The 64,737-nt window shown below is 44.9% G+C and overlaps 1 protein-coding gene across 2 annotated transcripts; it reads right to left on the bottom strand.

Annotated features, from left to right (window-relative positions):
• Nucleotides 1-18,150: 18,150 nt before the first annotated feature.
• On the bottom strand, nucleotides 18,151-59,686 carry fgfr2 (fibroblast growth factor receptor 2). Of its 2 annotated transcripts, none has more exons than XM_084375067.1 (18): nucleotides 59,038-59,686; nucleotides 56,718-56,973; nucleotides 49,295-49,552; nucleotides 48,942-49,016; nucleotides 43,987-44,156; nucleotides 41,883-42,006; nucleotides 36,918-37,108; nucleotides 36,558-36,696; nucleotides 33,827-34,020; nucleotides 32,942-33,081; nucleotides 30,812-30,933; nucleotides 29,862-29,972; nucleotides 27,852-28,042; nucleotides 27,077-27,199; nucleotides 25,605-25,675; nucleotides 21,983-22,120; nucleotides 21,315-21,420; nucleotides 18,151-19,874 (listed from the first exon to the last, which is right to left on the bottom strand). In XM_084375067.1, the coding sequence occupies exons 2-18, from the start codon at nucleotides 56,896-56,898 to the stop codon at nucleotides 19,710-19,712; spliced, it is 2,499 nt and encodes an 832-aa protein (XP_084231193.1). In that variant the 5' UTR covers nucleotides 56,899-56,973; nucleotides 59,038-59,686; the 3' UTR covers nucleotides 18,151-19,709. The 2 variants fall into 2 exon arrangements, with proteins under 2 accessions (XP_084231193.1, XP_084231192.1); XM_084375066.1 differs by lacking the exon at nucleotides 36,558-36,696 and adding an exon at nucleotides 35,684-35,828 and having other exon boundaries at nucleotides 59,038-59,684.
• Between the last annotated feature and the right edge of the window lie 5,051 nt (nucleotides 59,687-64,737).

Here is a 64,737-nt window from a genome sequence, read left to right on the forward strand (position 1 = left end):
TCGCCCGACCGAAGCGATGAAGACACAATGACATCACCTGAACATAAACAGAGAAGAAAAAGAAACAATGAGAATTTCTCCTACTTAAACTCTGTTTCTTTTTCTATAAACCATTCTGTTTAAGAAATCATGATGCAACCATCCTCATCCTGAGAAGCCATCATAATCCTGACGAATGACTTTTCATCCAGGCCGTAAATATTTATCCATTGCACAAATCCAGATTCCATTAGGGTAGTAAACATAAATACATTTCTTTCTTAAGCAGGCATATATTAAATTAAACAATCTAATGCTGACAAAGAGTTCAACTAAGTGCCACCATATGGTCAATGAAGGCTCTCAAAGCTGCATTGTTATGTGCAAAGTCTGTTTCTGACAACAGCTTGGCTCTCATCAGCCCTTCGTCTCCAGACACTGCATGTGGCGCTCCCACCAACGCAGCCCGGCTAAACCCCAAACACAGGGAACGGTTTGTAATTCGTCCTGACTTTGTCAGAAATGAACTGAAGTGTTTGGGGTTGTGGAAAACATCCACTGAAGGGGGGTACGATGAAGGAAATGGTTTGTTGTGGGTGTAAGTGATACAACAAATGGCTCGTGCACGCTTCTGTGACGTCCACATCCCTTTGTAAGTACGTTTGTGTGAGCACTAACAGCCACAGGCCTCAGGACCGGACGATGCTGGACTTTTTCTTCGCATTTGGCAAGCAAATTATTTATCGCTCCTAATGATGCACAGCAGTTACATGTAAATACATGTCAGTGTTGCAAATCACAGCTGTGGTTGAGCTATACCCCTTTCATGAAAGTTTGACATTGTCCATTTTGATTCTCAGAATGTCATCTGGTGAGGATGGAAGTGATTTTTTCTCTCTGCAGCACTAACAAGAAAAGCAGAAACGAAAGTCCAAGGAAGAAGATCTCACAGTACCAGCCACATTGTTTGATAGATAATCTTAAGTGGTAACTGGCTACATTACTATATGTTTATATATCATATTTTATATATTTACAAGCTTTTTGCTGCTCATTTATGCATATATTGAGGGAAGCAAGCTACTACGCTGGGTGCTGGCCTGACTAACAAGAGCAACTTGGGGTTCAATGTTTTAAGTCTTGCCCAAGGCAACTTTGACATGTTGACAGGAGGAGGTGGGGATTGAACCTCCAACCTTGTTTGATAAGCGGTCGACCTGCTCTCCCACCTAAGCCACAGCCGCCCCTTCTCAGGTAATGCAGTGAAAAATACTCCCGAAGTTATGATGTAGCAACAAATCTACCAAATCTACCTGGTTTAAACGTTCCATATTGTTGAAAGTGAGATTTTTTTTTTATTTATTAAAGAGTTGGTGCCATTGATAATGAAAGTATTAAATGGCTCAGTCCAGGCAGAAATGCACACAGCCCGTATCAGAACAGGTGCCTCGAACGAGTTGTCAGGACTTCAGTAAGGTTGTGATGTCACAACTATACAGTTACCGCCCTCTGCCCCCTAGAGGCGGTGGTTGTAAAAACACAAGCACAGATGATGCGGAAACATAGTGGGCAGACTGGGCTTTGTGGGTGGGGGACACAAAAGCAGGAAGCACAACATTAACTTCTACTGGAAAGGGAAGGTACTTGCACTCTCCGTCTTTTTAACAGGAAGAAGAGACACCATTCCCATATTATCGATTATCATATTATTATCGATCCTGCCACATTTCTTGCAAGACCACCCCTACTCTGGCTGTGATTGGTAGCATTCTCTATGCATGACTCAGACTGTTACCTCACACATTAGGTCTAGTAATGTCTGTATTTCTTGTGATTCTGACACGGTGGTTTACAAGCTATTTCGCTTGTAAACACACTGACCTCTTCGGCCTCTGTCTCCAGGCCTGTTAGGCAGAGCCGGATCGGTGGATGGGCAGATAGGCCAGAACACAACCAACAAAGACAACCAAATACAGGTGGAGTAGGGCAGATCTAACGAGAAATGCAGAGGGATCCATTTTTATTCCTTCCTTTTAAGTAGATGGACAGTACGTCAGTCCTATCAGTCGATAGGAAGTACCTACTTTTCTGGTAGAGGTTACACTGTTGTACTTTCTGCTCTTACAGTTGTGTTTACTTATTTGTAAGTTGTCATTTGCACTTCAGGGCCACCATATACAACCTTAAACGGAGCGCTCAGACAGAGGCAGTATGTGTCTTTTGAACACTAAGGCATTTAAATATTTTATAGTGATAAAAGTATGAACCGAAGCATAATATGGACTCTATAAAAATAGTACATCTTTGCAAGTTTGAGAACCAATTCCTGCATCAAGTAAAAATGATCCCAAACTGGTGAGCTCTGCAGAAGAGGCAGGGGGATGTGGCCGACGCCACATGCTCCCATTTGTGCGTTTGGAAGCTCATTAGCCACCACTCGGTCCATTACTGGTTCCGGACCTCATGGCACCAAACTGTCTGCACTCATAGCTTCTAAAAGCTTGGGGGGGTGAATGCTAAACGTTGGTCCCCTGTGCTCCCCTGAGCCTGGGCAGATAGCATCACGCCAAGAGCAGCAGCAGTTAGACCCTGAAACCTAACCGCCAGCACCCCCTCCCCTCGACCCCGCGTTAATTAGGCCATAATTTTACTGTATGCCACAGTGTGGAGATATGGGCCGAGTGGGGAGAGGGAGGTGGGGTGAACAGGGGTTTAACAGTGGTTCCAAAAGTCCCATTAAAGGATTTCAGCAGCTTTCCTGGGCATTTCCACATTGTCGTTCTTTCACCCACTAATGTTTTGTTTCAGTGCAGGTCAGCACTCCTCGGTACGATCAGCGGTTTTAGATCAATAACTGTTTGAAAGTTGCACCCCAAGAACTGCAGCTTTTAAATTGAAAATATGGTTTTGCCATCAGTGTGGAGGAAAGTGCTTAATGGCTTCCCCCACTGCAGTACACTGAGGTGAGCCCGACTGCTTCAAGAATGTGAAAATGGGTAAATAGATTACCATCATGTCCTTCGCACTGTTTTCGCTGGAGCTCGTCCAGCTGGATTATTACTGAGAGAAACAATGTGTCCAGTGTGTACGCAGTACCTCGTCAAACTTTGGGCAGCAGGGTGATAAATGTTTGCACACACGTATACTTTTCACACTTTCACACATCAGGCAACATTAAAACCGATCTAGTCACACACACGCACAAGCTGACAAAACTGCAATATCGTCATATCTTGTCAGTGTTACTCAGCACTTTCTTTCCCCAACTGTTCATCAATCTGGCAAGAGACCCCAAAACCTCACACCTGGAAGAGGAATGTGTTTCTGACCAATGGGGGAAAAAAAAGAAACTATTTTGCACTATAATTCTTTCAGACATAGCTAAAAAAAACCACGCTTAAGCACACCAGTCCCAATTTTGGTCAAAATGGTGCATTTTAATGCAGCCAGACAATTAACAAGGCAGTAAATTATACCATTGTAAGTGGGCTGGGCTGTTGTTGGACAACCTCTGCAGTTAATGACTTTTATACTCTGCACATTCTTTCATGGAAGGAATGTAACAGGGTGCGAATACAGCGCCAAGAACTACACAGACTCAATCTCCCAGTACCTCTTTCTCTCTCTCTGCTCTCATGTACGGCTTCCTCTCTCTCCCTCACCACACATCTGAGTCAGTCAGTCCTTGTCCTCGACTTTGTGGTTCTCGATCCGCACAGGCACGCACGTGTGTGTCCGTCTGCATGTGCACGGCGCGCGGGTATGTTACTATTTGTGCTGTTTAAACACAACACGCTGCTCTCTTTTATTGCTTACACATATTTCACAACTTTTCCTGCCCTGGAGCTTGAGGAAGACCAAACATCCTCCGTCGTAAATTTTCTCCCATAGCACAACCTGGAGAGTATGCCACACAGGAAACCATACTCACACATGGACAAGCACAAACACACACACTCAAACGGATGGTGGGTTGGAAAAGGAGGGGAGAGAGAGCATCGTTTATCACAGGAACAAATGAAGATTTTCATTTCAGCGGAGAATTTTTTACCGTTTTAACACCCACTCACATAAAAGGATTCCGATCCTGAAAACGCTGTTTTAAAACTCAGTTGATTCCCTTTGCTTATTATTTATTTATTTATTTATTTGTAGCTTATCACTCCTCATATGAATAAGCATCATATCAATCATAGTGGATGGCCTAGCGTTTGTGACTGCCCCTCTTCACTTCACCGGGCTAATGGGAAATCAAATCTGGGGAATGTCTTTAGCTCATTGCTCATCCTCAGGACGCCTGCCCAATTAAATGGATTCAATTTATCAGTGGTGATTCATCCCCAACACAAACTCATATTTACCCCAACTGTGATTGATGAGGATCATTATGGTGATTCAATTTTGTCTGAACGTGTTCATAAGACAGCCGTCTCTGTCTTCACAAAGGCTCCCTGTCCCTCCCTATGTGGCTCTACACTGTCAGTTCATTTATGTGTCTGCATGTGTGGATGAAGATAAAACAAAATTGAGTTTTTATCATAGGAAGGTGGTGCTTCTATGTGTGCAGTGTCAGTAGAGCGTGTGTTGTGTGTTTGCCATGTTGGAAATACACTCCTCTTCTGCATTTTCTGTGGTCTCGCATGTTTCGTGGTTTTGGTTTTGGACCCGAGGCGCTGACCGACGACTGGTCACTCTGGGGAATTTGCGGTCAGCTATTTTGTTACACATACAAGTTTTTGAATCGTTCTCACACCAAGGCACTGGTGAGGAGCCAGGACAACGTGCGTTTTTGTTGCCCAGTGTTTATTTGCTTTTCTGAGTGTGTATGTAGATATCCGTGATTAAAATGCAAGGGATGAGGGGGTATAAGATTTCCATCCAAAGTTGAGTAACGTGCTATTTGCTTTTGTGATGAAATTCATGTCGGGAAAGGCGGTGTAAGCAGTGAAGTCAGTGCTCGCTGCTCATTATGTTCACTTTAGCTTGTTTATTTGTGCTGGGAAAAGACATAAAACTGTTCAACTGAGGCCTGAGACGAGAGACAGAGAGGCAGTAGACAAAAGAGAATCTGGGGGTGCAACTGAGTATACATAAACTATACTTAGAACACATTTTCTCTCTATTACTGCTGTTGTGTTAAAACCTTGTATCTCCAAACCTTTTCGGGAACTCAAAAAGCAGACTTGTTTTAAGATTTGCTGCACTTTGGGGATTATCCAGCAGCTAAGTGAAAAACTGGGTAACGTCCTGCTAAAGAGAAGAGTCCTTCAACTGTATTTGAACATTAAACAAACAGTATGTAATTTCTGCCACTAGGGGTCACTCTAAATCAAATTCATCAAATAAATGTAATCAAATAAATCAAAACAGAGTGGCACTCAGTAGAGTGCATACCTCCACCAAGCTCAGTCTCCTTTAATTCAATCAAGCCTAAATCAAACTCGATAGCCCTGTATATTTAAATCTGTCTGATCTGGATTTTTATTGGATCCGCATCAAATTGTACTTACTTATTAATACCAGCCATCTAAATACACCTGATTTGTTTCATCAAGATCCATGCATAATCCCCTAAGAAATGAACAAAATATTTTACATTTTTAAAAAACGCTCTCTCCTCCATCCAAGTTTCATGGAAATCTGTTAAGTGATTTCTGTGTAATCTTGCCAACAAACCAACCACCCAACTAACGGACATGGGTGGGAGTGTGGGATCATGGGAGTTGTTGTCTTCATTGTTAAACAACCACCATCTCTGATGAAAATCTGCCTGTGTGACTCAGGCAGAAACGACCACAGACAAGGTAATGTTTTGAAGTTTTATTCACATTATGTTAAGTCCCGTTTGGCGACTTCCTTCCTCACTTTCTGATGTATCAGCTGATTTTTCCCTTGAAGCAATAGTGACTACCTTGAGTAAACTTGTGGATTGCTCTGGGTTTGAGCCCTATTTAAAAACATTTGGAATAATGTAAATTCACAGCTCAACACAACAAACAACAACGGCCTCGTCATTTTTAGACGTATCATTGCAGAAATGTTACATACTCTATCTTTAAATTGACAAAAATTGGATGCAGAAGGTTTTTTTTATCTTGCAGCTACAATGTTCAGATGTTCAGAAATGCAGCTCTCTACAAAAGCCATTTTATTCATTCAGTTATTTCTATATTGAATTATTTGAGTGATATATGTGACGCCATATGAAATCGGATTTTCAGATTGTTTTTATTGTTGCATTCCTTTTACGGGTCGTCTCCCCACGGCAATGTATAAACCAAAGAAGTGCTGTTGCCAGAAAGTATAAATCCCCCGGCTGAGCACTAATTGCATGATTTAAAGCGTAGCTGTTGAACACCTCAGAGAGGCCCCACGTTGGGTTCGTGTGGACATTACACAGGCAGACCTGCACAGGGACCGGAAGATAGAAAGTCGGGGGGGGAAGGAGGAGGAGGGGGAGGTGAAGGGGGGAGGTGGAGGTTTAAAGAAGTTACATTTGCTGATACGAGAGCAGTGCTAATGGGTAACACCTACCTGATTAGATTAACATATGACAAAACCCCTCCTTTCCTTTTCCTCCATTCAGTCATGTGGATTTCCCATTTAGTCCCTCACACAGTTATATTATATTGCACGTCATATAAATGACTGCAGTAGCACATGATGTCTTGTGTTGTGTGACCTGCAGAGCAAGTGGAAACCACTCCAGAGCCACAGGTGAATTCACTCTCGTCCATATAATGATTCAAACTATTGAGACTGTTGCCTTCTCTTTGTCTGACCTTGAAGTTTACAACTGTGACAAAAAACCTCAAAGTAGACCTTCATATCTGGGAGGTCATTGGTCAGTTCCATTGGGATGTTGATGACAGAGGTCAGCTGAGTCATACTGTTTGACTTTTATTAACATCCACATTTAAATAAAGGGCAGAGCTGTATTTCTGATCAAATTTAGTATCAGCTAAATACAGAATATTAGGTGTATAATGTATCTCTTCGCCCCTTATGCTGCAGTACAGCTCTACATTTTGGTAAAGTGCCCATGAAGTTCATGAACTGTGCCATTCTGTAAGTCTATACTCATACAGAGAGGGAAAAAAAGAGAAGAAAAAAATCAGGAATTGGAGAGGAAGTCGGATTAAATAGTTTCCCAGTTTGCGGGCTAAAGCTTTCTGGAGATGCTCTCTTGTCACTCGCACTAAGTGCTGGTCCTGGAGGAGTTCTAAAGCTCCCACAATCCACCTCACCACACTCATGGCCATGAGGCCTGGAAAGACCATAAAGCCTTTTTACAAGGTGACATGACATAAAAACGCAGGGAGAACAGAGAAAGACGGGGGTAATATCCAGGAAAAAGGATGAAAACCTTTCTCATTTGCTCTCTTTCTCTCTCTCTATTGTTTGCCCTAGTGCTTTCTCATCGTGTGCGTGTGTGTCTGGGAATGAATGTGTGTGTTCAGATGTGTGTTTGAAGCTGCGTGGCTGGCTTGAATGGGTGGGCTGGTGAGCCGTTCCTTGTCTGCCATCACCCATGTCCACTTACACACACTCTGGGCCTCAGTGGGAATGAAGAGGGGATTATGGCTCCGACTGATCCTGGAGGGGCACGCACTTAACACTACTGTAAACAACAGGGCCATTTGAGTGGTTCACACCAAGCTGAACTTTAGAGGTGAAAGCTGGGGGACACAATCAGACTGCACAATCAGGCTGGTGGTGGTCTCATGAAGATTATTGATTAATAGAAAAGCAGTTTTGTCGAAGAGGATGAGTGTCCTTTTTTCAAAAATCTGAAAATGTATTAAACTGCTGTCCATGCTAAGATCCTATGAGATCAACTTGATGTTTAGGTGTATAAGGCCTGACAATGCTACTACTACTTTAGTTGGAGGTAAAGCTACAGGTGAGTACTTCAGAAATGTTGGCAAAATCCAACAACCGCACTGCAAAATTGTTGAGAGTAGTAAGTAGGCCAAATTTGAACCAAGAAGGTGGTCTATAAAACGTAATGAGAGACTTGTTAGGGACCGCAATGACCTGCAAGGCGAGGATCACATTAGCAGCAGTACATCAGTGCTTTCGCTTGCAAGTGGTATCATGACCTTGATGTTATGATTCATATTTAGAGTAATGGTGGCCATAACTACAAAAACAAAGACCAAGTTTAAAAAAAAAAAAATGAAATTGTTTTTTAATTAAAATGTTTGTGTGAGCCTCCCAGTCATGAGAAAACACATTTTTGGACCTCAGGACGGCTCCAGCTGTGATTCTTGGGAGGCTTGTAAGTCAAAACCAAGACCTCACAGAGGAGTTGATGATTTTTTGATATATTGATCAATCATTGGGAGTTTAGTTCAGGCCTATCACTCTGACTTGCTTGTTTCGCGTTTGGCGTCAGACCCTCTGAAGTGGTCTCTGCAGGGCCTTTTTGCTCCTTTGTTTGTTTTCTCTCCCTTTCGGTTAGGGAGGCCTCGAGGATTCGACATAATGGCCCTGCTCGGAGGAATGGGATAAAATGGGGCCTGTTCTCGGAGAAGCAGAGCCAGAGATGGGGCTTACTGATGTTTTTGCGTGACAGAGGTTCATATAAAAAGATTCGGTCCATAATTTGCTTGGCTTGGGCCCGCTCCAGAAAGGCTGAGGAATTTTATTCTGTAGCAGGAGTTGGGGGGATGGGGAAGAACAGAAACCTGCCCCCACTAAAACACTCGCCACAATATGGTTCACATTTTTCTCCCTTGTACTAAATGTACCATGAATTATCTCGCTTTCCAGTTGAAAGGGAGAACTTTGATTTCATCTCATGTGTAGCAGTGTGGCTGAAATGCAGCATTAAGCGCAACAGTATATGAGCGCTACAGACAGAATCTGAGCCTATATGGCCCCTCCCTCTGCCACTCTAGACCTACTTCTGCTGCACTATATAGGTCTGGATCAAAAATGTAAACAAACCCCATGAAAGAAAGAGTGAGTCAGGAGTCTGCCTGTCTCTGCTTCGCTGCTTAATTGTGTCTGCAGCACCACGTAGTGTGCTGATCATTCCCACTTGCCTCTGCTGATGACAGCCAGGGCACAGACTGCCATAAACATAATAAATCACTTATGACGATACTGACTCATCTCACACCATTTATTCTTTGTTGCATTCTTTTCATCAATTGTCAAGGCATTCTACGACGGCGGCCAAACGCAACCTGAGCAGGTTTCTGAGTGCAATTCAAACATAATTATCATCATCATACTCGTGCAATACACTCAAGAACAAGCCAGATCACATCCACGGATTTGTTTCAGAGGTCTATGCGGTGAGGTTTCTGAAGTAGTTCTGTCCTGCACTCGCTGCTCAGTGTGAGGCCACTCTGCTCCTCTCCCATGGGAATCATCTTCAGAGTTAAAGCTCGGCAGCCAAGGAATTTCAGCGAAGCACCAAATGGTTTATTTTTGCAGCCCTCTGTGGTGTGTCTCAGCCTAGCCTAACCAACTCAGCGCGGCCTGGCTCTGTGCAGCTCACGGAGCGGTTCAGGAAGGGCCCGTCACTCCAGATGGTAGTTCAGTCCATGCCAGCGAGAGGGTCTGAAGGCCTGGCTGCCGGCCTAGAACCACAACCTCTGACAGGCTAAAGCCTCGGGCCCTTCTAAACTAGCACAAAGCACCTTTTCAGGGGCCCTCTCTCCTTTGCTCCCCCCTCTCACTGCTCAGCCAGGGGCCAGCCACCTCATGGAGCCTGGGAGGGAGTGTATTCACAGCAGAAATGGGCTGAGGTTCAACCTACGGATTCATATGTTCCCAGCTGGGACAGATGGAGAAGATCAGACTTTAAAGGAAAAGTTCAACCAAAAAGGAAAATTTGGTCATTATCTACTCAGCCCCATGCCAATGGAAAGTCGAGTGAAGTTTCCATAAAATATTTCCTGAAGCTTTACAGCAAAACAGTGCTGTCCCATTCTCCTAAACAACTGGTGTAGATGGGGACAAGCAGTACAGAATTTTCATTTTTGGGTGAACTTTTCCTTTAATCACTATATAAACCACGTATAAATAACATAAGAATACAGAAAAGTTTAGCTTTCAGAGGGTGTTGAAGCACAGCGGCAATGTCGTATTGATCAGCATCATATTGATCCATGACACAGAGTGAGACTCACTGCAGCAGCTCTAACTCACTCAAGAGCCCAAAGTCTTTCCTGGAAAATGTGAGAAATGGACAAATGTGTCCGCGGCCTGGAGGAGATGGATGCTAACCTGCGAGTGAACCCAAAACTCACAGTGTGTCTGAGTTGAAGCCTGAAGCACACCTTGAACTGTTTGCCCCGCGCTGTGCATGCACGAACTGCCTCAACCGCAACACACCCATCATTGTCTCCGACTGAAAAACGTAACAATCCATAACATTGCAACACTTCACTATTGGCAGGTGGCGGCAAACCTGAAAAAGAGAGAGACAGGCACAGGGGCAAGACGCTGTAGAACTAAAGGGCTTTGAGGTAAGTGATTAAGTCTGAAGCTATAATTATCCAGTCGTGCCCGGGCAGGACAGAGTGGGTTCTTGTTGTTTCTGAGCCGACAGTCAGGTAAGGAGGCACGTCACTCACTGCACACTTTTATTTAATCACCTCTTTACTGTAGAGAATGAGAAAGAGAGAGAAGTTTCCCTTATACCTGCCCCCAAAACTTTCAGCAGCACACAATCACTGGAGACATTTACTTCAGAGAGGGGTGGGTAAACTGGGGGAAATGTGATTAACCAGAAAAAAAAGAGCGTGGGGAGGGGGAGTAGGGAGACGCAAACACAGACAGAGAAAGAACCAACAAAACGTTGAAAGCATATTTGAAATTGACAAATTGAGCAGAGGGGGGTGAAGGGAAATGAGCTGTGTTGGCATCCACAGAAACAGTGGACTTCTTGTTAGCTGGAAAGAGTGATGCAGGTGAAAAGGGGGGGAGGGTCTTGGTGGTGATTTATTTCCCATGTGATTTATACCCCCGTCTGTCACCATGGCATTGTCATGGTGATCATTCGTCATTGAGATTGTGAAAACAGTCCACCTAACAGAGGTAGGCGCCAACATTTGCAGCTGAATATGCACAAACTTTACTCCTGAACTCCGGTGGGGAGTTTAACTCAGTATAAGCTTACACCTAGCAATGTTGGGAGATCATTGCGTTATGGTATGTAACCAGGAAAGCATTCATCTTATTCAAAATGACTAGATGTTCAATATCAAACTTTTAATGCCTCCTAAGGAAGCAATTTTGGCTCTGAATCGTGCATTTCTACTCTCACTTTTGGAGACCAAAACAATCCTAACCTCCCTTTTCAATCAATCCTAACCTCCCGTCTTCAACTTCCTGCTCTTCCTCCCCCTCCTCCTCTTCCTCCTCCTGCTTTCCTTCCCCCAGCGCCAGTGTGTGTGTGTGTGTGTGTGTGTGTTTGTGCGGACCCCTGGGAGCCATAGCTCTGACGAACTGCCCTCCTGCACAGTTTCAATTAAACATCATTTATGGGCACTCTTTTTCTTTTACAAGCGTTTTTTTATTGGCCTGGGCCTGTGTTTACTCATGACAGTAACAGTGCTGGAGTGGTTAACTGTCCTGCGTGTACATTGCCATATATCTCCATCCAGTCTGTCTGCTGACACGGAGGCCAGAGGAGGCAACAGACTCTTTACTGTCAACGACGCACTAACAGCCACCTTTCTGTCCTCCTGTCAGTAATATACTGCACTCTCAGTTCAGCTGTGTGAGGGGAGAGCTGCAGTTTGTCTCTAAACTTGGCCTCTGGTATGGTTGTTTGCTATTATGTACTTTTCTCAGACACATTTCATATGTGATTCCAAAGTGCAGTAACACGAAGAAACATTATAATGTAAATAAACTGCAGAGGCTCTCTGCTGTGACCTTGGCTTGTTCAGGTGCAAACACAGCTGTCAGTGAAGGAAGCATGATGGAACGGATGAATAAATAACTTCTATCATCAATTAATCCCACTTTATGTGAACAGAAACTGTGAATAGACACTTTGTTAGTGAAGAAACTACTGCTTTTAAGGCATAATGAAATGAACTCATTTAAAAACCGTATGTCAAAATCATTTCACTAGTCACACAGAGTAGTTTTTTTGCTTGTGAAAAGAGTTGTGTAGCGTCTGCTGCTGCTCTGAAGCTTTCTGAAGTCTGGGAAATTTACTCAGGTGACATTACCTGGGTGTCTCGGTCTTGTTAAAACTACAAATTTTTAATGGAAATCCTGCAAACTGGTGAAAGTTTAAAAGACATTGGTGTTTACCAGGCAGGGAGGGCTGACAATGACAGACACAGCAAACCATGTAATAGACCTGCCAGTCCACAGTGTCATTTTTGGCCTCGCCTACCTGTGGAAACAACATGGTCTCATTCAGTGGTCAAGCCAGCACTAATAAATATGGAACATCCAATAACACTTTCAAAATAATGGCACCAAAACTTACCACATGTAAGAACCGACCACCTGTTGAGTTCATACTTAAAAACAAATAGAGGGCAGCATATCACCAGAGTAACCGTTAACTGCTGCTATTACCTAGTTAGCTCAGTTAGCCTTGCAGCTAGTGGTACGGGCTGGGAGACAGGGGATGAAGGAACCAGGGGAGTATTGTTTATTTCACTGCTAGCACAGAAGCTTTGTCTAGCTGGTTAGCATGCTAACCTCAGTACATATCACGGTAATAACATACATAGACATCATAACATCAAAACTGTCATTTCTTATTACTTTGTGTTGATAATTTTAGTTATTCTTTAAATGTTGTTTAAATGTTTTCAACTAAAATTCTTACATATTACACCTTTAAAACCAGTCATTATTGACTATTGGCATCACACGGGATGAAAACCCTGGTCTCCTGGCTGAAAGTGGGAAAAGATAAGATAAGAGCTGCTAGCAGCCAGGTTAGTGTTAAAAATAACTTGCTATTTTCAGCGTGTATGTTGCTATCTCTGAGGTTGTTGTTGGTGTTGTTTCTTTTAGCAACAGGGTAAAACAGTTAGACACAGATAGTGGATAGGACGGGGACATGGCCTGAAATCATTGCTCAATGGCAGGCTTATACCAACAGTCTACATCCGCTGAGTCAGACTAGTCCAACCCCAACCACCTCCTTTCAATGACTTTTTGCCCCTAGGCCAAACGTGACACTCACGTAGTCCTCTGGTGGATAGGCGGGTATATTTGGCGTGAGACTGGACAGGTTTTGGAGGTTTAACCCATATAAGATCATGATATCTCCACCTCTGCTGCATCATTTTTGAACACTCCCGCACTTTATTACAGTGCACTACTAATTTGCTGTTAGCTCAGTTTCTTATAAAACACACCTTTGCCTTTGCCTTAGTCACTCACTCGGTCATAAGCCCAAATAAATCTCTGCTACATGATTCTGTTTGTGCACAGAATTCAAAATCTTGCCATCGGAAAACCCGTGTTTGACACCTTGGCAGGACATCATTAACATGTGTCAGGGTTTATGGCTTTTGATGTCACCAGTGACATCATCACTGCAAGACAAGACATGGGGGAATAGGTCTGACCGATGGGGTGAGTGTTGTGATTGGCATCACTGGGCAGGGAACGTTATGACTAAGCTCACTTGTATAACACACCCAGAGCTGTAAAACCTGCCATGTAAGCCCAATGTAACAAAGTTTACCCTTTTAGACCAAAACATCATTTTGTAATGTGAGATTCTGTGTGTATAGATCCCCAGTGTGTGCAATATTTAACCTACTTCAATCTTACTAAACACTATCAAATGGGGAATATTATTCCCATCTCCTGCTTAGTCGACAAACAAATGCAGTCTAAACTCTGCTCGAAGATGTCAGTTCTTGAGTTCTGGCGATTCCGCCCCGTTATCCTCCTCTAAACAATTCAGCTCCAGCTCTTCTTTTTCCACTGATTACACTCCAAGAGCTGTTACCTCAGACCCTAAGACATAGCAAAGTCAGCATATAAACTAACTGCGAGTGGATTCTGTGAATTACGATTGCTCAGACACAATTGCGCCATTAGCGAATGTTTAGAAGATCCCACAGGGTAACAAACCACACACACACACATCCACAACAGCCCCACACGCAAGCACACACTCGACTTGTTTATCCTTCCATGCAGAACCAGACACGGTGCCTTGCAAGCCCTTAATCAAACACAAGTAGACCCCTCCCTCTCATGAGCACTGACCTAGCGATGAACCATTCATTATCTGCTACTCAATGTAAATGGTAGGTTGGGGAGCGCAGCCTTGACAGAAACATACTCCGACCCCATTGGTCAACGGCAAAGAGTTTAGAGGTATATTGGCTTTAAATGCAGGGAGATTAACGTGGGGTAGGTACCCTGGCAGACAGATGTCTCCAACCCAATAATGAGATTCTGGTTCCCTTCTCGCAGCCTCATTTACTGGGCGAAGCTAGACTTCAGTGAGGGGAGAGTGTTATGTTGAGGATTAAGCGGTGGGTATAGCGGTCACTTGGCAGCTTTGTTAAACTTTAAGTCACCCTCTAACTACGCCCACCAGCCTCCCACCCTCTGACCCCTCCTCCTCTCCCGGGGTTGGTGGGGTCTTATCTCCAGTGAATGTGGGCTCCTCTGGCTTCACACAAAGCCTCATGTTGACATTCCAGAGGACCGAGCCTTGTGCAAACACACCAGGCCCCACCAGATGGCTAGACGAGGGAGGACAGGGCTAGGACGAAAGGACGCAGAGGAGGACCAGGAAGGACAGGAAGGAACAGCAGGATCAGAGTAAAAAATCACTTTGACCACCAAGATGTCGGGCTACCCCAGCAGTTCATCAGTGTGTCACACTACCAGATGGTCTTCTGACAATTCTGTGAAAGGTTTCTCAACATTCGCCCCTCAGTCGATTCAATACATACACAAGTGAACGAGAAGTGTTCTTCTTGTGTCCTCCAGCTACTGCCCCATCTCCCTAAAGTCATTCAAAGCTAATATTTGAGGGTCACTGGGTTAATCTTGAAGGCATTAGGAAACCGTGGAGTAAAAGCCCCTCCAAATGAAAAACTCATTTAGGGCTTTGGCTGAGCGTGGTGGGTCATGAATATCAGTGGAGGGCAAGAAAGTATCCCTGCTCCATGACCCCTTGGGGCGTTTGTGTTTGGAGGAAGAAACAGACCAGAATGCATTCACACTGCAGTAAATATGGGACAGCAAACCTGTGCTGCAAACTAGGGAAGCAGGTATAGTCCACGATTAGTGGGAATGATTATTTTTGCATCACAATTTCCACGTTCACTGAAAATGCTGTTTAATTTGCTGTTATCAAAAAATGGCAGCTTATTGCTCTTAGGTATGCGTTTTGATAGTATTTTGATTAATCCAACTCCAAACTAACAGTAGCTACTGGTTTTATTTCGACCAGTCAAAGTTATGCAAAACTATATGAGAACATATGTAATTGTACATTTAACAAACACAGATTGTGCAATACAGTGTCATCACTTTTATAGGGTGATTTAAAGCTTTATGATGTAAATGCATGCTATAAATCCCAATATTTTACTGCTGATGTCATAAAATGCAGTTGTTTTTTTTCTGTAACAAAAGCACCAAACATAAGGCTTCACTGAGAGCTGTCTGTTTTAAATCAGTTATTTGCCTTCACATGATCACCGAATGATGACTGAGGTCATAGGTAACCCATCTATTTATTTACCCATTACATCATAATCAATATGTAAACAGAACTGATAATGTGTCTTTTGTAAGAGCTAGCTTTTAGTTAGGCTCCATTGCATCACATTGCTGACATCAGATGGATCGATTCATCTAACATAAATGAAACAGCAGCTCAGAGGGCATCTTGTCAAGATGGAACAAACTAATCCTCTATTTGTTCTCCCTGGAGTTCACCCCTCCCTGCTCCCTGCCCGCCTCTCTGTGTGTGCCATCAGCCTACAGCACAATAGGCAGCCCTTCTGATAAAAGTGTGCAATAGTCAGTGTGGATATCCGGCTGCCTTTCTCTCCACTCCCCCCTCTAATGAGGGTGTATGGTGCTGTGGTTTATCCTGCCACTCTTTCTTTCCAGTCCCCCTCCAATCCTCCAGGGCTGGAGCTGCTTTCTTCCCCCTTATTCTATGGAAAAACAGGAATGTTTTCTGACTGACTTTTCCCTCCAATCCCTTTTTCAGGTTCCGGAGACATGAGGGGACACGTCTAATAGAGGAAGACTTGGAACTTGGTGTGTGTGTGTGTGTGTGTGTGTGTGTGTGTGTGTGTGTGTGTACATGTGTGTATGTGTGTATATATGTGTGTGTATATGTGTTTAGTCAAAGCAAGTTCAAACCTGATGATAGAGGGGATTCAGATTTATGTTAAGGAACTTCTACTTAACGGTGAACTACCTTGAGAAGAGCCCATGTAGTTTCTCTAACTTGGTTGGTTTGACTGTGTATTGTATATAAGGAGCGATGTCCGCCACTTTGGTCCAGACATAAATATTTAAACAAGTTGGATTGAACAAGCATTCATGGTGCCCAGAGGATGAATCCTGTTTACTCTGACTCTTTTTATTTCGAGCCACCAGCAGGTCAAACTTCTTACATATCCAGTTGAATATCTAATAATCTACTAGACAACCACAAGAAATTTCTACAAATATTAATAGTTGCTAGACGATTTATTCTACTGACTTGATGACACCTGACTTTGCCTCTGGACATTCGTGGTTTCGACTGAGATGTGTTGACAGTTATTTGACGGTTGTCATGAAAATTGATAGACAATTGTTCACCACTTACCTTGTGAGGCAGCAGGATTTGCTTACACTTAATCACGCGATCTCGCAAATCCATCTTGTCAGGTTTCATGCTTGTGTCCCAACCATAGTGGTTTGGACCAATCAACATCCACGAGAAACTATTGGCAGTGAAAAGGCCAGTTCTTGTCCAACTGCTTCTTAGGGCAACCAAGGGCGATGGCAATATGTAATAAATCAGCACATCTGGTTAGTTCCCAGCAGGATAATTGTAATAGCTTTGGTGATAACACCTATTGATAACATTCAGCCAGTAAACGTGGCATCCCATCTCCCCCCTGCCATTGCATTCGCATTACAACATCGCTGTTGTTCGATTCATCTGTCCCCTCTAGTGGTTGCCACTTTGTTGTAGCTAACGTTGCTAACTCTAGCAGGCATTTTTTATATTTTATTCCACTGTAGATTTGTTCATTGTATGCCTCTTATTCCATGAAGCTGCTAACATTACAAACAAATCTTTATAATGAACGCTAATGTGAATTATATCAGTACCAGTGTTGTTTCTGGAGCTCTCACTAATGCCATGACCTGTCGCACGGATGTTGTGGGAGCATTCTTGCTCGGAGGTTGATAAGAAACCACCATTACTAAACAAGACCACACACACGGCTGCCGCTATCAATCACATACGCTAATAGATCAACTTTGATTAACTTACATCAAATCAGATAAATCAACCGCTCACTCTGTTGAATTAAATCTGTTCTGATAAGAGGAAAAAGGGAAATCAATCAGCTAATCAGAGCACCTATTAGTCTGCCAGGAGGCGAACAAAGACTCCTTGTCTGATCACACTCAGACAGATCACAGACAGACAGAGCCACGCTATCATGACAATGATGAGATCCCTGTTCATTAACAAAATTGCTTTGAGCACACTGGCATTAATTCAGTCTCTAACTTGATCACATTTACTTTGTTTGTGCTGAGCTCAGCAGTTTTGCATGAAGCCTTGGGTTATCAGGATAACTGAAAGAAAAAAAAATGACAACACTCCTATCAGAAAGAAGTAGTCTGAAATACAGAAAGTATCCTCCCCACTTATTGAGCCCTTGCAGTTCTGTCCAGTTTGTCTAAATTAATTGCACATGGTGGAAAATCCATCTCCTCGCATAGTAAGGAAAGAGCCAAGAAATACTTAGTCCCAAAAAACCCTGAGTACTTAGCAGTGACAGCTAAACCATCTCTGCCCACATCTGATACAAAAAAGAAATTCCGCTGTGCAGTTAAATGGTAACACATTCTTCAGACTCAGAAAAATAAAACAATTTCAGCCAGTTATCTGCCATTCACTGCAAAAATGCACATCTTCATACTTAACACCCATGAAAATCAGAGATTGGGACAAGAATATGTTTTTCCATCGTTTATTTTCGCAAATGTGGCATGAACACTTGCAAAAGAACATCTTAAAGTTGGTCCAGTAGAAAAAGACAAAAAACACTTGAATGATTTAATACTTTGTTTTTCAGCTTTCAATTCTGTCAAGTAAATTTGGAGTCTATATTTAGTCTAAATGAGGGAGCGGATTGCTAGTAGGTGGTTTCCAAAATCTGTTTCTGTCAATCATATATAAATATCCAGAAATAAATCTCGTTTCCTAAAGCAAAGCTAAGAAAGAGTAAAATGACTGGATAGAAATGGCATCAACATCTACATAAGAAAGGGATTAGCTGACTATAAAATGTACACTTTTTAAAATTTAACTTAATATTCACATTCATATATAAAACTTACAAAACCTGGATCTTTCAAACCCACTAAAAATAGCTTTTTTTTCTGTTACTGCTGAAAGATCATTTTAAATTACCATAAATTTAATGGATTATTTATTTATGTATTATCAGCATCATTAATGTCATCATTTCTGCCATTTTGTTTTTGTTCTTTTTTCCAGACTTTTTCTGATTCATCTCAAAAAAACATAAGTCAATAAATTAACATGCTACCTCAGTCCCTGAAAGCCAATACTCAACTGTGTTACTGAGTGAGAGTAAGACAGGTGTGTGTGTGTGTGCGTGTGTGTGTGTACATTAAAGTGTGTATCCGTGTCTGTTTGTGTGAGTTTGTGTGTGTGTGAAGAGAAATATAGGACACATAACCTGTTAGCGTACCTGCCTCAGACTCAAAGTAAGGTAGGGAGGGTTGGGGTTATTTCGGAGTCCATACAAAAAATAATTCATTGTAAATATATAATATATATTTATACATATTTTGAATATATTTACAAATATACCCAGCACTATACATTATACTGTGTATTTTTTTCTCCAGAATAATTGGGAAGGTTTATCAAGAGAACTGAAAAAGAAATGCATCAATATTACAAAATAAACAGGAGAGCAGTTTCTATATGTGCTCTCCTTCTATTCCTCTGGTTTGTTAGTCGAAGCTGTCTCTCAGTCCTTTTCCTATTTGTCATCCTCTTCTAGTCCCTTGTTTTTTAAGTTCACATCGGTCCATACATTCCTCCAGGAGCAAATAACAATCTTGGAATGCCAGCCACCGGAATGGGATCACCAAACAAGTAACGTCGTCGATTGTAAATAAAAAAAAAATCCTCTGGGTACAAACATGAGAACTAAAATGAAAAGTCTGTGTTTATATGAAGGGAGAGGAAGAGGAGGGTCCCCAGTTCATTCATTCAGTCAGTAAAAAACAGCTTCTGTAGGGTCCCTGCCCTCTCCTTTAAGACCTCATTGTGTGAGTAGTGTGTGTGCATGGCAGTATGAGTGTGTGACAGCAGCGCTGCCACCAGCCCAGTCCCGTCTGGGTCCATTAGTCCACTGGGATCCAGAGGGGTGATGGGGGGGCAGGAGGTTTGGAGGATTTCGGAGAGGGAGTCTGTGCTACGTGTCTTTCGGGGTAAAACTGGGGCAGGTCAGGCCGGGGTAGAGAAGACATTCTGGAGCTCATGTTTTGACGTTTCCATTGATGTGCTGGTACTTGGGGAGGCAGGGCTCGTCCGGTAAAGGGTCGTGGGAAAACACGGAGTCGTCACCGGAGGAGCAGGAGCTGCGAGTGTCGGGGAAGCTGGGGGAATACTGCTCTGTTGGGGCGCACAGGTCCAGATACTCCTGTAGACACAGACAAAGGAAAAAAGAGGGTTGGGTGAGATAATTTACACCCAGACACAAGCTCAAGAAAACAGGAGAACGCACATATAGTGGTGAAACCCAGTCAACAAGGACGGGGACTTTCCAGAGGAGAGTGAGAGAGTATCATCTTCATTATGATGTTTATCTAAACCGTACCAAATCACCCTGGAAAGATTTATGAAACAGAACAGAAAAACAATATTAAACTGGATACTGTATGAAAATATTTTCAGGAATAATAGGTAATAAATTGAATGTTTGACTGCTGGACCTCGGAGATAGCAGGGTTGACCTAGTTGCGGTTTGGGCCACTATAAAATGTTTGAATGTGGTGGGGAAGCTGGGTTAAATAGGATCCTTTAAAAACCAGAGAACTGGGGCAGAGATGTGGCGACGCAGCCTTTACAACATCCCTTCACATCACTCTCAAGCTCAGTCCAAACAAATCTGACATCTGACACTGAAGCACGCAGCATAAACACTAGAAGATGGCTGGAAAAAATAAAGAAGCTGGCAGAGCTCGACGCGCACCCCCTCCCCAATCACAGTGAAGATGAAAACCCAAAGAAATCCTGTTATTAATCTTTAACTTAGTCCAGTTTTGGGACGTTGTTCTGGTCTTTTCATGTTGGCTGAGGCGCCCTTTTTGTTCCCCTCCTGCTTGTCTTTCATGGCTGTTATTGGGACTAGTTGTGAGGAGGAAGAGTTCTTGGGGTTTTCTAGAAAATGAGTGCTGGCTTCCATTTTCCCAGCTCAACACGAGAAGGCTCACATTACTAAAGACCTCCACATCTGCCAGCGGTTTGGGGCAGCGAGAAAGGGGGAGGGAAAAAAAAAGGCAAGAAAAAAAGGCACTTTATTACATTTCAAAAGTTCAAACTCAAACTTGGGCTTTTTTGGCACAAATTCATGAAGTTTCAGCTCCGGAGCAGACGAGTCTTGACAGCTTTCCATCGACGGCCTCTTTTCAGGTCGGCACGCGGATATCACAAAAGACAGGGGGGGGAATGGAAAGAAACGCAGGCTATCACAGGGGGGCGAGGACCGTATGTGATGATTGGGCAACTTCACTGGGCCGTAGCGGCCATGTTGGGCCTGGATCAAATCATCCGGCCATTTTTTCGGTCACCGCTCAGGCCTTGTGTCAGCAACGTGGCTGCTAACGCTCCTAAAGCTTTCAGCAGCCCTCCGCTGAACTCTGCATGCACTGGCAAGAGCATGATTTAGTTTGGATTGAGAAACATGTTACTGTGTGTAGGAATGCATCATTTTTATTCTGTTTTATTGTTCTGAAATGTCCGACTCCTATCTGCCACGAAATTATAGGGTTAGTGTAGCACGAATTCTGACCACCCGGACTCCGGGAACTTTATGGAACAAGACGTGTGTGAATGAAAAGAATGAAAGAGCTGCACTCACCTCATTGGTGCTGAGGGTGAGGATGCGATCCAGATCCTCTACTAGCTGCTTGAAAGTGGGTCTCTGGGAGGAGATGGCATGCCAGCAGTCTTTCATCATCATGTACCTGAAAATCAGAATGTGTTTACTCAGAGAGAAGAGTGGATTAAGGGCGGCAGAACAGTCCAAGCCGTGCCACTCCTCATCTAACTTGTCTGCAAGTTTGCCAGCTGAAATGATTTACGCATCTGGACTCAGGTGTCTCCATATCAAAGGGTAAATCTAAACCGCATGTGTTGTGTGACACCATCTCATTTGGAAATGTATCTCAGTCTGCTGTCAATAACAGAAACTCTGGCGTGCTTCTGATCGCAAACATGCCTCCGAGTGTTTTGGATTTTTTTAAATAGCATCATGTGTTTGTGTCATGCACTGCCACTGTGTCTGTCTCTACTTTGTTCTCCATCAGCCCTCTCAGTGTGGCACCGTGACAGAGCTGTGCCATTGTCCTCTGACTGCAGAGGACTCATTGTGAATGAGGACACTGATAGCAGCCAGTCACAGCTGTGCAGAGGCCCGACAGAGTGGACACAGTCATGGATCTGATGGAGACTGGGATGGCGTTAGAGTGTAGCGTGTATTCGGGAGTCAGTGTTGGAAAATGCGGGAGGATAAAGCAAAACTCTTACAGCTCGTTGGTGCAGTTGCCAGGCTTGTCCATGCGATGTCCCTCTTTGAGCAACTTGAAGAGCTCTTCAACAGGAATGCCAGGGTAGGGGGAGCCCCCAAGGGTGAAGATCTCCCACATCAGCACCCCAAATGACCAGCTGATGAAACAGAAAAACATATACATTAAACTATAGTCAGAACACCAGTATTCATCTGTAAATAGCATCCAAGAACAGACCCCTTTAACATACAGATCATTTACATTCAGTCGCTTTGCCAAAGTTTGGAAACAGCCTCAACAGTGTGACTGCGCTGGTGTCAATGCCCTCTTTCTGCCGTCCGGTGGCTTGTGGTGCGAACCCGCTCCCAGTGCCACTCAGGCCCTGATCTCAATGATGGCTTTTGTGCCCTGCTGGCCTGTCACACAGCCTGGCATTATCCAGTCACACCACACCAAAACAAACAGCGGACCACCCACGGCAGACAAAAGAGGACGGAGAGGTCCAGAGATGGATAGCGACTATTAACTATTAACTACTTCCGCATCCGAGTGTCCGGTCGTCAAGTATCAGTGAGTCAACGGCGGTGATTTCGATCACTGTCACGCTGTGGGTCCACACGGCGTCTCAAATGAATCACTCTTGCACTGACAGCATGCTTGATTCACGTCAGAACAAAGGCTCTATTATAAAGCGCAGACACGAAACACTAATGTAAGCATCCAGGCAGCCACAGGCGTTGTTAGTGGTCCGACCAGGCGAGTAGACATGGTCAGGCAGGTTTATCACTTCCTCCATCTGTTTACACAACCAGCCCCAGGTTTGTTCCCTCCTCTATCACTGCGTTGTATCTCTGTACTTGTCGACACACTCATCTCTCCTCTCCGTGCTACTTTGTAAGCGTCGCTTAGTGCTTGTCAACCTGTTGCTCCATCCAACTGCAACCAACCTTGACTCACCAAATAAACACCCAAACCAACATGCTCCGGGTCACTTTACCTGACCTGGATTGGGCCTTATGAGAGAGGACTTATGTATTCCAGCCAACTAGATACACAAGCTATATTTAAACATACAACACAAAATGCGCTCTCAATTTTATACTGATGCTTCTATATGACCTACATAAGCAATGAGCAAGAAGGCTATTTCTGTATAATTATTACAGTTATTCATAATGTCTGTCTGGGTTGGATTCAGACTAATCTTGGTTGGATAAGACATAAAGATGAAATGGAGGAAAGAAGCTACTCTGTAGTCTGGTGGTACGGCAGCAGATATGTCTGTATTGTCAGGCAGCAGCAGAACACCTGGCTAGTAACGTAAGGTTTGATGTTGTCCTTGCTACCGAGCTATATCTTGCTGTATAGCTTAATATTATGAAGACATTACGAGATGAAAGTGTTGTAAAAAGTACCCAAAAGTCATACTTGAGTAAAAGTGATATCTATATATATCTTATATACATATAGGATATATTTAAAATATTACTTTGGTCTTAAAATATCTGATATTAAATGTACCTAAGTGTAGAAAGTAATTTTCTGGGGGAAAAAACAACTAAATTACAGTAAAAAGTAAATACCAATAAAATAAATTAATTAAAAAATATGCTACTTTGGCTCTGATGCAGCATGCAATCTGCAAAGTAACTAGTAACTTAAGTTATTAAATAAATGTAGTGAAGTGAAAATATAAAGTAGCAGAAAAGGGAATACTCAAGCAAAGTATCTCAAAACTTTACTTGAGTAAAAAAAAGTGCTAAAAATTAAATTAACAAAATTATTACAACTGAGCAACCAAATGTGTTAGCTGTAGGGTTACATTTAGCCTTTTTTTTACCATTGTTATTAATCTTAATAGCCACAACTAGAAACATCATTAGCTGATCTCAACTGAAAACAGTCCACATGGGCCGCCAGTATCAACAAAACAAGAAATGCCCTTGTAGTTGCTTTGAACAAGTCAACCAATCAGTGTAAAAGTAACTCTGTATGAGCAGAGTTAATATTCTGGAGTTGTCTCTCTCATTACATTCATATTTCAAACAGTGAGGTTGTACATTCTCTGTTGCTGAACTTATGTTATCGATTAGAAGCAACATGAATATGAATGTTGGCGATCCGGTCAATACATGTACATGAATCAGTGAATCCGGTCAAAATATGAAGATTTAAGGCTCTGAAACGCAGTATAGGACCTAGAGTTAAAGGAATACACTTGTTTTTCTTTTCGATGCTGGGGGGGGATAAGACCCCCCCACATGTCCTCTGCGGAGCCCGGCTATGATACCTTCTCTGGGCTTTAGCTGCAGTCCTTTACCTTCCCTGAACCAGCCGGAGCTGAGTCCCCCTGGACCCATTTGTCAAAACAGCGAGAGGCGAGTTTCATTGGAATTCATGTATTCATTTAATCTGATGTCATATATGGATCGCCTACGCTGCTGATGATGTCTGAGTGTGAGCCCGCCAGCCTCCACCTCCCCGACGTCTCTCCTCATCGTCCTTTTCCCTTCATACTCTATGTGAAAAAGCCAATTACTAAGAGTGAGTGATGAAACGTAATTAGCAGTGAGCTGATAGAAAGGACTGCAGTGGCCACTTCAAGCCTGCACCCCCCCACCCTTCAGCCCCCGGTACTCCCCCAGGTTATTGACTGGTGCTGCGCTATGAAACATGAAGGGCATCATGTGTACACACACATATTATTTATGTACACACACACACACACACACGGACAGTAGAGAGGTTCCCTATCCAAGTGCTTAACCGGGTGGGCGCTATGTTAAGCGTGCTACCGGTGTATGACTCATAGATTCACACAAACACAAACTCTCCTTTCCCAGGGGTCAGCATGCGAGGCATTTATCTAATTGCCACATACACTTTCTGCTGCCAGTGTCTGGAGCAGAAACTTCAAACGACGCTGTCAGAACGCATGAGACTCAAACACCAAAAAGAGAGGCAGGCTCTTCCTTTGTTCTGTTTTTAGAATGAGTACTCTGGAACTTAAAAAAAAGAAAGAGACAGAGACGGGTCAGCAATTCACATACCAGATGAATGAAATTAAGAACGGTGGTGCGAAAGGATGCCGGGTAGCAGGCGGAGTGGGGGGGGGGGGATTATATTGATCATGGAATTGCTCTAAAACGATGAGCCACATGTTCAAAGTGTCGCCGAATGAGGAGAGTGAAGAAGGGGGTTAAAGGAGGATGAGGGCCGCAGCATTGTTGCGTTCAGACATGTGTGGAGGCCCGAAAGGAGGGGAGACTTCCGAGCCGAGCCGGAGGGGTGAGTCGGTGGGGGGAGGAGGCGCTTGTGGGCTCCGGGCTCCTTCCAGGGCCCTTTGAAGCCGGTCAGATTAGTAACACGGCATTGGCTACAAGTCTAGCGTGAAATCCTCACTTTTGCCACAGACCGGCCAGTCCTGGACCCCTATAGGCAGCTGCCCCCCACCTAACACTCACCAGCACTGCACCAAAACACCTCACCAACTCCTGAAAAACAACCCTCTGAATCTGACAGCCGGCCTCCAAATGAAATCTTAAAAAGTGGTAGTGTGTTTTTTGGTCTGAGAAGGGTTTTATGCACCACTGGTGTGTGTAAATGGATTTCCAATCATGTAGCTGTGGTTATATACTTACACATCACTCTGGTGTGTGTAGACCCGGTCAAACAGCGCCTCTGGAGCCATCCATTTTACCGGGAGACGACCCTGAGGACACACACAGGCAAGAGGTCAAACAAAATGTACACACAACCCACCCCTGGATTTCTTTAATCCTGGCCTGATTCATTCTCTGCTTGGAGATCTCATTACTGGAGGAATATGTGAGAGCAGCCTGGGGAATAAGGCACAAGAGCGACAGTCTGGGAGGAAGGATCTCCCAGAGGAACATTTACATTGTTAAAGCAATAGAGCTGATAAACAGGGTCACAGATAAAGGAGAGTTTATCTCTATGTGCCATTAAAACACTGCTGACAAGGCGACCTTGGTCAATATCTGTGTAGTGGAGGACTGGCAGGAATAATCTAATGAGACATTGAGACAACACCCAAGTAGGTCCTTTTAAAAAGCTAATGTACATACTAATGGGCGATAAACTTACTGCTACCAGAATCAGAACTATGCAAGAAAAATGGTAAGAAATACATAATTATTATCCAAAGACTGTATTGTGGGTTTATTTAAAGGGGCACTATGCAGTTTTGGAAAAGAAATTCAAAGTCAGAATTCTAATAATAATAATAACACAAACTCAGAAATATTTAGGAAAATAAGGCCCCCAGAACACTGTTTGAAGCTAGAAAGGTAGCAGGGTCCGCCACATATAAACAACCTTTGCTTTAAGGTCAGTTAGTTTATTCAGTCATGAAAACGAAGATAGTTTGTTTATTTAGTTTGTTAAGGCACAAACAAAATCAGCCAATGAGGATCTTTTCTCATCTCAACTCAAAATTTCTAATTTCTCTCTTTCTCATCTTATTAAAATTCCCATCAGTATCTGTTCCTATCAGATCAAAGTAGGAAATAAAAGAGAAGTAGCACTACAATGACTGCTCTGTCTCGATTGGTTTAACGCAAGTGATCATCACTGTCGCTGCCGTCATTGTCCTAATCATCATTACCATCAGCATCATAGCATATTGTTGTTGTTGCTGTTGTCAGCTAGTTCTCAGCGTGATTGTGCATGCGATGAAAAGCCATCCATGCATACTAAATGAGGATGTGCGAGCAATGCTGCTCCGTGGTGGGAAAGAAAAGACACCACTGGGCCACTATGGAGATGTCAATTATGTTTAAGCCGCTCCCCTCTCCCTCTCACTCCGTCTCTCTTTTTTGGCTAATTGTATAAGTGTCTATGGAACTGAAGGGAAAAAAGAGACTGAGGGATAAACAAGGCAGGGTCTCCAGAAGCACTACATTCACAGGCGGCCTGGGAACCTGCCGCTTCTGCCAAGACACCAGCCGAGGGAGAGAGCGCAACAGAAAGATGATGAGGGGAAGGGAGGGAATTAGAGGAAAGAGAGAGACGGGTGGACTAATCTCACACTGCGGCTCTCAAAAACATTCCACTCGCTCAGAGCGCACATCCTCGCAGGTTGAGGACTCACATTGGTCGTCTTTTTATAGTAGTCGATGTTATGGACGTCCCTGGCCAGGCCAAAGTCAGCGATCTTCATGATGTTGCTCTCTGTGACCAGGACGTTCCTGGCTGCCAGGTCTCTGTGTATACACTAGGATGGAGAGAGTGAGAAAACAGGGGGGAGGAGGGAGGAAAGAGGGGAGGTCACAAGGTGGAAAAAGAGGGGGAGAGAGGAATAAGATGGTTACCTCACTGCACAAATAAATCAGCTCTGACACAGGTGTATACTTCATTTTGGAACGGTGTTAAAATGTTTGCGGTGCACGTAATCATCCAGATATCTCCTGCACAGAAGTAGCACTTGACTGCATGACATGACGCCGCGATGACTGCACTGACATGAACATGTCTGGATAAGTAAAGATTCCTCACATACTTTGCCACATATATGGCCAGAGTTGTCTCTGTGCATCAGCGCGCATGTGCAAGCATGTTCATGTGTGTGCGTGTGCGTGTGAGGCTGTACGCTCTGTCACATTCCAACAGTGAGAGCGAGCGTGAGGCTGCTGCTGGCCAACATGGCCGCATCCCCATTGTGAAAACCTCACAATCCTTCCACACAGAGGGGCTTTTGTCGTGGGATGGGATGAGACAATGCAGGGATTGGGCAAGGGGGTCAGAGGAGTGTTTTTAGGAGACAATATTCCCACAGTGACGCACGAGAAAGCTTCCTACGTAAAACCTGCGTGGATAAAGCACGTCAAATGTTCAGTGCACGGTGTTTGTGCGTGTCCTCGTCTTACCTTCTGTGAGGCGAGGTACTCCATGCCCCGTGCCACCTGATAAGTGCAGGAGACCAGATCTTTGAAGGTGAGCTGTTCGTCTGAGACGCGGGCGATGTCATAGGAGTACTCCATGCCGGGCGGCCGGCGGGCTCGCAGGTACTCCCTCAGGTTGCCTTTGGAGGCGTACTCCACTATGACATAGAGAGGGCCTGCAGCGAAGAAAAGACCCACATTACCTTTTGAACACGGTCATAAATGATTCCCTTTGAGATAAAGTGACAGTGAACAAAAATCTGAGTGAATTTTTTATGGAATGCATCACAAAAAAGAAGAGGCACCTCTGGTTTGAGTGTCAAGACTTGAAAGTTAAAGCTTGCTCCAAGTAAAGTACTGTTCAAAGACACGAGGAAGCTCCTCACGGCAAATTTTCTTGACGTTTAAACAGAATTTTAAACTAGTCCACTTGTCTTGAGGTATGGAAACACTCATGAAGCAGTCACAATTTAGCACAATCTAATCATTAAGGTTAAACATTGCCAAAAATATTGCATATATCACGTCTTTGAAGCAACAGTTAACCAGCGTTATCACCATTTTGTTTTCACCTGTGTCCCTTTGTTGTTTGGCTGGTTGGTTTGTCAGCAGGATTACACAAAAACTACTGAATTTCCACCAAACTTGAATGGAGGATGGGTCCAGAGTATAGACCCCATTAAAGGTGCACTATGTAATTTTAATCAGATGAGAAACATCATTGGATGTTTTTATGCCTAAAGAAACTAAATAAACAAACTCTCTTTGTTTTCATGACTGAATAAACTGAATAAACAAACTGACCTTAAAGAACAACACAATTTCATACTGTTTTATTTTGTTTATATGTGGCGCACCCTGCCACCTTTTAGCTTCAAACAGTGTTCTGGGACCTTATTTTCCTCTGAGAACAGCTTGTTTATTCAGTTATGGAAAAAAATAATATTTCTGAATTTGTAGTGTTACCTCATTGACATTGTAAATATTAAAACTCAGTTTGAAATTCTTCTCCAAAACTACATAGTGCCCCTTTAACTTTTGGTGCACATCCGGATAAAGGGATGATCTTTCTTGCAACATTTTTCATCATTTTTGTTCTCAGGGAATAAAGCATACCTCTTGATGATGGCTGGTATCTATGAGTGAGTGCAATTTGATGCAGATCATAATAAAAATCCGGTTCTGGTGGATTTGAATGTTTTCACATAGGGTAGTCTTATTTTCAGCCACTATACCGTATCAATAGGGATAATAACCTGCAACTACCACCGATGTGCAGCTGAGATAATGGAGATTCAGAAAGGTACCTATGCAGGTTGGCTTGATTGAATTAAAGGGGACTGTTAGGCCTTGGCAGAGGTATGCACTCTACTGAGTGCCATTCCTGTTCATTTGAGCAATGGATGCTCATTTTTTATAAAGAAAGATTTGAGGAAGAAGACATGACATCACATTACATGTTTACATTAATAAAATGTTGATAGTATGCTTAACTACTAGTATTTCTGGTGCTGACTAATCTGGCACATCCCTAATGGAAAACAGCTTCCAGATGGCCAGACTGTCCACTGCTGCTTCCTAGCATGTTTGTATTTTCTTGTAAATTTCCAAAACTTAAAAACAAAAACATAATTATTTTCCACAGGGACGAAAAGTTGTGTTTAGGTGTGAAAATGGGCTTAATGGGTGTGAATGGGCCGCGTATTATTTCTTGGCAACACTGATCTTCAGAAATAGCTTTGAGAGAGGGAATTCTTGTGCTCACTATCCTCTTTTCATGTCCAATTTAAATCCAACCTCTCCATATGACATACAAATGGCTGATGTGGTCTGATGACACATTTCATGAATTTGTTTGAGGTGCACAGCAACCTTTAGTGCAGCATTACAAGACAGATCAAGCGGCCTCTGCAGAACCTTGAAAATAAGACACTGAATACTAAGAATCCCCTTCTTAAGGTAGTACTTTATGATGTTGAGCCCTCTCCTACTTACCGTCTTGTGTACAGGCCCCCAAAAGATTAATAATGTTCTTATGTTTGCCGATCATCTTCATCATTTCCATCTCTGACACCAGGTCAGACAGGTCTTTCTCGGTGGCGTCATCTAAGAACAGAAGAGATGGACAAAGGTTACCAAGACGAACTTGCCAAAACAAACACACCTCGCCCTGTCTTCCCTTTAACCTCCACTCAGGACTCTGTAGCTGCCCTGCGAGACAACACCTCATTTTGTAGGTGCTTCTCATTAAGTGCGGCTGACAGACAATGTGGACTAAAATTACGGCAGTGAGGGGAGCTCCTCACACAGACTACAGAGGCATCCTTTCAGCGGCAGGGAGAGGGAGGGGGAGGAATTAAAGACGTTCAATCTGGATTCATTATCTGCGGCACAGGCTCCTTTTTCATGGGACTGATTGAGACAGAGGAGCTATCCAGACAGTCAGAACGGCATTGCCTGCATTCCTCTGCACCATTACCTTACCTGGAGTACCTCTGAAGAGCAAATTTCTATTGTCAAGGTTGGTCCACTCGCCTGCTGCTGTACCTGATCTAACCGCCCCCCACCCAAACACAAAACCAACCCAGTGCCCCCTCCTGCTGCTTTCATTAATCATAGCAGTGCTGCTTGTGTGACTTGCCTCTTTGTGTGGGTGCTGACTGAGCTCCAGCCAGCTGCTGCTCTGGGGTCAGGTATGTGACCGCCCCTAACCCTTACCTGCCCAGCCTGGCCGTCACTCAGCAACCACCAATAACGAATAATAACGACAGCCTCAGGCTCCGCCTTGCACCTTTACTGAACCCTCGTCGGAGCATAAATCAGCTACAAAATGTACTCAGGTTGCCCACAAGACATAATGAAGCAGTGTACATCAGATCCCAGTGGTCTGATTCGAAGCACAAGTCACACGTTTACCGTTACAGCCTCACAGGAGACCTGCTTACCTTTCAGCATCTTGACGGCGACAGTTACAGCCTCCTTGGGTTTGTCCTTATCGATGCCCAGGGCCTCTGCCATTACCACTTGGCCGAAGCAGCCTTCACCTAGGGGCTTGCCCAGGGTCAACCTGCAGCACACACAGAGAGGGAAGACAAGAAAACAGACAAGAGGCTGTTAAGCTGCTGAAACACACATCGACCTGATCTGACTGTGGCATCGATTCTCTCCCTGTGCAGAAATAAAGAAAGAGTGTGAGAGCGAGAGAGGGAATGAGACCAGGCAACACGCCAGTTTCTCAACCTCAACCCTGTGTTTTTTTCTTTTCTTTTTTTTTTCTTTTTTACTAGATCGCTCTCTCTGTTTCAATCTGATTGTGTCTGTGTGAGTGCTTTATTGGCGCGGTGGCTGTAGCCCGTGCCAGGGCAGTAGGTAGGAAGGCAGACATGGCAACGATAATCACCTGATAAAGCCAGGGAGAGGCACTCATTTCTAAACTGTTTACCCTGTCTTGGCATGTTCCAATATACACTCTTTACAAGTCATTACACAGGGCTTAGCTTAGCCCTGACACATTAGCCCGTGACAGATGGAATGCTGGCTTTGTGTTGCCATTCAGGTGTGCCTGACTACAATACTAGATGGAAGTTTAAGTACTATTTCATCGAAAAGTCATGTCACAATAGCTGCTGTGTTGAGCCAGATTGCACATGCTCTTTCACAGCCATCCATCAGAGCACAGCACCTCTCTGACCTCTGAACTAGCAGTGTACCTCGGTGCTTTCTCATGTGATTGACAGTTGCAGGCCCCACCCCTCAGGCCCGGTGTCCAGGCTATGTAAACACTCACACTGCGCGCCGCAAAGCCTAGGGCCCGAGGCCGGCGCCCTGCTGTAGTAACACAATCCCCTATCTGTCCACACACACTCGCCACGCTCAATGGCAACCATTCTGTCCATCCAGCCACACATAATCAATGTTATTTTTCCTCCACGCAAACGGCAAACGTTAGCATTCCTCAATGTTCTGCAATCCCAACATGATCCCTCAGGCGCTGGAATGACAGGCGAGGAATAAAGACCCAAACAGAGACACACACATCCCAGACAAAACATCCCATTTGGCGGGTTCATCAGTTAAAATCAAAACTTTTCACCACACTGCCAGTCTGCATGCACACAAGAGATGTCCAGCATTACATCAGAAATGTTTTTTCACCGTTGAGTGATGGTAAAATTTATGATCAAAGTTTAACGAAAGGCAGGCCCTTGTGTTTATGATTTGGGATTTTCCCTTTTCTTTGAAAATCAGCGGTCTCAAGTGGGTATTAAACTATTGTAACCTTTGCAGTCTTATTAAATCCACCCTGGAGCTTATCACTGGCCGCTGCAACTGTGACTAACCGAAACCTCAGCGGTGCTAATTCCTCTGGTATGAAACCGAGCAAACACTCCTAGGCCAAACATGCAGATGAAAGCCGCGAGTGCTAACCAGTAATTAGCGCAGCTTCGTATCTTACCATCAGAAGCATGTGTGTGTGTGTGTGTGTGCGACTGTGTGTGAGTGAGAGTGTGACGTAGCAGCAGCAGTTGTCACGATGAGGCACGGGGCCAAGTTCAGGTCGTTTTACTACTGCACCAACAGATGAATCAGTAGCCTTTACCTCAGCCACTGCAACCATTATCCACCAGTTAGTCATCATTGCCTGCTGTCTATCAGAGTTAATGGCGCTCTTTACCTAGAACAACACTTATCTGATCATTATGCAGCACAGATATAATCAGACAGAAGCTCATTGTGTAGTAATCTAGGTGCTATCTCCTACTGTAATGCGACCCGTTAGCCAAAGATAGTTGTATTGACATTGAGGACAAGAGCAAAGGGTGTAGCGCTTGAAGCTTTCATGCATACTGTCAAACAGCAACTGAATGCAGGCCTTGAATCCTGAGTGCTTTATGCAATACAGATGAGCATATAAAAGGATTTTTCTTATCCTTTATGCAAGAGCTGAATCGGATTTACATAATTATGTATTTAGCATTTTGCAATAGACTTTTAATTAGGACTGGGACATAACATTTCTAACATCAATACCAGCAGAATCTCGCAGAAAATTCTGACATATAGTTGTTTCTCACCTGTCTCGGGCAAACTCCCAGCGTGGATCCTCTGGAAGGTCATACTCAGGTATTGGCTCATCGTGCGCAGAGCTCCGCCGCGTCGTGATTCGCACCAGCGGCGTACTGGAGTTCATGGAAGAGCTCGAGTCTGCCGACACCTACAGGAGGAGAGAGATTGGCTGATCACCGCAGTCTGGGTTCAAAGGTCAACTAAAGCTCCAAGGCATCACTAGAGGAGTCGATGTGTACACGTGTGATTGACTGCTGTGCTTTTATTGCAATTACCAGCAATGTTGGTCGGTATGACACATTAATATCCTTAATTTCCATGGTTAATGTTTCTACATTACAGTCAGGTGTGTCTCGAGGACAGAGATTATATTTCAGTGATCATTAAGAAGAGAGCAACAACAGTAATTTTGATGAATGTGTGTTAATCATTCAGGTTCACCGCTGTCCCCGGGGCTCATCTCTCGTCTCTCCACCCTAACCTTACCTTGACACAGGAATCGGGCTCCCCGCAGAATGTTATCCGACACTTTTTGTACCTTTTGGTTTCCCTTGAGGGAAAAGCATGGCTCATACACAGAGAAAAAATCTGGCTGCAGTTTCAGGCAGAGGTGCTAACTTGCTCAGAAATGCATGCTCTCTAAATGAGGCCGGAGGTAGACTGTTTAAAATATCACTATATGTAGTAAGGTGCTTCTTTTTCTCTACAAGATCCACAAGATAAAAAGCAATAATAGTTTTTATATTTATTATATTTATTATATTTTTCAGCATTAGCCTACTATATTTATCCATGTATGAACTTGACTTTGTAGTCCTTCATTATATTTGTGTGTGTTTTTCTCCTCTAGAGGTGTTAGATGCCATTAGAACTCTTTATCTACTTTCTGTTACCTGGCGGCGCAGAGGGATCTGCTTGCTCAGCTTGTGGACCGCCGGTTGGCCCCCGAAGTCGGGTTTCTTTGCCGTGTTCCTCATGCGGCACACCACCACGATGCCCACCATGCAGGCGATGAGGAAGACGCCGGCGCAGTATATCGCGATCTCCACATAGTCTGGGGAAAGGGGCCCTGGGGATTTCGCGAGGGCTGAGGAGAATACAGGGTGAGCAGGCGAAGAAAGTTAGAGGGATGGGTGACACACAGGCACATTTTCCATTTGAACAGACACACATGGGTATCAGACCGGCAAACGCAGAGACAGATGCTCTGGAGATGACTCATGCGTAAATGTAATCACGATCGGCAGGCAAACTAAACACAAATGATTTTGTAGAATCGTCCTCCCTCTCTACTTTCCAGGGAACCAGCACGCCTACTTTTTTAATCTAACAGACCTGTATGAGCTTAAATGTCTCAACAGATTTTAAATCTTGCCTCAGCCAGTAGAGCCAGGCCTGCATATGTCTGCAGTCTGTGCTAATGTTGGAGACACGCGAGCACAAACACAAACACACACCCACGGCCGGCGGAACAATCCGTGCTTCACTTCAGATCGCAAACAAGGGAGAGCGGTGTCCTTGGTGGTTGTATATGGCCTGAACTTCCTGTCGAGGAAATGAGCTTGTGTGTGTGTGTGTGTGTGCTATTTAAATGGACTGTTCCATAATGCATAGCCCTCCAGACCACAAACAGGGACTCTTGTGCGGCGCAGCCAACCAAGCAGCCCGTCAGCCAGCTGGAGGTGAAGCTACATGTAGGAACCTTTTCTCCTGTCTGTATCTGCTGGTCCAAAAACCACAGCGCGCACACACACACACACACAGAAGCCACAGCCTCGAAGGCGCCATGGCTGCGGATAGAGCGCATCAAGAGCAATAAATATTACATATTACTCCCAGAGGAAATGACTCGCCTGTGATCATTACGCTGTATTGTTTACAGACAGAAACAAAACGATTCTCTGGTTGCAGACAGTCAACTACTCCCATCGATCTCGCTTAATGCCCACCCTACTTTCGGCTAGAACTTGAGCAGAAACCTTCGACCGTCTAGCCTGGAGTGAACTTCGGCGGATACTGACACTAAGTTTTATGTGTTTGATCCTTTGGTATGCATAATTACAGGCCAGACATACAGCGACGGACAAAAATAGGATAAAACGAGTTGATAGATGAGAACACACAACATGCAAAATTCACTATTTAGAGGCGGAGAGGTTTGGCCCTGATAATCGAGAAAGTCAAGCCAACTTGAAGCGAGTGTTGAGCTTTACCTTTCGACCTTTATTTCAAGGAGAAATAAGGGTCTCATAAGAGGCCAATTATCAGAGCCAGGAGAGGGGTGGAGAAGATTTTGTGAGTAAAAAAAACAGTTTATTTGACATGCAGACTCAAAATGTGGCACTTAAAGACTTTCCCTAAAGAGCCGGAGAGAGATGTAACAGAAGGGAAGGAGAAAGGCGGGCGACAAGCCCTCCCCTCCTTTTGGAGTCTGGAGACACTCGAGCTGCTCTGGGAGCTTCACTTCCGTCTCAGAGTTATAATAAGTCGACGGCAAACTGCCCCGTTATCTGCTCAGAGCTTTCAACAGCTCGCCAATCCAGATAATATTATGGAATATATGCTCCTTGCTCTTATGTTACATTGTCTTGGATGTTGACCGTGCTGATTCATCACAGTAATCTAATATTCGAGCTGTGTGCCTCAGACTCCGGAGGGAGGACTTGCCTTCCGTAGAGGTCATTGCAGTGACATAACCCAGCCGTTTTAGAGAAGAAAAACGAGAGAGGACAGTATACGAGTGTATATACCTGGAAGCACCGTCAACCAAGCAGTGTGATAGGAGATCCCAATAGAATTACCCGCCAAGCACGTATACTCCCCAGCATCTTCAAATGTTACATTGGGCAAGTAGAGAACTTCTATCTCCTTATCTGTGGTGTTAACACCTGCGGTCTGGGGAGAGGAGAAGAGGAAGAAGGGGAAGAAGAAAGAGGGGGTCGAAGATAAGAGCAGAGGGGGAACGGAAATCCAGAAACAGGGAGGACAAGAACCAGAGGAAGACGAGGGAGAGGGAGAGAGAGAGAAAAAAAAATGAGACCCACAACACCAAAAGAGAAATAAGAGGAGCTGGATGGCGTCCATCGTCGTGGTCCAATCTACAGGAAAGGATGTTGGGAGTTTCCATGGGTGAGGAGGAGGTTTTATAAACACAGATAGAGCCCACTATGCCACCAAAACATGAGGAAGTAGAACCAGTGCACCAAAAATAAAAAACGAAAAAGGTTCCCGTCACCAACAGAACCTGCTATCAGAGTCCCCACATCGGACTGGACACATGCACAAACACAGAGAGAGCATGGAGAGCATGGCGCTGCGACACCAAACACCATCTTGACACAGCTCGCAAGAGAGAGAGAGAAAGATTTAAGAGAAGGCAAAGTGGGATGGTAGCTGTGACAATTTCAGTGTCTGGTACGCAGGTCCGACCAGTGCTTCCATGGCGGTCGCAGCTGAAACACAAGGGTCTGACATTAGGAGAAGAGAAGTGTCCGTGAGCCCCAGGGACCACCAAGAGACCACCAGCAGAACCACCACAGCACAGCAGGTCAGGGGACGAAATCCCAGGAAACCACACCAGGGGGGGAGAGGAGGAGTAGGTGGGGTTCAGGTCTCAATGGTTACCTGGGACGACAGTGAGCCAGCCCGACTGGTTGGCCTCGCCTATATAATTGGAGACTTTACAGGTATACTCTCCGGCATCTTTCTCCGTCACGTTGTTGAGGGTGAGCATCTCCACGTCCGAGCTGTTAATGCCTGAACGCTGCAATCCACACACACGCATACTTAGACATGAGCATGTACAAAAAAATGAATCAGACATCATGACAGCAGCAGAGGAGAGAGCAGGAATCACCACCAAGACCTATCAGCTCATGAGGGAGGGAATATAATGATTAGCTCATGATGTGACTTTTGAAATTCATCTGTGACACCTGCAACCACTGGCAAAAAAGGAAAGAAAGCGGAAGTGTGTGAATTTACCTTTAACACTCGGACATAGGGGTGTCCATCGGGGGCGTAGCGGCTGCCGTTCTGGGTGATGTGTTTCAGCCACTGGATGTGAGGTTGGGCGTCGCTGTAGACCTTGCAGACGAAGCGGGCGTCCTCCCCGACGTGTACAGTGGTGTTGGCTGGGAGGCCAGCCTGGAGAATGGGCCGGTGAGGGGACCGCTCTGTTGAGATGGGGGGGGATGTTACTTACATGGTTCATGACTCAGTCAAATCTGAAATTTTAGGATGTGAAATGCTTGCGCAAAAGCAGAACTTCCCGTACTGTGAGCGCGAACATTTCCCAGCAACCCTGACAAGAAAAATCATGACTGCGCTGCCTCTTTCTTATCTCAGAAACATTTAGAGACTTCCCACAAAACAAAGAGACGGAGGCGTTTATCACTAAAAGATAAGCACCTCGGGTGGAGGAGGACTTCCCTAAAGTAGGGTGCATGTATTGCTTTTGAGTCGGGGGCGGGGGTTAAAGCAAAATGATGTGCCAGTCTTGGAAAGCGAAGCACCTTCGCAGCACCCCCACATCACCAGCTATCTGCATTCTTCCACAAGCAAACATTTGGCCTGCGAATCCAAACAGAGCGAGACCTGTTGAACAATGCCCCCTTTCAAACACTACCCCGGCCTTCACAACCCCACTGAGGAGCCCACCAACCCCCACACTGACAGCAACCACCCGCTGCCACCACACACACACACACACACACACACACACACACACACACACATACACAAAATGACATCACTCAGCCTGGGGCGCTGAATTGCCTTTCCAAAACAAAGCCTTAAGGTAGGTGCAGGGAATTCATTTGTGTGTGTGTAAGGTCGGGGGGATGGTCAGAGGGTGGAGGCCGGGTTTAAGAAGGAGGGCTAAGAAAGGGAGAATTAGCAGGGAGAGGGAAGGGGAAATCAACAGATGGAGAGTGAAGGAAGTAGGAGGCAGAGACTTCTTCCATATGTCTGTGTGCCTGCTCGTCTCCCTGCTCCATCTTTCTCAAATCTGTCAGATCAGATGATTCCCACCCCTCCTTCCTCTCTCCCCATCTCCCTCCGCCCTCCTGCACATTCCTAGGGCTTGCCTTGTTTATTGTCTCTCTCCTCCTCTCCTCCATCTTTCACAGGCCTCCTCACCCTCACGATCTTTCCCTAACAGAAAGAGGTGATCGACTTCATTCTAAGTCCGTCGCGCTCTCATCGTGAGACCTACCAAACAGAATACTGTCTGGCATGAGATGTATTTACTAAAACAGGCGAAAGGAAAAACTCCGTCATGTTGGCAAGACGAACAACTTTTGGAGCAGCCATTTAGAAAAAAAACACACACTTTAACGTTCATTACGGCTGATCCAAATGTTAGCCGGGGCGTTCAGCGCCGCAGAGCCGACAACTCAGACCAAATGACAGAATGAGTGTGCAGCGCGGGAAATTAGGCCACATCATGATTATGGAGAAACCCCAAAACAATAAAAGTTTGTGGAGCAATTCTTGGTTAAATTAGATTAAGGAATAGCACGTGTGTGTCTGTGTGTGTGCATGTGTGTGGGCATGGACAAGTGCAGAGAAGCTCCTTAATGGCCCGTCGACCTCACACGAGAAAAGTACACTTCAGGAGGGAGAAAGGAGAAGAAAAACGTGGCCATGTTGTCTTCTCTGTCTGTAGCATGAAATGAGGGAACGGTGACAGAAAAGGCAGACAGGTGGTTTCAATGTATCCAGTGGTGCAATATAACAAAGCACATTTACTCAAGTACTAAACTTAAAGGTGTGATATGTAAGAATTCGCCACCAGAATGTATACTCCAAACAAATACTGGGCAGCATAGCTAGTTTGCTCAGTTAGCTGTGCAGCTAACAGTCTAGACTGGGAGCTTGGAGCACCAAAGAAATGTTAGTGTTTACACCGCTAGCACAGGAGCCCTGGCCTGGGACAGGCTGGTTAGCATGCTAACTTCAGAAATGTCAAAACTGTTATTTCTTCAAATTCCTTTTGTTATTTTAGTTTTAGTTACTAAGTACTCTTACTTGAGTATTTCCATTTTATGCAACTTTAACGTTAATTATTTTACCTTTCACTTTCAATCTGAAGTTTTTAATTAATTTCAGATAAAGACTTTACATGCAACATTTTGGCAAAATTTTTAAGCAAAATAGATTTTTTTATATCAAAACAGTGGTTTCCAATGTTTTTGGTTTGTGACCTCAAAACAAAACAAAGTGGCAAAATAAAAAATATTAGCCTTTAAAATTCTCAGATGGTTTCAATGACTTTAATGCTCAAAGGGGTACATTTGCCCAAAAACTGAAAACAGATCTGTGAGTCTTTGTTTTTTCTTCTATTCTTCTATTTAATCATCTCAGGGCCCCTCAGATTTGAGTAAAAGAAGCTCAGCCTTTTAGTATATTTTGCGGATGATACCTACACGTTTACGTAAGTAAGAATTCGAATGAAATCAAATGAAAGAGCAGCGCCTGCGGTGTCTTTTCATGTTTCCAGTACTTAGTGACCCGTTTCCAAACTGCATCCATTTATCAATTAAGTCATTAGGGGAGATATTTGATGGCCGCGGTGTTGGGATAGAAGAAGAAAGAAGTGTGAGGAGACGGACCAGGGCATTCCATGATGTCCCATGCGAGACGGGTGAACTCTGAGTAACCTGGCGGTTTGGCACACAGGGCCCTAAGGGTCGGGGGGGGTAGAGGCACAGGAAGAGCGCGGCATGGCAAAGGGTGGCATGGGGCAACTAACAAAGTGCCGCATGGCCACTGGGTGCCACAGCTCTGATTGAAAGAGCCGACGTCTGTTTTGACTCCTCATTTGTGTCTCCTCGACATGTGTGTCTGCTCGTGGATGTCCCACTGCGGCCCTTTTCTCCAGAGGCCAGTTTGAACCAGAAAAGGCTGGTTCCTCTTGGTTTTAATAGCTGATCCTGCAGGTCATTTGGGGAGAAAAAAAGACTGATAAGAACAGCCTTTTCTGTCTCTGTTTCCCCTCCTTTTCTCTTTCTCCCCCTCTCCTCCCTCTGTCCACCCCACTATAATGGAGGAAAATGAAGCAAGAGGTTGCAGGGGGCAGTGGCTGCGGAGCCAGACATGGAGGGGGTTTACTGCTCTGCAATAAAACAGAACAAAAAACAGAAATATGCAGGCTGAAGGAGAGCTTTAGCTAAATCCAGAGGGGAGCAGAGCAGGGGGCCAGAGTTGGGGAGCGTGTGTGCGCGCGTGTGGAGCTTCGTGTGTTTGTGTGCATGTGCCTTTACACTCAGAAACCCTCAGGTATTCAATCTCCATCTGATATAATGAAAACAATACTCCTTATTACCATGGAGACGCTGATCAAAACAGAAGTGTGTAATTACAGTAGGTCTGCTCAGGACAATAAAGTCAGTAGGAGAATAATTCTACATACAGACTACTGACGCATGGAGTGACCAGTGGCCCCTAAATGCTCTTATCAAACTGCTGCAGCTGCATGTCCGCCCGGGTTATCTGTGGATTATTGACCAGCCTTTAGAAGAAGAACTGTGTCAGATAAACTTTGATGCGCACTGATTGCCTGTATAGTGATCTGAGTACGGGCCCGCATCAAATTAAGGGCAAAGTTGCTCGCACACAAACACACATGCACTGATTGATCTACTGCCTTCTTTATCCCTCTCCCCTTGTTGGCCCCGCTGCTTATCGATTCTGCAAACTGAGCAGAAAAACACTCTTTGCTTTCTGCGCTCCAAAGGTCACAGTGAGGGGTTGACTGAGTTGGGTCTGAACTCGCTGTAATAGTGCTGAGGTCAGCTGTCTGTGTCCTCAGAGAGGGACAATAAACGATCATCCGCAACCAGTTTAACTCCGCATCATACCTCCGCTGACCTTACAGGGTCAGTCCACCCTAATCGCACAAAAAACATATTGTCCCACTTACCTCTTGAGGTACTGAGCCATGCAGATAGTTTCTGTTTTATTAACCAAGGCTGCGGTGCTCAAATCATGGAAAACTGCATTTGAAAAACTGGACAACGATGTTGTTTTTTTTCACTGCTATTCCGAATGTTCCACAGAATTCACTGTCAGCAATTTCGAGGAAATGTATCTTCAATAAAAAGTCGTTCCAGTGAAAACAATTTTTATTTGGGGTGAACTGACCCTTTGAGCTTTAAAGGTGCACTATGTAGTTTTTGGGGAAGACATTTTTTAATCAGAAGAGAAAGATCTTCATTGACAGATTTTTTTAATGCCTAAACAAACTAAATAAACAAACAGTCTTTGTTTTCATGACTGAATAAACAAACTGACCGTAAAGGACAACACAGTTTCATACTGTTTTACTTTGTTTATATCTGGCGGACCCTGCCACCTTTCTAGCTTCAGACAGTGTTCTGGGGACCTTATTTCCCTCTGAAACAGCTTGTTTATTCTGTTATGGAAAAAATAAATATTTCCGAGTTTGTTATTACCTCATTAATATTGCAAATATTAAAATTCTGAGTTTGAATTTCTTCTCCAAAACTACAACCTGCCCCTTTAAAAAATAATTATTTGAGTACGTTTTGGCCTGCCTATAGTTAAGATGGATGATTAGCACAACATACTAAACCAAATAGGTTAAAACAACTACAATTTGTCATCACACCACATCACATGTGCACTATAATTGGACATCATAAACACATAATACCATCATGAAAGTAGGATTTAGCCAAATTAATAAAACATTATGTGAATACAGACGACATTAAAACTGTTGACGTGCATTTTTGGCAGCGCTCCGCTACCTGCACCTGCATCCAGAGTGCACCTGGGCAATCAAACACACACACACACAGACACACACACACCATCCTCACTGTGAGAACTGCCTCCCCCCTCCTCCATCCCTCCACTCGGTCTTTGTCCGCCTCACAGGTGTACTCTGAGCGTCTGAGTGTGTGTTTTGCGCATGGTACTGACCCACTACGTCCAGGGTGTAGGTGTGGTTGATGGCTCCGAACTCGTTCTCCACCAGACAGGTGTAGTTGCCCTTGTCCGACGGTACCACGCTCTCCATGATCAGGGTCCAGTGCTGGCTACGCACCTGTGAAGGAGAGGCAGGGGTTTCTTGTTACGAGTGGACAGGAACACCAATAAAGACTCAAACACAGAGACAGGAACAGACATACAGAGGTAGGGGTGAGTGAGGAGGAGGACAGGGCGGATTTGGTTGGAGGAGTGAAAGACGAGAGCTGGAAAACAATATTGAGGCTGATGACAGGTTGATTCCAGCAGACTGACTCTACAGCGTCAGAATATTTTCTTTATTCCTGCAAATAAACTCAACTGCTGGGAAAATATCATAATTCTGTTATTTGTTTTAGTCATTTTGGGAGTTCTCAATAATAGATAGAGAACTGGATTAACGGAACTGGATAACATTTTTACAATGCAAAAAAAAACACCTAGCAGAGAGTCCCACATACTTCCCTTTAATTCTCCTGTCAGTCACTGCTATCGTGGGTAGTAAACCCCACCTTTCCACTCTCAAGCAAACAATTATTCATAATTATTTACCAAAATAGTTTCACCTCCGCGTGGAATCCACAGGTGTGAGCTAACAAAAGCGTTTCCGTCCTCACACAGAAGCGGGACTGTAGCTCTGCTTGTACAGGCCTACATTTCACACAATGGAGAGATTATGCCACAGGGCCGGGCTCAGGTACATCTTTTGTCCGACATTTGTTGACAAAAAGAGAGAAATGAGCTGCCCACAGTGTATCTGACAGCCCCGACTGTATCGTTTCCGTCACGTCACGGCTGTTTTTTGTCTCCGATGTAATGAGCCCGCTGAAAGCCAAAGGGAAGCGACATTAGCAGCTACATCAACATAATCTGCTCCTAAACTTTCCTGGCAGGGAGACGTGTTTCCTCATAAAGCGTCAATCATTAACCAGGGGCCTCGGACTCGTTCGGCATCACTGGATCTTTTCATAAATTCATTTTATAACTGTCTGTTTTAACTGTTATTCCACTCTATCAGCACGGCTCGGGCATGCACAGTGAATGCAGCTTGTTTTGGGAGACAAAGAGAGGAATTTAGGAGCAAATATAACTAAACTGCAATCTAAATAGACTCCGTCACAGTGGAGGAATTCTTCATATTAAGGCTCGTTGTAGCCGGTTTCAGGCTTCTTTTTTTTTTGTTGCACAAAGAGGAAATAAAACACTACCACATTAGCTTTACTTTCCCATGACATACAGAATCAGGTATTTTCAGCACATATAAATCAACTCAGGCTGTTTATTTCCCAAAACGGGACCGAGGTGAGAGGTGATTTCACAAGTTAAACAAAGCTCTTTTGTTGGAACCACAAGACTGTGAAGAGAAAGTCACACTCATTTAAGTCGACTACTGACGTGGAATTAAAGTGATGAGGTCTAAAATTGTCACTGCTTTGTTCCTCTTTCCAAGAATTAGGGGATGCACCGGAGTTCGTTTGTAGTTTTAACCTTAAGTGAGTTTCCTTTTTCCTTTTCGCAGAACTGCAAAAACTTCAACCAGCTCCTCAACAGTGTTTGTCAATCACATTTCGTAACAACAGAATCACATGCTACAATCACATACTCGTCTCTGACCGAAGCCAGTGAGACCTGTTCTCCCTGATTGAGTTACCTCAGCATTCTCAACTCACTTCAACCCTGACGCTACCTCCTCTCTCTATACGTTACTGTCTGGGGGCATTTAACCCTTAAGTCCCGGGCTTAAGTTTCTAATTGTTGGGGGTAAAGAAGCATTTCGAGTTACAGTGAGAGGCTCTGCAAAGTATCCTGGTGAGAGGAGGCGCACGGATGAGCAATTCCAATTTCACACCAGAAACCCTGCCCTCGTTTCCTCTGTGTACTCTCCTCCCGGCTCTCCAGTGAAGGGTGGAAAAGGGGGTGAAAGGACAGCCGGGGAATGATTGGAAGAAGGAGGCTTGACTTGAGGTCCCTTGTAAATACATTCAGAAAAAGCAGTAAAAGGCAAGAGAAAGTAGTGACATTTGTAATAAAAAGTATGATGTATGACTGTTTATCCTACCTTATACCCTCCCATGCGGTCCTCTTGGCGGAAAGGCCTGCTGTTTTTAAGCCAGCGCAGCTTGGGCCGGGGGTTGCCTCCTGCAGCACAGCGGAACTTGACTGTGTTGGCAGCTGGCACCGCATGCAGCTTCTTCTCCATCTTTGCTGACGAGGTCCAATACGGAGCGCCTACGACCAGAGAACAGTTGGTGTTGAGATTTCCTAATCACGTCCTCCTCAGCATTAACAGTTTGGCTTCAGGGGCCTTGGAGCGGCTAAAGGCAGATATACATGGAAGCGTGACTGCAGAGGAGCCAAACCTGAACAACCCCCACATCCCCTCCTCCACCCTCCCACCCTCCCTGACCCGCCGTCTGCCTAACACAACCCAGAGCTCCACACTCACACAGTTAAATAAAAACACACACTTTCCCTGTAGGCTCAGCGGGGTGTTGCAGAGGGGGAAAAAACATCAGCTCTGAGGGGAGAATGTGCCTGGGCGTTGCCAAGAGGGTAACTAGACCATCACATCCAATTTCATCTCATTCCACTTAGCAGCTTTTTTTCTTTCCCTCCACTTCCTCCAATTACCATAGCTCCCCTGTTTATCTGCCTGTCACTTGGCGAGATATGGACGGCAGGGCCAGGGATGCTTATCACCTCTTGGAAAATCATCATGCTCCGTCAGGGGAGAAAATGAATGTCACGTTTAACGAAGGATGCATACTTTTCTCCAGATGTTATCAACCAAATTGTTACCAGTACTCCTACTGAAATCTGTCACCTTCCCTGTGTTTTGTCCATTCCCTAGTTCCCTCTTTTTCTCAGTCAGCTGGATTTTCCTCCGAGCACCCCCCCTCTCCCAAACAGCCCTTTCTCTCTGCACCTGGGAGCGTGATCGCCTAAGCAGATGGGGCTCAGAGGGGAAGAGAAACTCAAAGTCAAACAACAACCCAAACGGTCTTCCACACCATCACTTCCTCTCCAAATAGCAGGAGTACAAGCAACAGAGGGACTACCCACAGATAAGGCCACTACTGGCTGCAGAATGACCCTCAGACATAAGTTAACGTCCCAGGAGAGTATCCGCTTTCAGTGCCCTCCCTCCACTCTCTTTCCCGCCTGTCCAATCTGCATACTATCAGACACCTCCCATCATTTTCTCTGGCACGCACAGCCGGACAAGTCGCGCATACTTGGATAGTAAAGTCAGTAAACAGAGCTCTTCCTTCCTGAATAGATGCATATGTTAAGAAAACTATAATTAGTCGTTCTTCCTCTTCCTTCTCACTCTCACTATCTGCGCTCCTCTTCCTGCATCTTCACCTCTCAGTCCCCTCCCTGTCATCACTCTATCCTGCTCAGACAGAGACAGATTAGGTGGAGACTGGCCCATTGCGAGGCCGTCTCTCCGAAACGACCTCCGACCCCAACCTGGCAGCCAGGTCGGAGGATGAGGTTGGGACATGAAAGGTGAGCGGTGCTGTTTCCCATGCTCTCCGTCCGGAGGGGCAGCACTTCAAACGAGACGACCCTCAGACCTCTCTCCAGATGAAGCCAAACTCTCACTGACGCCCAACTGCTGTGGACTCCAGGAGCCCCCGCCTCCCCCAAAGCCCCGTGCATCCGGATCCCCACTCATGGCTGTTTATCCTAAGCTGGCCTGGGGTGAGCTGAGGTTATCTAACTCCTGAGAATGAGTCAAGATTTTTTTCTCTCTCTAAGTTCCTCCAGAGAGCCAAATCCAACAGTGACCCAATCGTTGAAATGATTTCTTGTTCTTTACTATGTATCCGTGCAAGCTGGACATGGCAACTTTGCACACCGGATTATCAGGGTCACACGTTGGGAGATTTTCAAAAATACAGCTTCAAAAATGTTTGTCCTGTGAGAACAATAAAAAAAAACAACTTTGTTTTCAGCTTCGTGCCAATGCATTTTTTTCACGAGCCCAAACATTTCTGACATGGTTTGTTTTGTGCTGCTGAATCCTGGTTGGTTTACAGAAATGTGTGACATCAACTTTTTCCAATTGATTCCCACCCATTTCAAAAAAGTGAGAAAATAAAAATACACTAATGTGGGGAAACAGCCAAAACTGTTCAAACTTTGGCAGGAAATTGCATGCTCATGAAAAACTGCATTACCCACTATAAGGCACAGATTAAGTACAAAGGTTTTGAGGGCCTTTAAAATGTTTTAGTTGAAACTTTTTTTAATTGCATTGCAACTTTTTCTTGCAGCTTTATATTTTTATTTCTATACATTGTTGATTTTTTTTCTAGAAATAACTTTATCTTCATACTATAACATTTTTCTCATACTTTAATATGACTTTTTGTTTTTTTCCTTCAAAACATGACTTGATTTTAGCTCGGCTGCCATAATCTTCAATTTATAGTTGTTACCATAACAGCAGATGACAGGACATCAAAAAAGATGCCATTAACAGCAGAAAAAGCTCTTCTCTCTGGGCTATGCACGAGTGCTTTACGTCTCAGTCTGAACTTCTTTGTCACAACTTTAATTATGTTGGTAAAATATTTTATTCTATCTATTCTTCCATGACGATCCTGACATATGCAGCTTTAACTAAAGGAGAGGAGAGGCACGGTGACCATGAGGGATGATGTAAACAACAATGAGTTAAGTCGTCGGCAGGACTGAATGCAAAGCTCCACGTGGCTCTTTAACTTCATCATGACATCAGTGCTGCCCTCCACCACCACCCCCACCACCCCTAACACAGCTTCCCCTCACAGATCCCTGTAGAGGCTCCTCCACGTCTCCTCCAATAACACCACCCTCTGCTGATGATGGACAAACACTGGACTCGCTCCCTTTTCAGCTTTTTTCTACCGGCTTATGTTCTTCAATCTTCTACACAGAGTCAAATCAAAATGCTCTGTTTTGCCGTGGCTTGATGCCCAAACCATTCTGAGAGCTCCAGAAGAAAAAAAAAATGAAGCTACACCCCACACTCTCCGCTCTCATTCCCTCCCACGCCTACATGCACCCTCCTCCCTCGCTCCAGTCCTCGGCCCAAGGCCAAGGCTCCACGGCATGCTCAGAGAAGTGCTGGTACCGATCCAACAAACCCCCCAACCCCCTCTGCCTCTTTTCCCCTCTCGTCTTCTTCCCCCCTTTTCTTTTAATAATAATCTCGGTTTTGAATTTTCAGAAACACACACGGCGAGAAAATGTGACTGTACTGCCAGAACAGCTTTCTCTTTGTTTTCAAACAGCTTATTACCACCAGAATGGCTGGATCTTTTCCCTCTCCCCCAAATTTTTTCCTCTTGCTGAGTTCCTCTCTCTCTCCCCCATATTTAATGGATTTCAGGCAATTACAGTCAACCCAAAAGTGGAGGAGGAGGGCTCACGGTGGGACGCAATGCGTGTGGAGAATTTTAACAAGATGTGGAAGCCCTCGGCTTTGCATCGGCGAGCGATGTGTGCGCGAACGCATGCTGGTGTGCACGTGGCTACATAAACACATTACTACCCCAGATACTCACCAACACATAGACAAACTCGGGGAAAACTTTCTCTTTCTCTCTCTCTCTCTCTCTCACACACACACACACAGGCCCATCAGGTGGGTAACTGGGTCCAGATGGGCGTCTTTCATAATGGATGAGCCCAGCTGACTTGACTGGCTGGCTGGCTCCATGAGGCCCAACTACCTGAGGGACACTAGCTAAAGGAATGTCAGGAATCTCTGTATTCCCTACAGACACACACACACACACGCACACACACACACCAATCTCACAGAATAGGTCTACACAGGAATGCTAAGATATAGAATCGCAAAGATACGGGTGCTGGGAAGCGCTGCCATGAGTTTTGGCATCGCTTACAGCTGTCTCCTCCCGATCCCGAAAGAATACAGACCGTCCGCTCTCTCTCCTTAATCATAATCGCACAGTCTGAACTGTGCTAATAAGCAGTGACAAAGCTAAGTAGATTATTTCACTTAGGGATTAAGTCTTTGTAAGTGTTTGGCTATCACAACCAGCATTCCAGACATAAGTTCTGACATGCCAGTGTAGAGACTGTTCATGAAGTGTGGAGACCAGGACATATGTAAGATTTTTTTAGACTTTCTTTTACTTTAAAATGTTGATTCATTTTTTATCTTTTTGACGTGTGTCTTCGGTGCGACATATCTGCTGGTTTCACTGAAATTGTACAAGCCTTTTGCCTATATTTCCTTTTACTTCCCAAATGCTACTGTAGAAAGTACAATGCGGTTATTTTCGTATGAGAATGGAGCTCATGCTTTTGCAATGCATTCTGTATCTAGTTGTCCTCTGTGGTATTGTAGAAGGATCAGCCAGACTTTGTACTCCGATATACTTTTTGCATCTCATTATCTTATGTAAATGGAAATGTATGTTAGAGTTTTGTACAGTGGGATTGTGACTGCTTGTGCCAACTGTTGTTGACTTTTTTAAGTGTATTTGTATTTGGGGAATGTGACCTTGCTGGATTCTCCGCTAATCAGCACCTGATTATTTTAAAGGTACAATATGTAAGAACTGGCAACCTGGTGAATTGATACTCCGCTAACTGTAGCTGCTGTTAGCTAGTTAGCTCAGTTAGCCATGCAGCCAGAAGGGGACCGCACCAGGAGAGTGCTGGTCTTATTTCCACTGCTAGCACAGGAGCTTTGGCAGGGGCTAGCTGGTTAGTATGCAAAACATTGACCTCAATGTCGAAACTGTCAATTTTTTTCTTTTTTATTATTTTAACTAATATTCTTCTTGTATCCTGATATAAAAAAAAAGGTCTTAAAAGCAGTATAACAGACAGAGAAAGTGATCATGGAGACAAAACAGGGTCAGATCGGTGCCCCCCCACAGGTTTCTAATGTGCCTTGCTCATGGGTGCCTAATCTATGGGAGTTGGTGAGGAAGGGTGGCGCATCGTTAACTCATTCATCCCTCCTTTCGTTCCTCCCATACTCACTTATCTGCTCTCCGTCCGCCCCAGTGTCCTCCGATCGCTCTGTATCGTCCTCATCATCCCCCGACGAGATGGCATCTGCACAGAGTAACCACGGTTACTGCCACCCTTTCGCAACCCGCACACACTCATACACTATCGCATGCACAAATGTTCATGCAGTCGCAAATTTGCACACACAAATCTGTATAATAAAAGATGCCAAAGTTGGGCCCTTTTCTGATATATCTGGTCGTTCGCTGCTGGAGTTGTACACACACACACTCACAGGACCCTGCTCCATGGCCACGTCTTGGACTCAACCAAGCTTTGTCCCACTCTACATGTCCAAAGTCCCTGTCTTCTCCCTGACTCACCTGTGACATTCACTATGAAGCAGACCGTGTCTTTGCCCACGCTGGTGCAGGTGTACAGGCCTGAATCCTTGGGCGTGGCATCACGGATCTGCAGCACCTCCTGCTCTATCAGCGTGCGGTTGTTGGTGCCCAGAGAGCTGCCGTCTTTGGTCCAGGTGATGGTCCCCGTCGGCGGCAGAGGGCAGCTCAGCTTCAGCAACTCCCCCGGGTGCACTGAGCACACCGTGGGCTTAGAAATTTGGTATTTGTTCGATGCGTCTGCAGAGCGAGTGGGGGTGGGAGGGGGGGGAGGAGGGTGGAGAGGGTTGGGGCGAAGGACAGATTGGAGAAGGAAGAGGGTGCACAAGAAGGAGGAAAAAGAGGTGGGAGAGGAAGAAACAAGCCATAGTTTAAGAAACAAAAACACCACATAACCCCCAATGGATGCACTTAAATCAACTTAATGCAGGAGGAGCATTACAGAAAAGAGGAGACCCGTTTTTTAAACCGTCACACCAACTTGTCATTACCACAAACTCCCAGTCAGACATCTGAAATGGAGCCCTTGGAAAATACCACTGTTCTGTTATCAAGTGTGCAGTGTGATTGCCGTTTATAGATTCAAGAGCATGCAGTTACGGCCACAGAAGCATGTGTAGAGGAAAAAACAAAAAAAAACAATCAATGCTTTGCGAGCAGGTGAGAATTGGACATGAATGTGTTGAGAGACAGCCCCACCCTCCTCCTCAACCGCCCGTCCCTTTTAGCATAGATACCAAGCAGCCAGTGTGTGTGGGTGAGTAGGAGCAGCCTAAAAAAAGGTAATAAAACTCCAGCATGTCTGCCCATCAGAAAGGAAAGCAGCCAGAAAGGTCTAAGACGGAAGTGGTTGTCAGGCAGGGGAAGGGAGAAGAGGGAGGAGAGGGGGCGCTTTTTACTGTTTTTGGGCTTTGCTCCGGCTCTGACTGTACACCTTAGCTTTCGAAAACCTTGACCTGGCTGTAGCCTTCTGTTTTTCGTCTCTCGATTCTTGATTGTCTTTCAGAACACGGCCATGGAGGATCTACAACCCAAGCGCAGGATCTGCCGGCCAAGGCAGGGAGCAAGAAACTCCTCAAGATTCCAAAGTGCATAAAACCTTCACTTCTGGGAGACAATCCAAGTCCGCCTGTGAGTGCATGTGTGTACATCATGTCCCCTAACTTGTACGACTGCACGGGGAGAGCGAGGTGAATGTCGAATATATGAGAGGGAGTTCGGAGCGTCTGTAGCCGAGACCGCATGTCTACATCATTCGTGCTCAAAAACTCCAGACTGTGACTGAATGTTGAGCAAAAGGGGGAAAACCTGCCTGAAATACAAGCTGGCTTCTGCCACATATAGCAAAGCCAATTCCAATCACCCTGAGGCTTTTGCCTCACACACACACACACATTCATGCACAAATGTGTACATCCACGGTGAGAAAATCTTTTTATTGTCGAACAAAAATGTCTACATCTGTGCGTGTGTTTTCTCTTCAGAAGGAACTGAAGGAGAGAGAGGTATTAGAAAGATTTAAGGGGGAAAGTTGCAACAATGGAAACGAGACAGCCGGCGATGAGGGTATATGTTGTGTGACTGATGGCTGATAGGTGATAATTATAGAGGCAGTGGCACTCCCAGCCTTTCCCGTACCTCAATACACCTTTTCAACAACGTTCCACCCCCACTATGTGCCCTGCGCTTGTGTTAAATGTAAAGTATACACTCACACATACACACTCGCCTCGACAGGAAGGGAAAGTCATTGCGCTGCAATCGAGCGGTCGAGGCATGTGCGCAAGCCTCTAAACGTTCCCCTTGGGCATGTAGACACACAGGTACAGTTCCTGTATTGTCTTTTTTTCTCTCTCTCTGTTTCCTTCGATCCGGAAATAATTAACCCCTCCTTCGCTTCTCCCCCCAGGACTGAGTGTGTGGTCTGATAAGAGGTGGAGCTCCGGTGCTGATTGATGGGAGCTGTCTCCGCTACCTTTTTTTACGACACGGTTTTCTACACCGGAGGCCACTGCCTTTACTTTGTCATTATTGCTTTTCCCTTTATCGTTTCATTTGGGGTTGTCGTGATTTAGAGATGGCGTAACTGCCAGGACACAAAGCAGGGCAGGTATGGACAACTTCAAGATGGTGGAGCCCCTCGGTGAGGCTGACTTAGCAACGAAACACCTGGAACACTCAAACACACACAAACACACACACAGGCTGCACTGTCTGTCAGCATATTGAAGAGAAAGGGAGGGAGCTGAGGTGCTTCATAGAAAGATGATACTCATACAGAGAGGAAAGGAAAGGAAAGGAAAGGAAAGGAAAGGAATCTCTCCAAATGGTGCGTCTGATTAAAGAAAGCACGCACGTGTTAGTTCTGCCTTCATCATTGTCTTATCTCTGCTGTGTCCATCTGTCCCCCTCCGTCAACCCCTCCTCCTCCCCCTGTTGCTGCTGCCTTCACTTCCCTCTTTCACCTTCCCTCCAGCTTTTTGCCCTCTCCTCCCCCCTTCCCACACATCTCCGCCCCCTGCTCCCACCCCGCTGCTGACCCCGCTGACCTAACCCTGACCCTTCCCAAACCTGTTGACACCTCCGACCTGCCTGATTGTTCATGGGAACCTGCGTCACAGAAACACACACACAGAAGAAGAAGCCTTTGACACACGGGGAAAATAAATATATCGAGGTGCACCTTAATAAATGCATGTATCAGACACTCACACACACACCTTTCTTCACTTGAAGAGACTTTACAACAGTCCAGGGATGCATGCTGAGTTGAAGAGTTGAAACACTTCACTGCAGATTTTTCATCTCTGCAAAGTTTCCTCCCCCTCTGCACCACAGGAGGGGGCGGGAGCCTCTCTATCTCTCTCACACACACATACATGGTCTCACTTTTGCTCAATTTCAACCCAACAGCCTCTCCTCCTCTCTCCCTCCATCACCACTATCATTTCGCCGCTCTTCTCCTGAAGCACATCTCCATTTCAAAACTCATCTCTCTCCCTCTGACAGCTTTTACAAGTGTCTATCAGGTGTGATAGATTCGGCCTGTCCGCTCCTCGCTATCTCTTCGTCCTCGTTCGCACCATCTCGGCTGACAATAATTAGTCTCGCAGAGTGTCTGCGGCAGAATGCAGCGAGCAAATTCTCGCCGAAGTCCCCTTGACGTCCGCTCGGCCCGTCTGTCTTTCTGTCTGTTTGTCAAGCAAAGTAGTGATGCTGGCAAAGTGGCGAGGGGCGGAGTTTTGCGATTTTCCTACGTGAATGATCTCATGAGTTTACTTCTGCAGAGAGGCACATTGGGCTATTCTCCCTTCTCCTCCCTGTCGCGTTCTGCACAACGGGGTAGTCGGACTAAATGTAATGACTGCCATCTCGGAGGCACACACTCAGCATGCACGCAAACACACACACACACACACTGCCAAATCACATTATCTCTGCTGCCCTTCTTATCCCTCCTTTTTTCCTCTCCTCTTTCCTCTGTATCCTCCTCACGCAGTCACATCCCAGGACTTTTCTCCCCTGTTTTTGTCTCTCCCTCTTTTCTGATGTCCTTTCACATTCAAATCCCTCCTTAGCTTTTTTTTTTTTTTTTATTATGACAAAGGAGCAGCTCCAAGAACTGGCTCCCGCTGGCGTCCATGGCAACAGCCCCCTCCGGTCGGCCCACCCCCTTCACCCCTCATCAAGGCATTCCCTGAACCCCAACCGACCCCTTTAACCCACCGGCTACCCTTTATCTGCAAAATCTTCTTAGGTTGAAGAACTTGTGACCTCAGAAGAGAGATTCCCTCTGGTGATGAATTAAATCAAATGAATGTATAAACTAAGGTTGCAACTAACTTCCCAGAGCTCAGGGTAACATCTTCAAATATCTTGTTTTGTTCAACAAACAGTCAACAACCCAAGAAATTCAGTTTGCACTGACATAAAACAGAGAGAAGGAGCAAATCTTCACACTTGAGACAACTTCTGCCACTTTTGTGTCTGACTTGATAAAAGTGACTGAGTTTGTTTTTTTGTTTGTTTAGGCATAAAAGATGTGAAGGTGGAAGTGAGGGGAAGGGTTAGGTAAGTCTTTCTCTTCTGATTAAAATGTCTTGCCCGAAACTACATAGTGCACCCTTAAGGCTGATGCAGGAATCAAATCTGTGACTTTTCAGATCTCTCATCCCACAACTACAGTCCTACAAGCACTGCAACTACTCTTACAAAACATATAAAGTCAGTGCGGTGTTGTATATTTAACATGCATCCTAATTGAAAATAGTAGGATATCTGCAGTGTCACAGAATTTGACAAGAATTTCATATAAAATTTGTCTAGTTTCTTTGTCTACAGAGAAACTAGACGCTAGCCATCCCTGGCTCAGACTCCTCTCTGCCGTACACCGGACCGTCCACTGGGACCTGAGGCACAAGCTGGCACAGGTAGCAACTCTTCCCAGCCTCTTATCAGGCAGGTGTGAGATTGAACGGTGGAGTGACAAGGTATTTTCTGGCACATCGGCCAAGGCAAATAACAGTCCACACACACACTCTAGCACACACTCACAATCACCAACACACTCAAACCTTCAAGATTAACACCAGCCAACGGCAGGCTAATAAAAGCCATTGTGTGGAGGCCGTATATTCAGCCCCCTCTGGTCGCACCACCGGCCGACACACTGCGTTTGTTTGGAGTTCACTTCCATTGCCATCGCCACAGTCACACACACACACACAGCGTCATTAACCGGCCAGCTGACACTTTTACACTTTTACAACCGTACTCCTACTGTGTGGATAGAGCAGTGTTAGAGAAAGGTAATAAGCCTGCAACTCCTTGACATTCCCACCTTCACACAAAGTAATGATAATGAAATAAAGGCAGTTACTACTCTGTTTAATATAAGCTGACTATAGGATAGAGCATACAGGTGAAAACTTGATTAATAATAAATGCATAAATGTGCCAAGAAAGCATTTATGCTGCAGATGTGCCTGGAAGCTTTCCAAGAAATAAAACTCATCTTCTCTTGAAAAGCATTCATCCTTTTTTATATCATGCATGAAAGCCTCATCCCTGACACATAATGCAGCCTTTATTTATTTAACCACTCGACTGTTTGGAAGTGTTCGCCTCCATGCTGATCAGAGCATTTTCTGAAGAACAGACTTTGGCAGGGAGTCCCTGGAAGTAGAGCCAAACCATGAGCTGACTTTTGTCTGCTGCACTCACATTCAGCCTGCGTTCCAATGTGCCTGGTGCCACGCTTATTCCACATTATATGCAAAGAGGGGCCCGAACACACCGCAGAGCAGAGAATGCCAATGTTAAAGGCACACATGCCCGCACACACACACACCTTCTACCATTGTTATTCAGCTCAGTCAGAGTATTTTAATCACTGTGCAAACGGAGAGTGCCTGGACAAGGTAAACACTCCCATAGATACAGAAGTGGCTACAGGGACAACAATGGGCCTGTTGTGGAGACCTTAACCAGCGCGCTCGCTCCACTTCTACCGTTACAGCAGCCACAGGTAAACAAGCTCGCAGCCAGGCCACCAGGGGTGCAGGCGTGGGCTCTGTAGAGACAACATTGATATGCAATCTGATGGATCTACATCAATTACTGCTCCCACACACACAGGCAGCAGTGTGAGTGGTGTGACCGAGGCTGCAGGCCAGAGAGGGGGTGGAGGAGGGAAATCCTAAACATCTCTGTAGGGGGGTGTTATTAGGACAGGGAGGGCGGGGCCAGCCAATCTGTCTCCCTCACATCTACGCCCTACAGGTGACAGCAGCAGCGAACAGAAGGAGAGCACAACAAACCGGAGCTGCCGCGCACACACTGATTCAATCACACACAGCTGCGTACAGAATAATGTTTGGAAACTGATTCGGGATCAGATAAGCAGGCCGGGTTCTCTCTCTATGCCCCGTTGTGATCCCTCATCATGTGACCCCCTTCCCCCCCAGGTCTAGCCACTTAATCTCCAGTCACATGACTTCACCGCTGCCCAGCGCTCTGTAATCTGTCCATCTAAAGGAGAAGTCAAATATGCACAAATCCTCTTAGACCTTTCCTGGAGGATTGTGTAACTCTGGAAAACTCTCCCTCCCTCTGTCCTCTCTGTGGCCATGTAGCGTAGCGTCCGGGGCCGTGTGGGGCTCCGAGCCGAGCCCCGGCTTGGAGCCAAATCGTCTGTGACAGAACAACAAAAACACCAACAGGAGAGGAGAGCTCAGGAGTCCTCTCATCAAGGTAGAGATACCTGACCTCAAGGGCAAAGGGCAAGACATGTGTGTGTGTGTGTGTGTATGTGTGTGTGTGTGTGTGTGTGTGTGTGTGTGTGTGTGTGTGTGTGTGCATGTGTGTGTGTGGGGGGCATCAGCTTTAAAAAGTGATGCTCTGTTGTTGGCCTAACTTACAATTAGCATGCTGATTAAAGCCCAGGAACAAAAGGCTTTGGAATGCGAGTTACCATCCATCACAACAACTCTAATTAGCTAGTCTCAGACCAGACTGGAGACAGAAAATAGAGAAGCCTCAAAAGAAAAAGACAAAAGCTGTCTGCACTATAAAATACCATGTTCCACAAAAGGTTTCTCAAAACATTTTACCAATAAAAATATGGCTTTGCAGACAAAATGTGCAGAAAAATGAGCGCAGGTGGTTGTGACTAAAGCCCTGAACCCTGTATCCTAATTTCTCCCTCCCTGTTTGTGCTTCTTCCCATGGCACGAGAGAGATGCCAGCATAAACACTGTCGCCACCCTCCTTCAAAGCTCTCCCCTTGTGCTCCCACAGGGGGTCACAAACCTGCCTTTAACACTCATGTACAGCCTAAGATGCCACGAGCATCGGCAAGAGAAATAAAACAAAAAAGTGTGAATCACACGCCTCACGGACGGTGAGGAAAACAAGAGGCTGGCCATGCTGAGGTTAGTTGTTTCAATTTAGTTTATTTATCTTAACCCCCCCCCCAAAATCTTACATGGACTCAATGTGTTTGCTTTGTTAGATTTTTAGCGATGTTTTAATGGATACAAGGGCTGAAAAAATGTTTCCTCTGCAAGAAATTTCAAATCCCAACTACTAAAGCGACAAGCAACAGTGGAAATAGTGAAATTTCATACCAAAAAATGAACTTCCATGTTATTTTGTCCTTATTTTCTCTTCAAATGGTTAAAACTGAAGAACTCTAAACATTCCTCATTTTGCTGAAGGCCGACGGCAACATTTTTGTTAGATAAGGACAAGCATTCTAGGAAAGGATGCAAAAGTTAACCAAAACTCTGAAGTGAGCTTTAAGGGAGGGGACAAACTTGACAAAGCTACACCTGCTCTCTAAAAACAAACCCACCAAATGGTTTTCCCACCCTTCCCTCCTCCCAGGATTTTCTCCTCTGCTTACCTTCAGGTTCCAGAGTGGCCTCCTCCTCCTTGGTGGCGGTGAGGGGCGGCCGGGCCACGCTGACGGTCAGCAGGGACAGCAGGACGGCGGCCAGCAACCAGGCCCACGAGGCCATCCCGTTAGTGGGGGCCAGCGCTCCCCATACCCCCCTTCTCCACCTCCCCCTGGACACTGATCCCATCTGAGGGGGTCCGCCCAACCATCAACTGCTGCGGGGTCGGCCTGTCACTCAGTGGAATTCACCCAATCACCTGGGCTGAGAGGAAGGGAAGGTGGTGGCGGAGTGATGAGTCAAGAAGTAGACAGAGAAGTGAGAAGAGAAAGGCACCGAGGAGAGAAAAATAAGAAAACATGTTAGTGTGGAGCAATTATTCTGATTTTAAACAACTTGTCTCTGCATCGTTCTTCCTCTCACTGGCAAAGTGAGACAGGAAAGAGTAAGGCGAGACACAACAGTGTTTCAAAATGCTGTCAAACAAGCCATGCCACAGACATACCGAAGCTGTGAGGCAGCAGCAGTCAACACACAACCACACTGCATCTACCTTCACTTCTCAGCTGTCATTATATGCGCTGAGATGTGTTTTACACAAACCAATTAAGAGACAGTGTAGTATTCGCAGTCTGACCAGGCTGATGTCTCAAGAGCTCAATGATCAGACTTGTTAAAGTTTATTCAAATATCATTTCACACAAGTCTGATGCAGAAAATAATCTCTTGTATCATTTTGTCAAGCTGCTTCTATTATTTTAAACATAAACAATACACATCATTAACTTATGTGTCAGCCAATGTGGCACCTTTTCGCTTTTTCTTCCCGTGCGCAACAGATGCGCCAAACCTGTTGCCCGCGCTGCTGCATCTGTGTTCACTGCGCTCGTAAGGGGCTCTCATTGCATTCCCGTGACTCGATTATAAAACCAGCGCGGCTTTAATTGAAATGCAATATTGCAATACCGGGACACACACGCACGGCCGCTCACACACCAATCTGTTTAGCCAGACATCTGCGGTTCCGACGTGCTCGAGTGTCTCCGGAGGGCTGCTCGAGTCACGCTTCCCTGCGCTCTTTCTGCTCCAGCTGCACGTATCGATCGGTTTTTACCCGCAAAGACACATGTAATTTGACTTTTGGAGAGACAGCCCGAGAACCTGATTTATCTTTAATTCAGCCCTCAGGGGGAGCTGCAGGGGGACACGCGCACAGGCTGTCGGGGTGAATCCATGAATTCATCCCCGCGTCCTAACTTTGTCAGACAAATGAGCCGCTGTGATTTTTGGCAGCAAAGGAGAAGAAATCTGCGTGGCTACAGCTCGGATGCGTGAATTATTGATGAAGAGTAAACCAATCAGTGCACCAATCAACCATCGGGATTACCGCTGTCTGCAAACTTCAGCAGGAGGGATAGTGATCAGAATGACCCAGGAAGCTCCATTTGGTTTTACATCATTTCAGTGTGTCGTGCACAAAACTGATTATTCTGCAGCTGTTGAATGAAAAAGAAAATGGAGATTTTTTTTTTTTTTAATCTAACTAAACAGAAAATGCTTTAAAGAGTCGTAATAATGTGCTCTTCGTGTAAAAGCAAACCTTATTCCTTTAACGTGTTTCTGTCGACATGACGTTTGGGCACATGAGGGACTTTGCTCCGCACATGACAACCGCAGCCTTCATTTAAAAAGCGGGCTTTGAATGAAATTTCTTGGCACTGATTGAATTCCCATTGAAATTCAAATCAGTTGGCTTTTCCACAATGGGGGCTCATTTGGAGCCGCTCAGTGATTTAGGGCTCCGGCACCAAGCAGTGAAAAAACAACTGCGGTCACGGGATAATTGGCACCATAAATGCAATGTAGAAAATTAAGCAAAGTAATAAATAACCAGGACACTTGTTAATGGGCCCTGATGGGGGTGATGCAAGGTGCTGCGTGGCTCCTCACCTTCCCGAATACACAAGGAGAGATCTCACTGGATAAACTCTGACGAGGGATGGTGGGAAACAACGTGAACGAGGCACACTGCGTTGTTTTCGTTGGATGTAAATTCAAGAAAATCTCAGTTAACAAACTTTTGAAAAAATTGCGCATATTCTGAATACTTCTGGAAAGACTCGAATGTGGATTCTAGTGTGAAAACCCTCAGCTATAAGTGGTCAAATACTTCTCATTTCGTCCTGCAGCCGTGAGAAAACAAAATAGTAGCACGCACCGAAAAAGCGCAAAGCATTTCTACTATTACGCAGCCTGTTTGTCCTGACAGCCGAAACCCTGACAGATGAGATTGTGAGGAAGCTTCGGACGTAAACAGACAATACTTACCAGGGAGGAATAAAATCGTGGAGATCTCTGTTTTGGCATGCACAGATAAGGGAGGAGAGAGCATGAGCTGAATCCAGAGGGAGGAATGTCTCCAACTCCACAATGCACCAAAAAAAAAAAAAAAATCTGCGAGGCGCTGCCTTTTCTTTTTTTTTTCTTTCTTTTTTTTTTTCAGTTTACTATTCCACAATCAGCCGGCATCAGCTCAGATCGGAGGATATATTCCACACTCGACTGGCAGCGTAGTCCGGTGCCATGCAAAGAAATCCGAGTTCACACGCGTTATCCTTGAAAAACAGCTCGGAAAACCAGCAGCGCTGTCCCCCCGAAACTTTCCTCCCCGTCACCAAGTTTCTTCCAGGGCGCAGAACATGCCCAGTGTTCCCGAGCAGCGCACTTGTCAACTAAACGGGAAAGTTTGCAGCTACTACGGAGGTGGAACGGAGTTTAAAAGGTACGGGAGGAAAGTTGTCCGATGCAAAATGTCATAAAATCCATCAGTGTGCGTTCCCCTGGTGAAAAGAGCGTCTTTCGCGTCTCTTTCTCTCCTTCCGCCGACAGTCCTCGCACTGTTTCTCAGACGCTTTGTCAGGTTTACTAGGTTTTTTCTCCTCCTTACGTCTCCACACACTGCCCTCCTCCTTCACTCCAGTGGGTGTCATTCCCCCCCACCCCCCAAAGCACCCCCAGTGTAATTCGAGCCGCTTCCTGGCCGCAGTGCCTTTGGGCCCTGCCTTCCTCCGCCCATCAAACTGCAGCGCTGCCTGCCTGCCTGCCTGTCCTGCGCTCAACTTGCTCAAACTGGGTCCAATGCGAGGAGGGCCCCCGCTCTGCTCCGGAGCTGTCAGACCGCCGTAACAACGCCCCTCAGTGGCCAAGACGTGACATCTGCCGGGAGAGACGCACATTACTCACAGACGAGACGCACAGAGCAGCCACACTGTGTGTTTTAGTAGATGCTGCAGGGATGGAAGAAGTGTTCAGATCAGATAGTAAAAGTAAAAGTACCGCAATGTAAAATATAATGCTGCATTTAAAAGTGTAAAAAGTATAATGTGCAAACTGATCTTTAAGATATTGCATAGCCATACCTACACAACATTTAGTAAAAAGCATCAGTAGTAGAACAACAAAATTTAGATATACATAAAATAAAACATTTTGAAAGTTGTTATATACAAGTAACTATATTTTTGCTGCCCTGTAACTAGTAACTATAGCTTTAAATGCAGTGGAGTGCAAAGTACAAGATTTCCCTCTGGAATGTGGAAGGGGTGAAGTATGAAGTAGCGTAAAATTGAAAAACTCAAGTACAAGTACTTCAAAGTTGTTTTTTAGGTATTTGAGTAAGTACTGTATTTCTGTATATTGCATGAGGGTTGAGACACATAACATATGTGCCCATTTTATGGAGTAAGTATCAAACATGGTTGTTAATTAAAGTACTTAATGGTAGATTAAATAGTAAATACTAGAAAGGCACTCACTAGAGTGCATATCTCCGCCAAGGCCCAGCAGTCCACTTTCATTTAATTAAGCTTTTATTTAAATCCCCTAGCTCCTGATTTTTATAAGGGACTAATTGTACTCATTCATAGATATCAGCCACCTAGATACACCTGGTTGCCTTCCTCAAGATCCATGCAGTATTCCCTGAGAAATTAACAAAAAAGTAAAACAAAAAACAAAAACAAAAAACGCACATCTCACAGTGTTAAACAGTAAGAAATAATTCCTGGATTGGTCTGTTTATCCACAACTGCACCAACAGTTATTCTATTCTGAGCTGAGACCCATTCTCCATCAGTTTTGTGGAAATCCCTTCAGTAGTTTTTGTATAATACTGCTGACAAACTAACCAACTAAACATCAAACCAAACATCCAACAAACCAACAAACACATCAACTAACAAACACATCAACCAACAAACCAACAAAAACCAACCAAACAATAAACCAACAAACCAACAAACCAACAAAAAACAACTGACCAACAAACAAACCAACCAACAGACACAAGTGAAAGAATAGCCTCTTTTGTTAATTAGCGCCACCTTGACCAGTTATACCCTTAAAGCTACTTACATGTTAATGCATCATAATAATAATTCAATAATATAATATCATTTCGTCATCAATCGTTCCCTCTGTTTGCATCATGAATACTACTAGTTTTGATAGTTTAAGTGCAGTTTGCTGCTTTTACTTTCTAACTGTTGACTTCAGTTTTGACTGTAACTCTTTTGTTTGTAACGGAGACTTTGTGCAACAAGGTGTTCATACTTTAACTTAAGCATGGACCTAAACACTTCTTCCACCATGGCTCACACAATGAGCTCAACAGTGAACTTCCAATATCCAATACTACAAAGCAGAGAGCCTGACAACGGCAAAGAAAATAACTCAATTGAAGCTCAGATATAGAAGGATTTTCTCTGTTTTGGTGCATCGCTGCAGAATTAGGAGTAACTGAAGTTCATAACTTTTCTGCGAATGAACAGATCTGTCCATAGCTACCCAGAGAGAGACTGAAGACTGGCCCCCTGCAGCTCGTCCCCCACTGCTTCAAGCTGTCTCCTGCATTGGTTCAGGCGTTCAAGTGCTCTGAAAGAGACACAGGGGAGGGTGGAAGACTCTAATCTCCACAGACTTTTTCTTATTTTTGTCTCACTTCCACTGCTGAAGCGTTCTTTTTTTAAACAAGGGAGGGAAAACTCTTCCATTCACTTTGAAAAGAGGCACTAACAAGGTTTTTTTTTTTGGAGGTAAAGGTTCTGCCTGTGAATGGAGACTTCTGGGTCTGTTTTTTCTCTCCTCTCCCATCTCTGCCTCCACCAGTAAAGCCATCAGATAACAGTGGAGCTGACAGGTTGGCTAGAAATAAAGAGGGGGCGAGAGGTGAGGAAGGAGAGTTTGACTCATTTTTCAAGAGTGGCACAAAATACCCCCCACTGTTTCTCCCTCTCTGTGTGTCTCTTTCCTCTCACTACATAAGTCTATTTACAATCGCCCAATTTATTTTCTGCTGCTCAGGCATCTCACATTTGAAAGAAACCTCATCAAGCAGAGTCGCATGGGCCTTTGACTGAGAACTGGATGGACTCAATGCCCTTGCGCTGTGGTATCCGTCAACCTGTCATTGTCCCTCTTCATCTCCGATCTTTTCTTCAGTCCTCTTTCTTCCTTAATCCCTCCTGCGCCAGCAGCCACAGTGTTTGGATTTAGGGAAAAGAGTGAGAGGAAGAGAAAGTGACAAGCTAATAGCTCGCCATCAGCATCTTAGATAAACATATTGATTCCTTGTCCTTGTTGATAGAAATCATAAGGAGGGGCAGCTTATTGGAGAGCTTCTTCAATAACCATGTGGTGAGAAAACCTGTTATTGCTGTTCGATTGAAGCTGGGGGTGATGTTTGAGGCTGAGCCACTCACCAGTCATTAAGCATGCCTCCTGCTGCTATGCAAATTTAGGATGCTGCTGAAGTGAGTTAATCAACAACTAGCCGTTACTTCCCTTTGTCCACGGAGCGGCTAATTGGTTCACATTAAAGTCCCTGTGCGCTCAGAAATGGGTTTTGCTCATTGTTACTTTACTTGGATGTTTGACCTTCGCTGTGCAGACTGATTTATGTGCAGAGATTGACACTAGAAGGCTGTTTTCACTTTCATCAGATGAGATCACCTTTCTGAAGTGTACATACAAACAAGATTTTCTGACATCACAACTAGTGTGGAAGCCAATCATGCTGCAGTGTGCAACTCATACAAGTGAGATGTGAACAGTGCTGGAATGAAACTAAGTAGATTTACTCAAGTAACTTAAGACTTAAAATTGATCTTTATCCAGTCCATACTTTTGAAGTCTCCCCACTTTATAGTGATAATATTTAACTTGGTGCCAGTAACTTCGACCTCTGCTTGCATCGTGGCTGTATGGATGGCCTTTTCAGTCTGTTGGTGGGTTTGCCAAACACTTTGGCCCAGACTGGCATATCTCAACAACTATTTGATAAAATTGCCATGAAATTTTCTACAAACATTCACGGTGCCCAGAGGATGACTCTTAATTACTTTGGTGATCCCCTGCCTTTTCCTCCAGCACCATCATCAGGTTCAATGTTAATTTGTCCAGTATGGCTGTTTATGACTAAATATCTGCCGATTGAGATTCCCATCAACCTCCACTTTATTTCATGTTAACGGCAAATTACCTAAAGTTAGCATGCTAATACATCAAACCAAAATAGTATTAATGAAACATTATACCTGCTTAAATTGTCATTTCTAGCATGTTAGCATACTGATACCAGCAGCTTCGCCTCAACACACAACCCATATTCCACAGAATGTGATCATTTGCCAACTCTTTTATACTCAATACACATTTTTTAGCTCATCAACTTTTGTAAATATATGCTCATGCTGAATATGATGCCACGTTTCAAACAAGTTTGGACCAGGGCAACAGGTGAAAGTATCATGATTGGGTATGAAAGGGACATCCTCGAAAGGCTCAGTCATTCACAAATCACAAGATAAGGATATCACTACGCGGGCTGAGAAACATTTCCTGAAACCGCTGTCTTTAAACACATTTTGTTTTACACAGCATCGCAAGGTTTTAGAATCGGTGTTGTACAAGGAAACATAGTCCTGATTCATATTTGGGTGTAATGCAGGTGTTTCTAACCTTTCTATTGCATTTCATGAAGGGTCATGCCTCTGACAAGTCTATTTTAAGCAGTCGCAGTCATCACAACATGTCCTCTCAAACCCCAACAGTGCTATTTAAGTGATAACATTGGCAATGATTGTGGTGCACGCCTCTATTGGAGTCAATCAACCATTATACAGGACTTTTTTTTACTACAGTGGCACATAGACGATCCACTCTTACAGTCAACCAGGCCAGAACGGCAAAATCCCTCCCTCTGTTCCTCTGAATGCTCCACAAGCCTGACGGAGATATTCACTGAGTACAAAACAGACTTGTTCTCCCTTGGAAGACCGCTCTTTCTTCTTCCTTGAGGGTGATGCTGTTAATCATGAATGGCAGTGATATGTTATTATAACTTCACGATGCCAAATCCTCGAGAGACCCCACCTTTTTCTCCCGATATATCACTGACACTGTATAATTAAAACAACAAACGTGGGTGAGTCACATCCTGTGCAAAATATGAAACAAATGCGTGGAACTGTGTATGGTGGGGGGATGGGGGAGATCGGCGAGAGGAGTAGGAAGTAGACGCACGCCTCGGGGTCTAATTTGAACCATATAATGCAGCTTCTCTGCAGCCATGTGGCGAGGTAAGAGCTCCCCGAGAGAAAGTGAGAGGAAAGTTCAGGTGTTCAGTCAGAGGAATCGGTAGCAGCGAGTACACGAAATGTGTTTGAAAATTGGACTCTTATTCTCATCGTGTGGGCACTCAGGACATCTCCACCACCTCGGAGGCCAGCTCTAACTGCTGCACCCTCCCACTTCGCCTGACATGAGCCATCTCACACAGCGCAGTCCCTCTGCTTTTAGCTCAGGAGGCATCACCCCTTAAGTCAGCGGGTCTTCCTCCTCACTGTCACTGATACGCCGTAATAATCTCGTCCAGCCAGGCCTCCGCTATCCTCTCCTCCCCCTCAGCAGGTAACAGAGAGCAGGGCTGGTGGGAGTGGATGGCGGGGGAGTGGAGGGTCAATCATCCAG

Source organism: Pagrus pagrus (assembly GCF_965226575.1).
Source record: "Pagrus pagrus genome assembly, chromosome: 15".
NCBI lineage: Eukaryota > Metazoa > Chordata > Actinopteri > Spariformes > Sparidae > Pagrus > Pagrus pagrus.

What these genes read in the sequence shown, in the direction of transcription:
- fgfr2 (XM_084375066.1), bottom strand. Translation starts at nt 56,898, where the DNA reads ATGGGATCAGTGTCCAGGGGGAGGTGGAGAAGGGGGGTATGGGGAGCG. An exon ending in GGCGGACGGAGAGCAGATAA is followed by an intron (nt 44,157 to 48,941) that starts GTGAGTATGGGA and finishes CTCTGGTCGTAG; the next exon opens with GCGCTCCGTATTGGACCTCG. An exon ending in AGTACCTCGCCTCACAGAAG is followed by an intron (nt 27,200 to 27,851) that starts GTAAGACGAGGA and finishes TCTCCATCCTAG; the next exon opens with TGTATACACAGAGACCTGGC.